Source organism: Rhamphochromis sp. 'chilingali', assembly GCF_963969265.1.
Source record: "Rhamphochromis sp. 'chilingali' genome assembly, chromosome: 14".
In the NCBI taxonomy this organism is placed as follows: Eukaryota; Metazoa; Chordata; class Actinopteri; order Cichliformes; family Cichlidae; genus Rhamphochromis; species Rhamphochromis sp. 'chilingali'.
In genome coordinates, this window is record NC_137941.1 from 33785792 (window position 1) to 33856530 (window position 70739).

The 70739-nt window shown below is 41.1% G+C and overlaps 6 protein-coding genes across 13 annotated transcripts; 4 read left to right on the forward strand and 2 right to left on the reverse strand.

Annotated features, from left to right (window-relative positions):
* Nucleotides 1-4724: 4724 nt before the first annotated feature.
* Nucleotides 4725-8728, forward strand: LOC308410479 (C-type lectin domain family 10 member A-like; the record flags this gene model as incomplete). Its single annotated transcript, XM_080903815.1, has 7 exons — nt 4725-4794; nt 4900-5001; nt 5182-5328; nt 6016-6158; nt 7014-7117; nt 7403-7565; nt 8605-8728. The coding sequence occupies 7 exons, from the start codon at nt 4725-4727 to the stop codon at nt 8635-8637; spliced, it is 762 nt and encodes a 253-aa protein (XP_080759941.1). The 3' UTR covers nt 8638-8728.
* A 101-nt stretch (nt 8729-8829) lies between these two features.
* LOC308409572 (uncharacterized protein) lies at nt 8830-26203 on the reverse strand. Of its 7 annotated transcripts, none has more exons than XM_080902415.1 (9): nt 26062-26202; nt 24757-25420; nt 24599-24669; nt 23944-24541; nt 23772-23849; nt 20800-23577; nt 20427-20680; nt 12892-13060; nt 8830-9801 (listed from the first exon to the last, which is right to left on the reverse strand). In XM_080902415.1, the coding sequence occupies exons 6-8, from the start codon at nt 20801-20803 to the stop codon at nt 12986-12988; spliced, it is 333 nt and encodes a 110-aa protein (XP_080758541.1). In that variant the 5' UTR covers nt 20804-23577; nt 23772-23849; nt 23944-24541; nt 24599-24669; nt 24757-25420; nt 26062-26202; the 3' UTR covers nt 8830-9801; nt 12892-12985. The 7 variants fall into 7 exon arrangements, 2 of the variants coding, with proteins under 2 accessions (XP_080758541.1, XP_080758540.1); XM_080902414.1 differs by having other exon boundaries at nt 20412-20680; XR_013974027.1 differs by lacking the exons at nt 8830-9801; nt 12892-13060 and having other exon boundaries at nt 18562-20680; nt 20800-23411; nt 23509-23577; nt 26062-26203.
* Nucleotides 26204-26234: 31 nt separating this feature from the next.
* Nucleotides 26235-27690, forward strand: LOC308409571 (uncharacterized protein). 2 transcript variants are annotated; one of them, XM_080902413.1, is made up of 3 exons: nt 26235-26671; nt 26778-26942; nt 27371-27690. In XM_080902413.1, exons 1-3 carry the CDS (start codon nt 26437-26439, stop codon nt 27472-27474), a joined length of 504 nt encoding a protein of 167 aa, XP_080758539.1. In that variant the 5' UTR covers nt 26235-26436; the 3' UTR covers nt 27475-27690. The 2 variants fall into 2 exon arrangements, 1 of the variants encoding a protein (XP_080758539.1); XR_013974026.1 differs by having other exon boundaries at nt 26245-26671; nt 27348-27690.
* Nucleotides 27691-38393: 10703 nt separating this feature from the next.
* Nucleotides 38394-52007, forward strand: LOC308409569 (C-type lectin domain family 4 member E-like; the record flags this gene model as incomplete). The annotated part of the gene is made up of 6 exons (XM_080902411.1): nt 38394-38454; nt 41369-41470; nt 45613-45873; nt 47354-47496; nt 51301-51404; nt 51823-52007. 6 exons carry the CDS (start codon nt 38394-38396, stop codon nt 51980-51982), a joined length of 831 nt encoding a protein of 276 aa, XP_080758537.1. The 3' UTR covers nt 51983-52007.
* A 1204-nt stretch (nt 52008-53211) lies between these two features.
* LOC308409762 (uncharacterized protein) lies at nt 53212-56621 on the forward strand. Its single transcript, XM_080902740.1, has 2 exons — nt 53212-55139; nt 56046-56621. The coding sequence occupies exons 1-2, from the start codon at nt 55027-55029 to the stop codon at nt 56314-56316; spliced, it is 384 nt and encodes a 127-aa protein (XP_080758866.1). The 5' UTR covers nt 53212-55026; the 3' UTR covers nt 56317-56621.
* A 3758-nt stretch (nt 56622-60379) lies between these two features.
* LOC308410198 (uncharacterized protein) lies at nt 60380-64891 on the reverse strand. The gene is made up of 5 exons (XM_080903369.1): nt 64766-64891; nt 62579-62696; nt 62329-62462; nt 61582-62222; nt 60380-61274 (listed from the first exon to the last, which is right to left on the reverse strand). Exons 4-5 carry the CDS (start codon nt 61890-61892, stop codon nt 60416-60418), a joined length of 1170 nt encoding a protein of 389 aa, XP_080759495.1. The 5' UTR covers nt 61893-62222; nt 62329-62462; nt 62579-62696; nt 64766-64891; the 3' UTR covers nt 60380-60415.
* Nucleotides 64892-70739: the final 5848 nt, after the last annotated feature.

Sequence of the window (70739 nt, forward strand, 5' to 3'; positions counted from 1 at the left end):
CCGAAGGGAAGGGGAAAACATACATGCTAAAAAGAAATTGTGTTGGGGTTTTTTAAGCATGTTTCAAACATATATTCAGCTGTTAGATGGAAAGCTGTTTCTAATACATTGCAAAACCCAGTCACACTTGGGCAGCACCAATAGTTAAAACCTATAACACATTTATTTAAATTTACATCAGTAATCAAAGGATTCTATCAACCAAATATTTACTTTTATCAGTCATGTTTCTGCTTGTGTAACATCAACATCTCAACAAGTTTACACCAAAACTTTTTGCAGAATTTCTGATTTGCTTCTGGAACATATTCTTGAAATTATGGCCCCATCAGATAAATAAACTACAGGTTCTAGTGTTCAAAATTGTTTTGAATTTCATCATGAATGTTTATAGGTAACTCTGGAACTTAAATAATTATTTTGCAGAAACAGTCACAATCTTTCTAAAATCTTTTTTCACCTTCAAAATAGTCAGTAGACACACTTCTATTAAAAACTCATAAAAGGAAGTTATTTGGTTCTAGATGGGGGAGGGCAGGTTTACTCAGGGTACTCAGGTTTCCTCACACAGTCCAAAGACATGCAGGGTTAAATGGTGATTCTATACTGACCGTGGATGTGAGGTCGATAAAGTGATTGATGTGCATGGAATAAACAACTATTGCTGAAATGAGACTTGCACTCTAAAGTTCTTTGAGTGGTCAGCAGGTTTAGTAAAGTTCTCCTAATGCAAGTACTTTATCTTAGACACTCTACTGAGCTTGTGCAAAATGTAAAATAATGAAAATAGGATGTTAATATTTAATACAGCTGCAGTTGTGTTAAACACTATTATGGACATAAGGCAAGCTTTCAAATTTCCCATTTGAGAAAAAAACCCAGTCAGACTGCTTCTCTTCATTTTTGCTCCAAAATGCTTCCTGTATAAGTTGTGAGGAAGGGGATCAGGACTAGGAATGGTCTATTCTAGAAATTATTGCAAAAACAAAACAAACAAACAAACAAACAAAAAACCTTCATCTCAAGTTTTAATTAAAGTTTTTGACATTCTGGTTTAGAAGCCTCTTCATGGACAGATCGTTTTCTGCCTTAAATGTCAACACTAATAATTCAGATGTGAATATGACACTTCTGCTTTTGCTATATTTCAACTGAGCAGCTGTAATTCCATTTGTAATACCAATAATAGTAATATAATTATAGTAATAAGATAATAGTAATAATTTTGCATTTCCTAAATGGATGATTAGGCATCGTTATTCACACCTAAGTCATCTGTGTTTGCTGCAGTGTATCTGAGCATCAGAAATCCTTTTAGGCTAAGTGTTTGTTGCTGAATATGTGGACTGAAGCAACAATTAAGCATCATCTTTAGGAATAAGACCGTCTCTGTCCATCATTTTCCATCTGAGAGCAATCTCCCGTCTCCCTTCCCTTGACTTATGGACTCTTGTCTCTTGCCGTCCTGTCAGTCTTGCCTATTTTCTTTCTTTCGAGCATACCATCTTGTACTGATGACTAAATTATGATTAGATTTAAGGATGTGCAGCGCTTTCATCTGTCTAGTGTGTTGTTTAATACTGCTCCCCCTAACCCCTCTCGAACCACCACCCTGACCCCCCAAACACACACAACACAATAGACGTCTACCTCGACTCACTCGCGCGCTATTGAAAAGAAGAGTGGCTGATTGGTCCCCATGGAAACACTGTGTGCGTATGTGTTTTGAGGTAATGTTTTTCCCTCGTTGAGAGGAAGCTGAACGTGCACTCTCAACAAACATAGGACAAATTTTCTATGCAAATAATCCATAAGCAGCACACTGCACTGGTCTCATTTTAGTGAGAGGTTTGTTGGTCAGATCACCTGAAAGACTTCAGGCGAGTTGAGCAATATGCTGCACACGTGCTGGTCTGTAAGAAAGAGCAACAAGTGTATGTTTCAGTGGTGAAAAAAAAGGAAGCTCAATCTCAAGAATATGTCTGTGAAGGTTCTCAGTCATCCAGGTCATCGTAGTCAACGGAGCTTGCAAAGAAAAGCGTCTGGACTTCTTTAAGTTGCTTGAAGACGTGTGGGTCCCAATCAGCCAGGGTTTCGGGTGAGCTCATTGTGAAACCTGGCCCCACCTTATCATGCGAATTTCAGGAATTCTGAATATGAATATAGGAATTCCTGAAATTCGCATGATCTCAAGAATAATTCAAGTAGCAAAGTAGAATGACATCAAAGCAGCAAATGTGCAAAGTGTCCTGTGTTTTCGAATAAAACTCACTCACTGTCTTTGCACTGGAAACAGCTTCAACAGCATCCTAATAAAAATGGCTGTGACACAGGACCCTCACACACACGGGTTATGCTTAGTGTCTTTTTATTTTGACAATAATCTGCGGGGGTTTTTTGGGACCCGCCTCAGACGCAGCCACTCTGTCTCTCTCCCAGCATCATCTGCTCCATCTCACTGTGGGAACACAAAAAGACATCTCCCTCATTAACGCAGTCCCGTACACCTGTAAAATATTTTAAAATCAGCTCTTCATTAAATGTGTATTTTTTTGCATGAGAAGCTGGACACTTTGACACTGATGCTTGTTGTCAAACTGAAGAATGTCTGCTTGTGTTTAATTTTTACTTGCCTATATTTTGAGCCAACCACTATTTTTTCAGAAACCAACTGAATAATTTTTTTTATATTAAACTAAGCAAATGGGAAGCTTACAAGTGTTTTTTAAAAAAAAACAAAAAACTTTTTTTCTTTTTTAAGGTAACAATAATTTGTTCTCTTAGTTGCTCAGGAGGTAGAGTGGGTTATCTGTTGGAAGGTTAGTGGTTACTCTGCCTGTGTGCTGAAGTATCCTTGGGCAAGATAGTGAACAACAGGTGTCCTTGATGTGCATCCATGTGTGTGTGTGTGTGTGTGTGTGTGTGTGTGTGTGTGTGTGTGTGTGTGTGTGTGTGTGTGTGTGTGTGTGTGTGTTGTGTGAATGTTTGTGAAAGTGTGTGTAATTGGGTTAATAAGTGCTCTGTTTAGAGCAGAAAAGTGCTATAGAAGTACCAGTCTATTTACCATTCACTTGTCAAAGCCAAACGACCACATTAACCATAATGCAACAGGGTATCAGGGTATGTAGTTATGCACAATACTAGTGCTTTGAGTTGTTAGGCTGAAGCAGAGATTAACTACAGAGGAACCTCTCAGATACATTTATTCTAATTTAGTTTACTAATTACATTTTCCCCATAAGAGGACAAAGACACCCATAAACAGAGCTGTCACAGTGGGTGAGCAACAGGTGAGTGTATATCTCTGTATATCGACTGGTTGTCCTGGTGAAGCTAAGCCTGAAAACTAACCAGGATGTTTTATGTGAATACCTTCTTTGCAGCACAGGAGGGATTTATCTGAGTTTGCTGCCACAAACACTGATTTTCTAGAGTGAGGCCTGTCCTACCTGGTGACCATGAAACATCCCTCTTCTCTGTGTACTGACAGTAATATTATGATGGAAGATGGCAGCAATGTAATATAGAAATGCTGTTCTGCTATTTGTTTTTTATATTTCACTGCTGTGGAGATCTTTTACAAAATGATCTTAAAACACATGAGGGCTGACGATTTCTGACTAATCTGGATTAGCGGGCACGTGTATCACACACATACAATACCAATGTGTGTCTGTGTGTACGCATATTTGCGTGGGGTTGTGTGTTCAGCCCTCGAACCACATGTCTCATTCACACCTAATGATCACAGCCTCTCACTGGTTGCCATCTCTCCTCCCAGACCAAATCCAATTACTGGGGACAATAGAAACCAGCTCTGGGCTCAGGACTCCATCAGCTCCTCTGTGCTGCTGCTCCCTGCTCCAAGACTCCTGCTGGACACCTAATCATGTCAAGGGTCCACAAGGGCCACGAAATACACCTGTCTGCACACACACAGCCTCACAAACACCACACACACAAAAGAAAGTAGAAAAACACAAATACAAATAAAACAGGGTACAAAAAAAGTCTGATCTGATCTGAACAGACAACAAGAACACAATTAAGCAGAGATATTTAAAACAACAAGAAAGCACAAAAAACCTAATGTGACACAAGCAAGATACAGGGTGACATAGGGCACTGCTGATTAAACAAACCTTTCCTATTCTTTGCAATGGACACACAGTTTACAGCATTACAAGTTCCAGTGGCTCCATCTAGTGGTGCTGACTTTTTCCTAGGAGCACTTTTAATGTTGAGGTGTCGTTTTTTTTTATTTTTTATTGTGTATATGTGTTCGTGCCTTGTCATTATATCTATAGAGAAAGAGAGGTTCGAGTTACTGTTGCAAAAACAACAGTTGAACAATTTCAGTATACAAAATGAATGTCTATAAATCATTTTGAGTCAGTAACCTCTAAAATATCCTGACAAATTCTATTAGCATGGATACTTTCGATAAGTGAAAGGTCTCTGACTGAGGTTCAGATCTTTTATGTGATTTCTTTGATTAAGGAAGTTTTTCAGAGAACTATGAACAGAAAGAAAGTTTAAATTCCTTTTGTTTTTCTTTTGAAGATCACAGCTAGTTTCAATGGTTTTGTAACGATATTAATAACATCTGAAACATTTCACTTCCTCTAATGATGAAAAACAAGTGATTGAAACCAGTATTACTTTCACAATTTACATGACCAGTGCGGCAGAGCTGACAGAAACAGTCTGCAGCCTTCGGAACGATGGAGGAGATTTACGCTAATGTGGATTGTGCCAAACTTTCCTACCCAACACATTCAACAAATTACACAGGTAAGAAAGAAGTGGCAGAAAACAAAACAGATGTATTTTATCATTTGTGATGGTCTTTAATCTTTTGTACAGTTCACTGCTTCACTGATCTTTTCTTTTTTTCAGGTCCAAGGAGCTCTAAGAGGGGTTTCAATTTAGTTATTATTCTTTCTCTGGGCCTGCTGAGTTTTTTCCTGCTGATTGGACTCATCATCCTTGGTGTCAACTGTGAGTCTGGTTCTTCATTTGAAGAGACTCAAAACTCTATCAGCCTATCCTGAAACAACTTTAAAAAAGTTTAAATATTTTGACTTTAATTCACATAATTACAGACACAGTAAGTATGAATGAATGATGGAAGGAAGCAATGTTTTGTGTTTCAGAAGCATCCATCTCAATCTTTTTCAGACTGCAACTCCTTACGTGATTCAGCAGCAGCGTTCTCTGCCATCAGTAACAACCTTTCCTTCGTGACTGAGGAGAGAGACCTGCTCCAGGCAAACCTCACTGAGAAAACCAAGGAACTTGAAAGGCTTCAGATGATGTCTAAACAGAGTAAGTCTTTGTATGTGCTGTTAATATTTAGTTATTGAGTCTCTTTCTCTTCTCCTCTTCCCCTCACCTCCACACGTGGTTGTGGTAGATGGCTTCCTCTCTCTTAGACTTCCAAAAAGAGATTTTTTTTCCCCATGAGGCCCTCACACACCCAAGTCTTTGCGTGACAATTTCCCAGGCCTCATGTGCAAACCTTTTGGTTTGGGGGTTGTCGCAACAAAAGAAAATGACCACATTCCTGTCGCAGGTTGGTGCTGCCTGCAAAGGAGTTTCTGAAAATGGTCCTTCGAGCACCCCATCAAGGGACTCCAAGACAGTTGAGGACTCTGATCTGCTGCTTGGTTCATAAGCTTCACCAGTAGCAAGGATCCATTCCCCAGCCTTAAGGTCAAAGTCTACTTTAAAGCTTGGGAAAATCTCAAGCTATAGGTTCTGACTGTCTCTGCCAGAGACTGATTATAACCCGTGCTGTGTATTTGCAGGAAGTATTTGTAAACCTCCTGCAAATGCTCAGACTCCTTCCCTACCAGAGAAGTGATGTTCCAGGTATCTAAAACTAGTGTAGCACAAGCAGTTTATAACGGTGACCAACATTTTGTTGTGTTGTTGTGTGACACAAATTTTGGTTACTTTCATTATTAGTATGAGTAAATTGGTGCTGTATTTTGTGCTCAATCTTTCTTTCAGAGAAAACGTGTCCTTCAAGATGGAGCATGTTCAGCTGCAGCTGTTATCTCCTCTCTGAAAGGTCTGGTTCCTGGGATGAAGGTAGAAAGGACTGCAGAAACAAAGGAGCAGATCTAGTGGTGATAGAGAGCCCTGAAGAACAGGTAAAATGTCTGTGTGCATGTGGGTGTTTTTTCTTTCATATTTATAAATGTGTGTCAGTCTATGCAGAAAGTAGACCCAAATTAAAATTAAATAAATAAATACATTTTTTACGCTGAATGTAAAGGTCCAAGATACAAAAATGTAAAATATGAAGCAAATTTAAAACCAAACCAAAACAAACAGACAGCACACAGGGGAGAAAGCGAGACAGGATCATATATTCTTCAGGGCAAACTAAGGAAGTTGAAATCAAAAGGGAATGAGACACAGCTGAACAACATCAAGACAATCACCAGACAAGAATTAAAAGTAATAAGAAGACACAAGGGACACCAACTAATGAGGTCAAAATACCAACAGAACTAAGCTGAAGGCAAACAAGAAAACTCACACGCATAACATAGAGGTGTACACCGAGTAATCTGAAATATTTAGAATCTTTGTTTGCTGGAATCCCATGATATGTCCATGTGGATATATCAGCAGATTATAACAATTATATGGACTACTATCTGTGTGATTATTTAGATTTCAAAATAACTACGTAGAAAACTGCTGCTTTGAAGATTACTTCCTGCTAAAATAAGTTTAATGTAATGTGGAGCAACAGAGTTAGAATTTGTGAACATTTCATGATGGCAACAGCCTGCCCTTGGGAGGGGAAAGCAAATAAAAATGCAGCCTAGCAATGATGTATAAGTTGTAATAACACCATTGTAAATGATATATTAAAAGCTTAAGTTGCGTCAAGTGAAATCTTTGATCATTTTCTATGTGCTCAGATAAAACTGAAAAACCCCACCCACATACTGAACTATATTGTCATTTAAATAGAATTTCTTATTGTTGAATAGAACTACCTCATTACACTCACTCAGAACCCAGCCTGGATTGGTTTAAATGACAAAGAAGAAGAAGGAAAGTGGAAATGGATAGACGGAACTCCTCTGACTCTAAAGTAAGTCTTCACTCATGCAGCATATTTTCTGCACATGTAGAAATGACCTCATTAACGGACTTAAGATATCACTGAATAATAATAGTAAAAATCATTTTAAAGATTGAGTTGTGGCATTTTTGTATGGCATATTATCACCTAAACATTTTACTCAACACCAGTAGAAACTAAACAAGTAACAAAAATAGACACTACTTTTGGCACTTCCCTGATCTAAAAGGTGTTTTTCTTCCGGGCTTTTGTGCTTGTATACATTTTTCTAATCTAATTCATTTCTTTTCTCAGCAATACTAAATGTGTTGTTTACGGACCTTCCAGATATTGGGAAAGTAATCAACCTGATAATGGTGCTGGAGACACACGGTGGGGTGAAGAGGACTGTGCTCATATCAGAACTCCTGCTAACACTTTGTGGAATGATCGTTCATGTGGAGCTTCTCTGCATTGGGTCTGTGAAAAAATGTCATAAGAAACACGAAGATATGTGTACATATTTTGCAAATTGAGCAACCATTGTTGTTTGTTTTTTTGTGTTTTTGTTTTGTTTTTACATTTTTAGAGTTATTCTACTGAGGATAGGTATCCAGCTTATAGAAATCCAATCAAATCTAAGCTAAATCCACTATGGCTAAAGTTGGTTTATTGTCTGTAGATCCTTTTTTTATGAATAACATTTATCAACTTGTAGTGCTGGTTCAATGGTTAGGCTTAACAAGAGCTTCATTTGCAGAGGGCTGTTGTGTTAAATTTCATTCAACGTTTTTTTATATTAATTTAGTTAATTATTTGTGTTTCAGCACGGTCAGTGGAAATTTAGAACTTTTTACACAAATACTTTTGGAGAGTTTTAATTATAGTTTAAAAACATGGCTGAAAGGTTCTCAGGTATGCAGTTATTAAGCACAATAATGAATGTGTCACCTCCAGTTGCAATTCTACTGCATTAATTAAATGTTTATTATATTCTGGTTGGAAGCTGGTTGGTTTGATTTTCAGTGGGTTTTTTTGTTTTGTTTTTTTGTATACAATAAATGTGTTTGACATTATCCCTGCTAAATGAATAACAGAAATAAATAATAAATAAATAGTTAAATGAATAAATTAAATTCCCTTCTGATGCAGAAAAGGACATGGTCCTGCCAGCCTTATTTTAACTGTTTTATTCATATAATAATCTCATTTATTTTATTTTATTAAAATAACCACATGCATTTTTGAAAAGCATTTTGACTGAAATACAGTTATGACTGCAGGAAACTGGTTCCATAACCCATGCTGTGCATTTCTAGTATCTTTTGATCTCCCCCAACAGCTGGGGGTCCTTCCCGATTAGAGGGACCCCAAGCTATTTAAAGAAAAACCCTAACCCTAACTAACAGTCACAACAATCTTTAGCAGACAATATATTCCCGCTAAGTAGAAAAAAAAAAATCACATCACCGAAAAAGTATGTGATTACTTTTTAAAGATGTTTCAAATTTAAACAGGAACACCACTTGTGTTACCACGATGAGAAGTAAAACTGGAGAAAGATGGTGTTACAGCTCCGAGGTAGCTTTGGGCCATCAGACGCACACACTGGAAAACCAGCACCTGGACTTCATGCAGGAGAGATGGCCTCAGTGATGGACTCTGCATCCTCTACTTTACCTCTAATCTCTTTCGTCTTTAACACACAATTAAAATCACTCCAAAAGAGTGTAAACTTACTGAGGAAGTCTCTAACTTGTACACATTTGTACTTTTACTTGTTTTATGAGTTATTTTTAAGAAGAGTAAAGTTATTCACATAAAGTTTTTATTCTTCTGTATTTATTCTTTTGTATCATGTACCACAGTCATACTGAACTATACAGACCTGGTGAATTGGAGAAAACAAAGATCACACACACACATGCACATATATATATCATTCAGCTTCAGCAGTATTTCTATTCATCTTATGAATTTCAGTCTGATGTCAATTCACTGAGTTCAGTTTTGGTCTTAAACTCCAGAGAATACCACCTGGTTCAACAATCTTTTTATCTGATTATTGGCAAAATGTTTTCTTCTGAAAGAAGAAAACATTTTGTGTCCTTGTCAGAAATCAGATCAATTTCAGCCTCAGGCAAAATTGAGCCCAAAGAAACAACAACAAAGTTTAGTTCCTCTGGATTTTCCATGGAAAATTGTTTTATCACTCATCCAGGTGACTTCTCCAGTGTCACGGATGAGTGATGAATGTATCTCCCACTGGTAACCATTGTGTCCAGTTAAAGTCAATCAACTTTTTTAAGGAGAGTTGTTAGATGCTGTGCTCATGAGGACAATGGGTTTTAACTTGCAGCACAACAAAAAAGCTGCCATACTGATCAACGATCAAAACACTTAATTGAGCAGAATTAAGGCAAAATGTAATATCCTCATATGACACATCACACATGACCAGCATTGTTCTAAGAATACAAACTTTCTTATTGGAAGTTTCCACAGCTGCCAGAAAGGGACAGATTTCTGGCTGGTCTTAATGAGTGGTCGTTGCTCTCTCGTTTTCTCTGGAATTGCTGCACGGAGGATGTAACACCCATGATAAGCGCTGAGGTTTGTGTCCTTGTCAGAAATCAGCAATGCTCAGCTTCCAGGTAAGAAAAAGTGGAACCAGAAGATATTCAAATCCATCTCTCCACAGCTGCTGATTAATTCTGCAAAAAACAAAGTTTGTTAAAAACATTTGCAGGTGAATCACCACTGATTTATCAGTGACATCCATTTACTCAAAAATTACTGACAGTGGATAACTAGGAGATATATATATATATATATATATATATATATATATATATATATATATATATATACGGCAACAGTGATCAGTGAGATGCTTGGCTACAAGTTGAACAGCGACAAGGGGCAGTACCCTCCATGGAGAAGGAGGCTAGAGGGCAAGATCAAAGTAGCACAGAGGGAGGTTAGCCAACTAACGGAGTTGCAGAAAGGTGCGACAAATAAGGTGCCTAAGAAATACAGCAAGCTGTCCATACCTGAGGCCTTGGAAACTGCCAAGCAAAGACTCACAGCCTTGGCCAGCCGCTTGAGGAGGTACACCAGAGAGATAGAAGGCAGGAGAATAAACCAGCTGTTCTCCACAGAACCAGCAAAGGTGTACTCTCAGTGGCAAGGGAACAATAAGAGAACAGCACCACCAAGGCTGGAGACGGAGCAATACTGGAAGAGCATATGGGAGAAGGATGCAACCCATAACGGCAATGCTCAGTGGCTAGAGGATCTGAGGGCAGACCACAGCGACCTCCCTGAACAGGGTCCAGTAACCATCACAGTGGCAGATATCCAAGAAAGGGTCTCCAGTATGAAGAGTTGGACAGCACCAGGGCCCGACATGGTTCACGCCTACTGGCTGAAGAAGCTGACTGCACTCCACGAGCGTCTGGCAGCACAAATGAACCAGCTGCTAGTTAACGAGAGACACCCGGAATGGCTAACTGAAGGCCGGACGGTCCTGATCCCCAAGGACCCCAAGAAGGGACCGGTCCCCTCCAACTACCGACCAATAACCTGCCTCAGTACTACATGGAAGCTCCTGTCAGGCATCATATCGGCTAAGATGAACAGGCACATGGGTCAATACATGAGCGGGACACAGAAAGGAATTGGCAAGAATACCAGAGGCGCAAAACACCAGCTACTGGTAGACAGAACAATCAGCCGAGACTGCAAGACCAGACTGACCAACCTGTGCACTGCCTGGATTGATTACAAGAAGGCCTATGACTCAATGCCCCACAGCTGGATACTGGAATGCCTAGAATTGTACAAGATCAATGGGACCCTAAGAGCCTTCATCAGGAACTCAATGGGGATGTGGCGTACAACACTAGAGGCCAACTCCAAGCCCATAGCACAAGTCACCATCAAGTGCGGGATCTACCAAGGAGATGCTCTGTCCCCACTGCTGTTCTGCATAGGCCTGAACCCCCTCAGTGAGATCATTAACAAGACTGGCTACGGATACCGACTACGGAACGGAGCAGTTGTCAGCCACCTCCTGTACATGGATGACATCAAGCTGTATGCCAAGAGTGAACGAGACATCGATTCACTGATCCACACTACCAGGCTATACAGCAATGACATTGGAATGTCGTTCGGACTGGAGAAGTGTAGTCGGATGGTAACAAAGAGAGGGAAGGTAGTCAGAACTGAGGGGATTGAACTACCAGAAGGCAACATTGCAGACATAGAGGACAGTTACAAGTACTTGGGGATCCCGCAGGCGAATGGGAACCATGAAGAGGCCGCTAGAAAAGCTGCAACCACCAAGTACCTGCAGAGGGTCAGGCAAGTCCTGAGGAGTCAGCTGAATGGTAAGAACAAGATCCGGGCCATCAACACGTACGCCCTGCCCGTGATCAGGTACCCTGCTGGGGTAATAGGCTGGCCAAAGGAGGAGATAGAAGCCACTGACATAAAGACAAGAAAGCTCCTTACCATGCATGGAGGGTTTCACCCCAAATCCAGCACCCTGAGGCTGTACGCTAAGCGGAAGGAAGGGGGCCGGGGACTGGTGAGTGTCAGCACCACAGTCCAGGATGAGACAACGAACATCCAAGAATACATTGGGAAGATGGCCCCAACTGACCGAGTGCTCAGTGAATACCTCAGGCAGCAGAAACCCAAGAAAGAGGAGGGAGACGAGGAACCATCATGGAAGGACAGGCCCCTGCACGGTATGTACCACCGGCAGATAGAGGAGGTGGCTGATATCCAGAAATCCTACCAGTGGCTGGACAAAGCTGGACTGAAAGACAGCACAGAAGCACTAATCATGGCAGCACAAGAACAAGCTCTGAGCACAAGATCCATAGAGGCTGGGGTCTATCACACCAGGCAAGACCCCAGGTGCAGGCTGTGTAAAGATGCCCCAGAGACAATCCAGCACATAACAGCAGGGTGCAAGATGCTAGCAGGCAAGGCATACATGGAACGCCATAACCAAGTGGCCGGCATAGTGTACAGGAACATCTGTGCCGAGTATAACCTGGAAGTCCCGAGGTCAAAATGGGAGATGCCCCCAAGGGTGGTGGAGAATGACCGAGCTAAGATCCTGTGGGACTTCCAGATACAGACGGACAAAATGGTGGTGGCTAACCAACCGGACATAGTGGTGGTAGACAAACAGAAGAAGATGGCCGTAGTGATCGATGTAGCGGTTCCGAATGACAGCAATATCAGGAAGAAGGAACACGAGAAGCTGGAGAAATACCAAGGGCTCAGAGAAGAGCTCGAGAGGATGTGGAGGGTGAAGGTAACGGTGGTCCCCGTGGTAATCGGAGCACTAGGTGCGGTGACTCCCAAGCTAGGCGAGTGGCTCCAGCAGATCCCGGGAACAACATCGGAGATCTCTGTCCAGAAGAGCGCAGTCCTGGGAACAGCTAAGATACTGCGCAGGACCCTCAAGCTCCCAGGCCTCTGGTAGAGGACCCGAGCTTGAAGGATAAACCGCCCGCAGGGGCGTGCTGGGTGTTTTTTTTTTTTATATATATATATATATATATATATATATTTATTTATTTCAAAAATGTACTGTACAAAATGGAACTATATATGACAAATGTGGTGTGGTGCTTGTGGAATTTTTAACAAGGACCCTACAAAACTTTACAGTACTCATGCTGCCAAACTTTTGACAGCTAGGTGTGCAGTTCCTGCTTTAAATGCATTCAAAATCTAAGTGATAAGAGGCCAGAAATGTTTGAACTCGCTTATGAACCTACATCACTGAGGCCATCTCTCCTGCATGAAGTCCAGGTGCTGGTTTTCCAGTGTGTGCGTCTGATGGCCCAAAGCTGACTCAGAGCTGTAACACCATCAATGGCTGCAGTATGGCACAGATGTGGGTGTGTACTCATCTCCCAGAGGAGTCCAAATCATCATCAAATAGCCCTATAGACTCAAAAACATGTGAAAATATAAACAATCAGACTATCAGCAGTGATTTAAGTACTTTAAAACCTCTGAAAATCATTTACAGCATATATCACAGAATTTAAGGCCTTTATAATCACAGAGCATACAGAGAAAAGTACTAAACTGAATCAATTTCAGCTTTCGTTTCTCATGATGTACATTGTATTAATAAGTAAATTTCATTATCTGTATCTTTACCACACATTTGCCACACAGGTGTAGATACTATAGGTTCAGAGAATGCTTACATTGCACTGATTAGAATATACTGGACATTCAAAGCTAAGATTCAGCGCACTGTGTTGGAGGCTGGGATTTGATGACTTCATCATATATACAACCTTTGATCATCGTTTATGTCCAGTTGAGAATGAATCTGTGCACTCACATATTAAATGAACTGAAATCAGTAGTGTGATCTCCAGTCTTGATATAAGGAATGAGAGAACCGACAGCTGTTATTTTAATCAGCCTGTCTCAGTTGTTTTAACTCTAAGTACCATAGAGTAATGTGGTAACATCTGAACTGACGAGTTTACTGTCAGCATTTTAATCACTAGTTTAAAGGCTGTAGGCTGCAGCAATTGCTCTAACACTGTATATATACATACAGATACAGATAGATATAGACCAGACATACTCTTCAGTTATGCAGACATCCAACTTTTAATACAAAGATTAAAGTTGAAACTATAATACAGATACATTCTGATGACATAGAAAATTAAGCTTAGGCCTATGCATAATTTCAATAAGGAAGATCTGTAATAAGTCATTTGTCTGCTTCCTGTTGGCTGCTAGTTTATATCTATTCATTTTCCAGCACAAACTCAGTACTGACATCACTACTTTATTCCAGTCATGCTCTTGCCTGCCTTCACCGAGCATGCCAGCCTCCACTCTGCATGCTTTAAATCTGTTGCTCTTCTGCTTCTGCCATTCTGCATTTCAGATCCTCAGCCATGCAGCCCGCTAGTGATGTGTCGGTCACGAACAAAACGGCTCTTAGAGCCAGATCTTTGACGTGAACGACGCGAGCTGGCTCCTTATCGCGAGCCTTGGGTTTTTATTTCTCTCACCCTCTCTCACACACTTGCCTTGTGCTTTACGCTGAGCAGAGGGGGAAGGGGCGGTAGTTACACTGGCAGTAGAACAGGAACAGAGCGGGAGGGAGAAAGAGAGAAAGAGAGCCAGGGACAACAACATCACATTAGAAAGGTATCCGATCATTCAGTCTGACGTCACTAGCCGTGTCTGGGCCTAAACTCTGCTGCAGGTCCATATATCAAACGATCACTGTGGCATTACTGAGAGTTAAAACACAGTCTTAAGTCTTTCATCTTTAATAAAATGATCAGCGTTCTGCTCTACCAGGTGTAACAATTGAGTTTAATATCCAGGCATCCATGAAAACGGAATTTATGACATTTAACGGAGTTAGAAGTTAGCTCGCTAGCTGCAATCTAAATACAATATAGCATGTCCTGACTGCTGGGTTTTGGAAACAAATTAAAACGTACAGCTCTGTTATCACTTCCAACATAAATGAAGACAGAAAACTAAACAGCAGTGACGTTTGTAGGGTTACTGAAGTTGGGCTAGCTGGTATATAATGATGTGCTACGTGACCGCTAGCGACACAGCTATGTTAGCATAATATAAACAAGCTAACTTTTTTCCACTCGATAAAAGTTAACATGAGTGTTCTCGGTGGTCAGGAACACATGTAATTGCATGGCAGGATGCTGTAAAAGGACCAAACTTCAGCCAGGAGAACAACTGAGATAATCCATCCACAATATGAGGTTAGTCATTCATATACTGCTGCATGGGCTGGGCTGTAGTTACATCCTAAGGTTTTAAAAACTGAGCTTAAATAACGGTAATAAAAGCCGAGGGAGGTCAACGGTGATTACTGACTTTTTTAGGAGCTTTTTGAGATTAAATAGAAGAAAATACAAAGCATTAAACATGTTAACAACACAAAAGCCATATTAAATGCAGACTACTTTAGGCCCGGAAGTAGGATTCGTCACGTCATCACTTAATAATCGGATAGTAATCATCTGATCAACTGAAAGTAGTTGTGGATGATAAAGGATTCAGAAAGTCTATTCATGCAGGCCCATATGACAGAGAATGTGCATCTTCTTTTTGTTTTCATATTTTAATTTATATTTAATTGTGTTGTTTTGTGTTCTTTCACTTTAAATTTGTTTAAAAGGAAAAAGCTGAAAATTTAAATAGTTAAAAGTTGAAATGTGAATAGTTGTTTTTTGTATAATAGGATTTATTTATTACATTTTATGTGGAATGAATAAATAAAAGTATATTTACGATGGTCTCTAGAGACAAAGCACGTACAAACTCCAAAACACGTACGAACTCTGAAGCACGTACAAACTCCAAAACACGTACGAACTCTGAAGCACGTACAAACTCCAAAACACGTACGAACTCTGAAGCACGTACAAACTCCAAAACACGTACGAACTCTGAAGCACGTACAAACCCCGAAGCACGTACAAACCCCGAAGCACGTACAAACTCCGAAGCACTTACAAACTCAGAAGCACGTACACACTCCGAAGCACGTACAAACCCCAAAGCACGTACAAACTCCGAAGCACTTACAAACTCCGAAGCACGTACAAACTCCAAAACATGTACAAAACACAACAGAAGTGCTCCAGGATGCTAAGGGTGTAGTGATGTGCGGATCGATCCTGAAATATCGATTCCTCCGGTACCAATCATTTATGTTCTAGAATCGATTCTCACATTAAAATATCGATATTTTAGTAATTTAGGGTAAATTTGTAGTTTATCATTAACAGGAACACAGTGGAAAGAAACTATAATATTCGGATTGTCTACTTTCAAAGGAACTACTTCTTCTTCCGCCTTTCATAGTCATGTGCGAAATACGGCTCTATAAATGTCTTGCAGCCCCCTGGCTGAGCGTAACTGGAGTCATGTGTAAACGTATTTTACCTCCACAAACAGCTGAGACGTGGTTTGCGATACATGTGGCAAAAAAGTGAGGTGTTGTGGTCATACTTGCTAACCTTGACACCTCAGAATTAGGGAGACATTCAAAAGGGCTGTTGGGGGGGGGTGATAAATACATTTTACAGGGTTTATTTATTGGGTAAAATACATTAAATGTCACCGTTATTATTGGCTGGCTCAGAAACAGCAGGGGTGTCCAAATTCAGAGGCTGCTTCCACCTGAGGACCCGGCCTTCGCGGTCTAAAGAGTAGTACGGGTAGTACGTCACGAGCTCCCTCAGTGGAGTGAAACTGCCGTCTGCTCCTTGCTATCTAAAATATAACCGGGCGCTGACGTAAACTCTTCTGTTTAATCATTTTCTGTTTGATGTTTATTCAGCTGTGTGAAAACCCCGGAGGAACCCTCCCGAGGGATTAATAAAGTTACATTTAATTTAATGTAAACTTTAATCTCAGCCAAACCGATTTACTCACGAACAAATAAACCACTGAACAAGTCAAACAATAACATTTTTAAGTTATCAAAATGACTTATATATCATGTTTAACCCGAGTAGTGAAAGAGCACACAACTTCAGTTTTTTTTATTTCTATATGATGAATCCTGCATTATTAAGTGATAAGAACAAGTAATCTGATGTCCTGTAATCATTATGACGCTAATGACGCTTCATATTATAGTGAATAATAAATTAATTAAAGCAACAAAACAACCTGAAAAGCCGGTTGGGAGCCGAAACCGCCTCTTTTTAGTGAGTCTAGCCGAAAGAGCCGGTTCTCTAAAAAGAGCCGGAAATCCCATCACTACAGCCCGCCCCCTCTCCTTTCTCCTCCTCACCGTGGTCACCCTGTCCCAGCCTCCATATTCATCACTACCAGCATGTTGACTTTGGGGTGTGGCTTGTGTAAAATCCTGTCCCTGCTGAGATTTCTTCTGCTATGATGGGTCATTGAAGTCTAACTGCCTAACAGTTACATTTATTTCTGTATCTCAATAAATCATGTTCGGTTTTTCCACATGATCTCTCCTTATTGAACTGCTTTTGTAGATAAGCTTCAAGCCAGAAATGAACTATACCTAAACCAAAAATATTAGTGAGAAAGTGTCTGGACAATCTCCAGCTGTGCTGCATGTATTAACGATAACTTCATACACTGTCTGGTTGTCATGTCTGAAACAGGCTGTACAGTCACACAGATAAAAGACAGCAGTCATGTTTCTAATGATATAAATCAACCAGAAAGATTTTAAAGATAAAAGCTGTGAGGCCTCACTAGAGAAAGGATGGCTTGTTATCATTACATGAAGTGATTTAGAAATAATATGTAAGCTTTCAGGGCAGCACTCACAGCTTCTTAAAACTGATTACCTGATGGTAAGCTTACACAGATATGTAAACATGCAGGTGAATTCTAAGAGGTTATAAAGAAGAGAGTTGTGCTGCTATTTTTATAGAAAACAATTTATTTACATTTTTATATTTACAATCAGTTTTTATTTATATAAACAAAATAAACATTACAAAACTAGAACAAAATCTAAATATCAACAGTTTCTCCCCCATTTCCTTTTTTCTTCCCCCCATCTTTGTCTCTCTGCCTTGTAGAAAGGAGACTCCTGAAACTCCAGGTCATCTCCTTGGCCATGCCCTTGTGCCTGTGCAGAGATTGCACTTTTGAAGGGCAGTAGATATATTTCCCTGCCACTCCAGGGAAGCCCGTGTGAACATGTGGGCTATTTGGGCCCTGTTTCAGGTCCATGTGGCAGAACCTGCAGAGACGGCCTGTTTGTTGGGTTTCTGGCCTTTTCCTCTTTTTCTCCATCCTTTCCTCTGACCTCTTCCTGGTAGCATCCAGTTCCCTTTGGAAAAAGTCTCTCTGGACAAATTCCTCAAAGGGCATTTTAGGGTTAGTGATTCCCTCAGCAGCATAAGTTTGATGCACCTTGTTGGAACAATAGAAATAGCGCACAGGCCCTCTCTGGTAAAAATAATGGACGGTGGACCCATCTGTCTCATATTGAGACTTGGGCTGTCCACAGGCAAGACAAGGCTTTGTCTGCCTTTTTTCCCCTCAGGCTGCTGCTGCTGTTGCATTTCTAAGATGCCCTCCACAATCTTCTCTATTGAGACTTGTGTCAGTGGTGTAGACAGGGCGAGGGAAAGTGTTCCGGTCCCCGAAGGGACGCGGAGGTGCACGGTCCTTCCCTTGGGCCCTCCCGCTACTCCACTGCCTGTTACGGCCACCAGGCACTAGGCGCCGTCCCCAGTACCGTACAGGGATCCAATCCTGGTCCTCATCCAGGTAGACCATTTTGTGTTGTGGCGTTGTGTTGTTTTGTTTTGTCTTGTCTGTGATGTAGCCTTTGTTATCTAATAATAAAGTTGTGTGTGGATGATGCAGCCTTTGGTATTATAGTTTAATAAAATTTGTTTGTTTGTTATTTATGAATGTAGGTATGAATGATAATGCATCTAATTGATAGTGCAAAAAAAAGAAAAATGGAAAAAAGTTCTTTTTTTAAATGAAAATAAAAAAACTAATTAATTTTTAATAAAGTCAAAATAGGCCAAATGGTAGTGTGCCCGGGACAACGTTTCGACCCCACAGGGTCTTCTTCAGGCCAGGGCACACGCGATACAAACAGAAAAAGTGGCTGCTGTTGATAATCTGGAGATGTTGTTCCTTTGGCTGTCAGGGCATGACAGGACAGGAGGAGGCGGGTTAAAAGACGGCAGGCCCTATGGTGACTACAGGGACACTAGTTGTTTCACTGCCTTCCGTTAAGGAGTGCCACAGCTGATGAGTCTCCAGCAGTTTTTCTGGGCTTATGTTCAAAGATGAATTGGTGTTGAGAATAGAGCAGGGCGATATGGCCAAAAATATTTATCACGATATATATTTGAAAATTTGCGGTAACGATATAACTGACGATATAATTGATGCGAGACAAAATACAACTCCACAAAATTACTAGCGCAAAAAGACAACCTTCTATTTATTTTCACTTAAGCAAGAAGCTGGTTTTTATGTACATTAAAGCTTTATAAAAATGTAACAGTGCAAATGCAAATTCCTTGCTGAGAGTTTAACCAAAAGGCATTTCCAGTAGAAATGGGCTGACATATCCTGAGCATAACTATGTATAATATCCACTGAAGTTAAAAAGAGGTGCTTTGCAACATTAAACAGCAGTGTGCAGTACGTATTTTTCGGACCATAAGGTGCACGGGATTATAAGGCACATTAAGCAAAACAAAGCAGTCAGATAAATCAAACTTTATTAAACTCATTCTTCTTGCTTCCTCCACTTCTGTACCATTGATTCATTAATGTTGAATTCTCTGGCAGCTGCTCTATTCCCATGTTGTTGCAGTATATTAATGACTAACCTCGTATTGTGGATGGATTATCTCAGTTGTTCTCCTAACTGAAGTTTGGTCCGTTTACAGCATCCTGCCATGCGATTGCATTTGTCTCTAACCATGAGGAACCTTCACGTTAACTTTTATAAGTGGAAAAGTGTTAGTGTTTGTCCTCCAGCTTCACTGTTTATGTTATGCTAACATAGCTGTGTCGCTAGTGATCACGTAGCACATCATTATATACCAGCTAGCCCAACTTCAGTAACCCTACAAACGTCACTGCTGTTTAGTTTCCTGTCTTCATTTATGTTGGAAGTGATAGCAGAGCTGTACGTTTGATTTTTTTCAGAAATCTCTCAGTCAGAACATGCAATATCATGCTTAGGTAACTAGCGAAACTAGCGAGCTAACTTCCGCTAGCTTCCTGCTAACTTCTAACTCCGTTAAATATAATAAATTTTGTTTTCATGGATGCCTGGAAGTTAAACTTCATAGTTACACCTGGTAAAGCAGCAATGCTGATCGTTTTATTAAAGATGAAAGAATTTAGACAGTTTTTAACTCTCAGTGATGCTGCAGTGTTGTTTGACCTGAAGAATACGGAGTTTAGGACCCAGATTACGCCCAGATTTAAGAGCATCTTAGTCCGACTAATACGACAATAACGACGGCCGCTTGCATGTTCTGCAAAAAAATGTGCTTTGTCGTGTATCTGACGGACAAACACCAAACCACATCACTGAAGTTGCACCATTTTTACAAACCAATTCTGGTTTATCTGTTTCACTCAACAATCGGCCATGTGCGTATGAAAACAAAGGCACGCGTTTTACTCATATTCTATCGCGATATTTCATTTTCCTATCGTTGCCTAACATTATACCGGTATTACCGTACGGTATAATATGGCCCAGCCCTAGTTGAGAAGTTTAGCCAAGTGCTTCACATACAGGGGATATGTGCACCTTGGATGTGGGATGCAGCAGGCTGTTGGGATCTGTAGCCGAGCGATGGACCATGTCTGCATAATCTTGATCCACAAGCTTCAGGTTGTCCTTCTTCCCATGGTACTTTTCCAACAGATCATCTATTGCCTCTTTCATGGGTCGTGTCCAGCGTGTGTGGTCCAGCACAAAAACCTGTCCACCTGTCTTTATAGGTCCAGTGCGAGCACTCCTTGGTGAGGCCCGCATCGGCAGAGGTAGAGCTTCAGAGATTTCTGGGAAACAATAGTAATAGTTACTCATATATCATGCAATGAACTAATAATAATAACGTATATATTAATAATAATAATACTAGTAATTACAGTTTGACAATATCATTATGTTAACTTACCCATGACTGTTGTAGGTTGCTGGGTGTCTTCTGATGCTAACTCCTGCTTTAAAAGTGCACCAGAGAAAGGGTGGGTGACAGGTGGTGCTGGTGCAGGGGATGCCACACCTAGCGGTGCCAGGCTGGAGGAGGGTCCCGCTGCTGGAACCTGAAGTTGGGCAGCCACAGGTTTTGGAACAGAGGATGGGGGCTAAAGGGCAGCCGGTTCATCTTTTCTCAGGGTTTTGTGTTTGTCCCAGTTCAGAGGGACTGGACGGCAGCCTGGCTCTCTGTGTTCAAGCCCAAATCGCTCTCCAGTGTCTCTGTCAGAGAGGTGAAGTGCAGGGCACTTCTCCTGACCAGTCACTCTTCTGGAGGCTGCATTCAACTCCACCACTAGAGCTGACTCAAAAACAGAAGGGAGACTGACACCTGGCTGCTCAAGGTCCACCAGTCTTTGGTAGTTCCATTGTGCCACCCCTGTCATGCCCTGGGCCTGGAATAGTTCAGTGGATACATGAGTCCTGGTAATCCACTGGGCCTGGTGGAAATGATAACCCTCCTGCTGTGAAGTGCCTCGGACAGGAATCCAGGGTCACTGAGGCAGCCACGCAGAATGTGCACTCTTTGAATGTGCCACACCTTCAGCATGGATGGCTTGAAGAGTGGGACGTTGTTGGGGTCTGTGGCCAGGTGACAATGGTTCAGGACCTTTTCCACTCTGTTCAGCAGCTCAGTGGGTTGTGGTATTTGGATCCTGCAGTGCTCCCGTATGTGTTGCTTTGTGGGATTAGCAGGATGGATGCCACAGAACTTATAAGCTTCCTGGAGCCTCTTCCGGTCCGCCTGATCAACCACTGAGAATGCAGCAGAGAGAAGCTGGCAGAAAGTGCTGAACAGAGGATGATGCTCAGAGGTGCACTCCCGCGAAAATCACCTCAGGCAGTGGAACAGGTCCAGTTTTACAATAACGTTCTTATTTTAGTGGGTTTGAGAGGCACAGCTGTTTGCCACTGGTCCAGATGTGGCCGCAGCAACAACAGCAGAAGTAGTTTTCCAGGCATCCCACAATAGATTTTCCACCCTATCATGTGATTTCCTGAGGTCAGATGGCCCAGGATGTGAGTGGGTGTTAAGGCGTCTGGGAAGGGATCTCAAAACTCGATTATAGATGGCATACAGTTGGTGCCGTAAACCACCGCCTCTATTCAAAGATGGTCACTCACAGTGGACGTAAATGGCTTCCTGGGCCATCTGACCTCAGGAAATCACATGATAGGGTGGGGCCAGGTTTCACAATGAGCTCACCCGAAACCCTGGCTGATTGTGACCCACACCCGCTTTCACACCTTGGCTCATGTGATTAGGTAGAGGATCATCAGGGGGTCCTTTGTCCCTCTTTGGAGGGAAACTCCCACTGGGTTTAAATCTGGGACTCTCCACCATTTGACCTTAGAACTGAAGAAGCTTCTCGGATGAGAGGTGAAACATCTTCAAGCAACTCAAAGAAGTCCAGACGCTTTTCTTTCCAAGCTCCTTAGATATGGCTGGATGTTGACATCGGAATTCATTGAGCAGGCAGTCAGTCAGGTAATGGCTGGACACAGAGACGCCACACCAGGCATGTGGGTCTTCATAAGACCTGAACTCCTGTGGCTTATTTTCCTTCCTCAGGAACTGCCCAATGGTCCTCTGTCCATGTGCTCCTGCCTCAGAATCTCAGACCGAATCTGTGGCATGGAGGTACGCCAGGTGAGCTTGCTCGTACTTGAGGTGCATGAGTTCATTTATTTGGTTTGCCATGTCTGCTGGAGATTTGCCAGTCCTCCTGAGCTCATTCATAACAGTCTTGCAGATGGCCTTTTTGTATGTAAGTAAAGCAGGGAGAATATTGGTAAACCTTTTGGGCAGTTTCTCCAGCCATCGTGGATTGTCAGCAAACCAGTTCCTCTGACAAGCCCTGCAGCAGAGTCGTGAGGACAGGATGTAATACTCACCACTGGTGCAAACAATTACTCGTGGCCTGCCCACACCAGCAGAGACCACTTGTGAATGAAAGCAACCATGGAGACATGGCAAGATATAATTGTTTCTTAACCTGACCATGATAGCACTCTCAGGTTTCCAAATAAAGAAGGGGTGGAGCTGGAAGAAATTTGGCAATGGTAGGTCAGCCACTGTATCTATGATCTCAGGCTGTGGAGGGAGACGCCAGAGTGAAATCGCGTTCCCTGTGTGACGCACTGGTCGAGACCCAGGCCACAGTCCAACGTCCTGAAGCTCAGTCTTCATCCACAGCTTCTGGTGCGGAGAACAATTCCAGCTCCTGAGGTCATACTCATAACCAGCCACTGGGCAGGGATAGCTCAGTAGGTAGAGTGATGTCCCCATGATCGGAAGGTCGGGGGTTCGACTCCACTGAACGGCTACCCTGAGGTACCCCTGAGCAAGGTACCGTCCCTACACACTGCTCCCCGGGCGCTGCACTGGTGGCTGCCCACTGCTTCACTGGGTGAATGGGTTAAATGCAGAGGAACTATTTCCCTATGGGGACTAACACGCACACTTTACACTTTACTTTACACTTTACTTTTACTTTACTGGAACTGGAACAGCTGGCTGAGCTGAAGGAGCTGGGATTGAAACATAAATATTTGACAAAACAGTGTTACTCTTATATTGTTACTGTTGGAATACACCGAAAAAAAAAGACATGCTGTATACGCTCACCATCTTCGCTGCTGTCTTCAAAAGTCAGCACTTTGCGCACAGATGTGGAAGCAGCATCTGTACTCGGTCCTGAAACAAATTAATGCAGTCATTCTGTAATTCATTTGTGCAAATTATGAGCAAGATGACAAAATGTAACGTGAGCGTGAATAATATGCTATCATTAATGATCTATGCTTTAAGCAGATGTTTAACTGAACATCAACTGTAAATGAAAATAGAGAGGGACCAGGATTTGACTCAGGCCTTTCTGTTTGACTGACCTGTGGTCTCCTTTAGTAGAAATGCCAGCTCCTGTGGGAGGGGCACAGGTGACTTCCTCTTCACACCTGAGGCTGCACCTACAGGTATAGTAATAGAAAAAACTTTTTTTTTACTCTAGACACAATAAAAAGAACATTTAATTATGTGAAAAACATTATAGTTGTTTTGTACCATCGGCTGATGAGGCCTAAAGTTCAGCAGTTGTACTGGACGGTGGTATGGACAGCGCCGCAGATGGAACTACAACAAGAAAACTTGTCAGCAACTTCATAATTTACACTGTATGTGAGTGTTGCTGTTAGTAGGAACTCACACATCCATACTCCTGTTTCTCATTGAAAAACAAATGTAATATATTTATATGCAACAGAAATGCCAAACCAAATCATTTTAACCTCTTCACATCAAAGCAGGAGGAGCGGTATAAGTCAGTGAACAACATGCATTCAGGTGTTAGTAACTACTGCTACTTAATTTGTTTTTAACACATTCATAGAGAACAAGAACACATACTCTTTGTGGTTGGTATCAATTCATAGTCCTTTGGACAGTTAGCATAATGCCAGCATACAACCATACTATTAGAGGAACATGGCCAGAACACACAAAACAAGAACAAGACAATATATAAAAGTTCAAGTTCAGGCTCAGTTTGCAGAGCAATTCATGGAAAACTATTGTACTCCAGTTCTGAAACCTTTCATTTGAAAACCTGTGTTTGCTCCTGAAGATCCTCTGGGTGTGGACCCTGCTGCTGCTGGCACAGTGACTAGTTATGCAGAGACAGAAACAGACTTCTGACATTTAGTAATAACGCAGTACTTACAGCTCTGCATTTGTAGTTTTACAGGTGAGATGCTCAGCATTGCGTCCTCCAGGTCTTTATCCTCATCCATCCTTATGATGCAGGCAACAATTAGATAAATATATACTGAACTTATGTCACATCAACAACATTATTAAAATATTCTTAAAACAACTTACCCAGGGGTTTAGTTGGAGCATTTGTGGAAGCAGATGCATAAGCTGCTTCTTCCGCAGGTACTGCTGCAGCTTATGCATCTGTGCCTTGACTGCAGCTCTTCCTCATGATAAAGTCTGCATAGCTGTCACCTCTGCCGTCCCAAATCTCCTTCCAGGTGCTCTTGGCTCGTGAGCCAACGCCAACCAGCTGATCATCCTCAGAGGCTTCTGCAGCAACACTCACTCTGCTGGCCTCGTAGTTCAGAAGAGTCTTTATCTCTGCAAAGCTGAGGGCATACTGTACAAATGAATGCAAGCTCTCCTTGCTATGCCCTTCTTCCACAGAGGTCCCTGCAGCCTCTTGCTTCTGGAGATCTTTGATCAGGCACATGGTGTATCCGACATCATTCCCCAGAAGCCACCAGAAAGATTTTCCTTTATACTTTCCAAACTGCAGGATGTACTGTCCCTGCACTTCCTTCATGTCAGACGCATCCCCTCCTCTCTGATAGACGACAGTCAGAGCATTCTGACGTACAACGTCCTCCCTCACAGGTGCAGACTTGTGCTGACGTTTGGGGTCATTTTTAATCCGTCGAGCTTCTTTTGACGGGTCCTGGAGAAGGTATCCAAGTGGCCCCTTGCGGAACACCACAGAGATTTTCCCTGGATATGGCGCAACTTTCTTGTGCAGTGAAAAAATAAACAATTATATTAAACAAAATTGATTCCAAACAGAAACAAAGACATTTTGATTGAATTGTGAATTGTGACAATTGCGATATAAGTGTTTTTTCTCCAGGCATTACAAACTGTTCTGTCTGTAAATAAAAACCTTTCATGGTTTAATGCAAAATTTGTGCCAACTGCTTAGTAGTCATGGCACATAAGAACTGCAGGCAGATTATTGACATACCTATTTAAGCTATCGTGTTTATTCGTACACTAGAGGGCATTGCTCATGTTAGTGAGATATCAAGACTGTCGTATAGATAACATTACTGACCATTACAACATGAATGCAATACCAATTAAAAAAAATGCAGGTTAAGTCATTTAGCATTAATTATACCACATTATTGTAATGTCAGTGTCACAGCAGTCAGAAACCTACCAAGTTTATTCAACAGTAAAACACGTGAATGGAACACGCGATTTATTTAAGGAGCAGGTTCATTCATGATTTACCGTGCCACTTTACAACACCGGATAAACTCCCACTGTCTTTAACCGAGCGATGGATGCTTCGTAAATGCAATCGCAACACGTCTATTACCTGTAAATGTATTCTGTTGGTTTACTCTTATTGCAAACGACGTTTCTTACCTTTGATCAATGAACGAGGATCGTTGAGATGTGTTGCAAGCGGTGCGTTACTTGTTTTGTCTCCCGGAATTTAAAAGTGGAGATTTTTAAAAATTGCAGCATCTCAAACTCGCAACAGCGCCGGAAGACCGTAGTGGCCAAAAATAGATTACATCCGTAGTTGTTTAGCACTACTATAGAGAATGAATGGGAAACGGTTTAGGGCCGTTTAGGTAAACAATCCCAAGCTCCCGCGCGGGTCATCTGCTAGTTCAGCCAGTGATAGTCAGCCTTATCTCAGAAACATGTGTCTCTTTTACCTTAAACTGCAAGGACAGCTGCTAACTGCTTATACAGACTACTTGGATTTGAAGGGGAAAAGGTCTTCGGGACTGCATGACCACAGTTGGTGTCAGCAAAAGCAAGACGTTCCTTCAGACTGATGCAAGGCTTAAGAGGATACGGGGACCGCAGAGTGGCTGCTCAGATGATGTGAAAGAGGTGGTCCTGCTTCTGTTCAGCTACTTTGAAGAGGAGGAGGAGTTCATGCTTTTCCATGTAGAAGATACATGTCTGGCAGATGAGGTGCAACTGGAGCAAGTGTCTCTGACACCCACTATTATTGTCTTTGGTAAGTCTGTTTTATAGCTCTCTCTCTCTCTTTTTATTGCACTGTTTATAGAATGTCATGTACTGCAGTGCTTATTAATATAACTTGTTAAATAATTTGTTCACAGGACAGTCCTGCTATTCCTTAAGAAGATACATGCTGAGTCTTGATCGGAACCTCATCAGCACAAACATATCCTCATTTATTTCTGCATTGTGCATCATGTTCGGGAGCTACTACAATTTTAACATCCATTATCTGAGTTGGCTTCCACTCTGGAAGTTCTTCAAAGGTGAGCAAATATGTCTTTCTTATTTCTCAGACCTGAGACTCTTGCGTTACAACAATTGTGGTTGAGAGTCTGGGATCTGAATCTGGGTACAAGCCTGGCTAAGACTCGGGGCCAGACCAAGACTCAGCTGACGTCTGACTACCTATAACCTTTGGGCTGGATTTTTAAAATGCTAAAGTGTGATTTATCACTGCAAAAGACACATGTTGTGAAGGGTGCCAATACTTTTGACCATGCAGTGTTCACTTCCCAAAGCATTTTGGTTATATTTTGTCTTGAATTTGGGGAAACCAACTGTTGTTGAAGTTTGGCCATGACTGTGTATGTGTACTTATATGGTTGTAACTATTTTTTAACTGACCAATTAAAATGCTTAATATGCTCCTATATGATTTTATTCTACAGTTGTTTCTTCTCCATAAACCCAGAAAAAGGAACCAAAAAAGAGAACAAAAACTTGAAGCATCTTTCCAACAAGAACCCTCGAGTCCTCACCCTGATTCAGGATCTCTCCGACCACGAGTGGCGTTAAGCCTGAATATTGACTCACTTCGTGGACTGGTAGCTTTTACATTGTTACAATCTGTACTTTGTACTGTCTACAATGTGTACTTTGAAACTTTTTCTGGTCAAGAGTCCGCCACCTGCTTTTTTCATGAAGATGTCCTTGCTTTGAAGGAATGTTCCACAGTTTTTTGTTTGTTTGTTTGTTTGTTTTTCTATAGTTCTGTTACTGCAGTGTTCATAGGTTTGTTTCCCCACAGGTGGTTTCCTGATGTTTTGGTACGGTAACTACACATGTGTTTTCTATGACCAGGGCCATGGTTGTGGTGACAGCAGAGTGCGCGTTGCGCGGGATGGTGATTACAGTAATTTTCGCACAATATGTCATTTTTGTTTTAACAGGTTGCTATGTAACTTTTTCTGGTAGAGGGTCTGCCACATGCTTGTTTAATGAAGATGGTTGTTGCTTTGCGGGAATGTTCCACAGTTTTATAGCATTTTGATTGAATTGTGTGACTGTTGTGCAAGTTGAAAAAAATGCATCCAATTGTTGTCAATTGTTTTATTGATGATGGCTGCAAAATAAATTTCCCAAAAGTGATATTTTCCTCACTTGTCTTTTCTGAAGATGTATTTTTGCATGTTTAGGTGTAGGCATAGCAGTAAGAAGTTTACAGGTTTATGATTTAAACTTTTACATTAAAACATAAAAATACAGCATAGTAATAGATTTTATGTATAATATACAGAGCAGCTCCACTTAAAATGCACAGTTTCACAGTTGTTTTATCAGTTCAAATTAGTTTTTTGTTTGATATTTCCCTGTTAATTTTACAATTTATGGATCCACAATAAGCAATTATTACATGTAAAAAAAATACAGGAAATATTCTATGAATATACAACAATTGTTGTGTGAAATTAACTTCTTTTTTGTAGATTTAACAGTTGTGAGTTTCATTCACTGTAAACCAGTTTACATATTTTGTATGTAAAGCTATCTACTATATTTTTTACAGGAAGTCCCTGGTAACCCCAGCTGCCAGCGTTTTCCTGTAAAAAAGAGTGGACTTTATGTTTAGACTATAATGACACTCCTGGAACATCAGCATCTGTTCGCTGGGAAGCAGGGAAAGCTGTGATGAGAGGTAAAATAATTTCTTTCTCATCAAATAAAAAGATAGAAGAAAACAAAAATATTCAGGAACTAGAAAAAAACATAAAATCCTTATGGACCAAGTCAAAATATGCAAAACAAAATTAGAATGAAATGAATTTATTAATAAAAAAAACCTCAATTCCTTGTACAAAGACTTCACTTGCAGAATTTTGAACACAGTAACAAATCCAGTCGATTTCTAGCTAAACAGTTAAAAATAAGTGAAGAAAAAACAACTATATGTGCTGTCTGGGAACACAATATATGACCCTGAAAGAATTAACATTTTTAAGGATTACTATGAAACTTTATATTCACCACAAATAAACCCGTCTAAAAATGAAATTGATCAGTTTCTTGACAACGTAACTCTTCCAAAATTACTAGACAGTCAGGCAATGTTACTGGATTCGCCACTGACGCCAGGTAAACTACAGGAAACCCTGATAAGTAGCCCAATAATAAGGCTCCAGGTCCAGGTGGCTTTCCTGCAGAATTCTACAAAGAAATCTGGACATTTTTGGCACCAGTATTCCACAGAATGTTTAAGGACATCAAGGAAAATGGCAGATTATGAATGCTGCCAACATTAGTCTCCTGCTAAAACCAGGAAGACCCTGTATTTCCCTCAAGCTATCGTCTAATATCCCTTATAAATGTAGACCGCAAAATAATTAATCTGCAAAGCTCTCTCAAAAAGATTAGAGAAGATACCCCCCCCCCCCCCCATCCTGACCAAACTGGTTTCATAAAAGGTAGGCACTCATCAACAAATACAAGTAGATTACCTAATTTAATAGACTACTCATACAGTAAAAACACTGAAACCACAATATTGTCTCTAGATGCAGAAAAAGTGTTTGACAGAGTTAATTGGAATTTTTTATTTGCAACTTTACACAAATTTGTTTTTGGATCCTCTTTCATAAACTGGCTAAAAATATTATATAATTCCCCAACAGCTTGTGTCAGAAAAAATAACCAGACATCCTCCAGCTTCTGTCTCCTGAGGGGCACCATAGCAGGGACGCCCCCTCTCTTCCCTTCACTGTTTGCAATTTCTTAACGAACCACTAGCAGCAGCAATTAGACAGGCTACAACAATGTAATTACACTGATAAACTCGTTTTCAAGAGGTTTCAGATTATTCAATTAACTGTTCAAAATTTACAGTTCTTCCAATTAATTGCTCCTTCCATAATTCTTCTTCTACCCCACTACAATCTGGAAATATTAAATATTTAGTTATTAATGTGTCTCCTAGGAGGGACGATCTGATATCCTCGTGTTGGCGTTGTTCCCACATCATCATAATTAATGTTGTTCCAGGTTCAACATTGCAAGTGACCAATCACCTTCTTGTGACGTCATACTTCTGCGACTTCGAAATACCCGCCTCAAAACAAATTTTCTTCACTTGCGAGAAACTGTCCGCCGAATTTGAAGTCCTTTTAGGATACTTTTCTTTAATAAACGGTAAGCATTATACATATGTTCCTTACTTGGCTTGCTGTTTGTTTGCTAGTGATAGGCTACTTGACGACAGCATTAGCTAACCAGTGTTCTCTAGACCAGCGTTCCCCAACTTTTTTGGTGTTTCGTGGCCCGGGGGTTGGGTCAGGCCAAATTGCAGTAGCTTCCCTGATCATTTTACAAACATAAGTGAAGAGAATTTGAACTAAAAGTCCTAGGCTAATGGTTGTGTGCTGGATGGGTCCACAAGAGCACAAAGTGCATACTTTTTGAAGGTATGACTTGGACTGTGGTAACTATGTTCTTATCACAAAGGGTTTATAAGTTGCCACTATAAACAAACAGCATTTTCCAAAATTGAAGCCTTGTCAGAAGAATCTGAAAAATACCTTTCTGAAACCTTTTCTGTGTAAAGATTTACTCAAAAGCAATGCACACAGATTAAAACATTTCTGTCTTGGCCATCTGATAAAGAACACCAAAAATTGAGTGGTGCGTTTTGAGTCTGTGGTCTTGATTTGTTTCGTGCACACTATAGACCTTAATTAATGTAAACAAAAAAATGACACTTTCTATATGTTTGTGTATCTGCGGAATTAATTACAAGTCTCACCTGACAAGCTTTCGCAATTTTGCAGTGTCATTCTTGACAGAAAAACATACTTGCCACATTCTTTTTATTTCCAGAAAAACATCTTTCAGATGTATGAGAAATTGATTGGAGCCTGTCTGGAAAACGGCAGCCACTGGACCTTGTTTGTAAGTTGCACAGATTTTGCACTCTCTCTAGTGCATGATACTTTTCAGTGTCCCTCATTAGGAAAGCTCAAGGCACAAGCCTACCATATCCATCTTTTTACAAAACAGTTTTGTGACATACCCAAGAGGACCATAGTCTATATGAATTCATTTGGAGAGTCGGAGGTCAGAAAAAGTGCGTTGTTGAAAAACTGGAGGCAATTAATCAACATATTTAACATATTTAATTTAATTGAAATCATTACCAAACGTGGTTATTGATTTCTCTATATGCTTTTTATTTGTAATAACTGCGATCTCTCAGCTCATTTGCTTCAGCGAGAGGCTGCACTAGAGAGTGGACTTTGTCACATGTGAGCCACCCACATCAACAGGATGGGAACTCATGTGGAGTGCATGTCATAATGGTACTGAAAACTATAGCTTTAACCTATATAAGTAATGTTTACATTTTTGCTGTGTGATACAATCCAACAGGAAAGCAGTTAAACCCTTGGACATTAGCCAAGTTAACGTTCACAAATATATACACACAGAGGAACTCTGAGCCCCAATGTCAGCATTAGCACAAACATGCCACTTCATACCAAATCTCAGTGTGAGGTCAGGTATTAGTCTCATTCCATTACTCTGGCTATATTTTCTTACTCATCATTACTATTAAACTTATACTTAGTCATACTCTAAATTACAATTAAGGATGATTACCTATTAACAAAATCACACCCTGATAACTCTGTTATTACACTTTGTATTTAATCATAAAAAGGCTGGATGTTGAAACCTTTTACTTCTATTTTGTATGAGCCAGGGGTCCTCAAAAGCTGATACTCTATGTCCAAAAAGTGACAGGTACCGTTTTATGGAGCAAAAAACTTAAGAGCGCATATTTTATAAATAATACCAACAATTACAAATGCAGACCTTTAATAGTAATAAATAATCCTTTATTTATAATACATAGCAATATAAAAATAGTAACGTATGAAAATATTACAATGGGCACAGATGAATTTGTATCAAAAATAGCAACCAAGCCAAAGTAATGAATAACACACATAAAAAACAACTGCTTGAGAGAGACCAAACAATTTCTTTTCATCTGTTCCTTGGCAGAAAGTTAAGACAGCTATTCAGCTTTAGGTTTCAATAAACAGAAGTAATGGATGCAGTCCCTTTGAAATGTCTACACAAAAGTCTACTTGTGCATATACTTAACTTTAACTCTTCTCTTTTTTGTTTTGTATCCCAAAAGGTTTTCATTTTCTCCAGAGGATGTCTCTCTTTCAGTGGTTATCGACTGTTCACATTCATTTTCACAGACTGTTGGAATATCGATGCTGGCCGAACGTTTCTTGCAAGAATGCAATGGCCTAATTTTGCGTGCATTATCTGTCGTCTTTATTTCATACTGACATATACCTTTGCCTACTTCTTGTTTTGTTTTTAAGACATTTGTATGCAGTTCATCTATCATTGCAGTAATGCCCTCTGGAATGAATGCCCACTGTTTAACTGTGTCTAAAACAGCATTTAGTTTTCCTACCGCATCTTCTGTGCATTTTTTGTCTGTGCTTTCAACTACAGGAGAGTCGTTCAAAGTTGATAAAGTACGTTTTCATTTGTTTAAAATGGCTACAAGTAGGGATGCACCGATACCGATACTGGTATCGGGGCCGATACTGTAAAATGTGTGTGTACTCATACTCGTAAAAGTTATGAACCGATACTAACTTATTTCATTAATCAGAGGGTGGCTTGTCATTTTTGTAGAAGTTTTTTAGATTGGCCACTAGGGGACATCCCGCGCTAAACAGGTACAGGGTTAGACGAGTCAGACTGGCAGCTCCAGATAAAAAAAAAAGAGAAACTGGAGGCTGCTGTAGCTAGGCTAAACAAAATGTCAGCAGTGGACCGGAACAGCCAACTTTAACTCAGGTTTTAGAAAAGCGATGAAAAATGTCAAGAGAAAATCCACGCGCAGTTAAAATAACAGAGGCTCTGACTCATTTTATCGCTCTGGATGACCAGCCAATGCCAGTCGTGGAAAACATAGAATTCTTCTCAGCATACTCGAGCTGCGATATGAAATTCCAACCCGTTCTCACTCCCAAAGCGTAACGTTTTACGCTAGGTGACAAATCATCACCATATTACGTTTTCGGCTACCCATCACGTTCCTAAATGACGACCTCGGAAAAAAGAGGAAATATGAGAACCGTCTGGACTGAATCTACACATGTTCGCTCTTCTTCTTCAAATCGCTTAGAAACACGCTATTTAACATCATTAAAGTCCTGGTTATGGTCAGGAATAAGGTTATGGTCAGGGCTAGGGATAAGGTTAGGTTTAGGGCTGGAATACAGGGCTGGAACGTCTATTACCGCGGGAGCGTCATTGCACTGGATCCCAGCCATAACCTGCCGCGTACCATAAGAACGCCGAAGGTCTCCTTTCGCGTTCCTCAGGAACGCCGCGGGACGTGACAAAACGTCGACATGTTACGCCTCGGGAGTGAGAACGCTCTGGAAATTCCCAGTCGCCCACACATCAGGGAGATAATGGTGCCAAAACTTTCTAAAGAGGTAAAGACAAGCAGTGTGTGCGTGATGTCAGTCCTTGGTTTAACGGCACAGTGGACTGATGATCCACGGGCAGATGGGGAGTTCGTTCGTCAATGCCAAATACTTTCGTTATTTTGTTTGTTTGTTTACAATATGGACACTCTGCAACTATTTAAAAGTTTATTTTATTCTCAAACCTAATTTGTGTTTATTTTATTCCAAACAGAAGTGTTTATTTATTATTCCGAAAGCTCGAGACCAGTGCCAATAGTTCAGTGATATTTTGTTAAATTACAATGTGGAGACTCTGGAATAATTTAACAGAAGTGCTTATTTTTCACTTGAAAATTTTTTGTGGTCATTTTTATTAAGATATTTATTATCGGCAGAGAATAAAATAAAACCTGTCTTCCAATTCATTGCATTTGTGTGTGTGTGGTAGAAGTATCGGTTTTTGAACTCTGTATCGGCAAGTACTCAGATCCAAGTATCGGTATTGTATCGGTTTGAAAAAATTGGTATCGTTGCATCCTTAGCTACAAGCCACCTTCAGGCAAGCACATGTGTTATAGTGAGAGAACGTACAACAAGTGCACTGAAGTGTTTCAGCCGATGCAAAAAAACACAGATTTCCAAACAAACTTGGCATTTTCAAGTCCTCACAGTGTACAAAGTAATGCCTTTCTTTCACTGCAATTCTTGCCAAGGTAGAAATGTCTGTTTCCATGTTTGGATAGATGTCATTGTCAACCTCTGCTAATTTTGCAAGTAACACTACATGCTTGCAAAGAAGTCCTCGTAAGCCATATGCACAGTTGTAGTAGGACTCAACAGGGCAGACATCATACACTTCTCTTGACTCAAATGGGACTTGATATGCATTAACTCCATGGCTGTTCTTGACTGTAATTTTAAGAGCCCAACCACTTTCCATCAGTCTTGAAGCAGAGTCTGAAATTTGAGACAAGGTGTCAGCAAACCGGTTTTTCATGCGGCCCACATCTTGCAGGGTTTTTATGACTGAGAAGCAGTCGTCGGCCTTCCCTAGGAGCACTTCAATTAGATCATCCAGACACATATTCTTGTAGCCAGATTAAAAAAATAAATAAAAAAAAAAAAGTATTTCAGGCGGTGGAAAAATCTGAAAAAAAGTTATTTGAAATGATTAGTAACTGTAATTGAAGGAATTTAAAGTTTAAATCAAGACTGTATTATTTAAAAAAAAATTGGAATTGCACACGTCTTTTATAAAGGAATGCTCTGTGCCGGTTTAGCTGGTTTAGGCAAATCCACCTACTCTGTTTTTTGAGTACTGCAAAAAACAAAGTACTTTGAGTACTTTAAATGAAACAAAGGCCTTACAGCCCACTGCCCTGTAGCTGTTTCGACTTTTTTTTCCAGCTCTGATGCAGTTGAATTTGTAATAGTCTCTTTTCCTGTCTTTACCTGAGGCCACATTTAAACATTTATAATGTCCATGAAGGGTTAATGAGTTCAATTTTTCTAACACGACACTGGATGGGTCCTCCTGGCATTGTGACACATGCACACAAAGTTGTGTATCTTTTCCAGTTCTTTTTTTTTCGTCATTCAGAACACTTCTAATTATATCGTGCATTTCTGGTGGTAAAATAACAAAGGTTTAATTAGTCAATATTCATTAATTCATTTTAACTTGTTTTGGGTTGTTTTCCAATACAATGTAAATATTAAATATAATATTAAAACAATATATATATATATATATAATATTAAACAAACAGGGGCTAAAAGAGGCTAAACTTTCATATGGTATGTGTCTGGCAACTTTAACACGATGTCCCAGGGACAACATTTACAAGATGGCCCAGGACAAATTTGTAAATTTCTGGATTACTGTTAATCTCCATAGAATCAAGAACTCATGTCCAGTTTCACAGCTATGGACCAGTTAATTATGTTTCCAGGTGATAGTTTGATTCATAGATTCAGCACACAACCATTAGTCTAGGCCTTTTAGTTCAAATTCTCTTCACTTATGTTTGTAAAGTGATCAGGGAAGCTACTGCAATTTTGCCTGACATTGTTATCACAGCTATATTCACCTGTACATTTATTATATATCATAATATATTGACGGGAGAGCTATATTCACCTGTACTTTCATAATTAATCATAATACATTGACACGCAATTCTCTGTCTGGAGAACACTGGTTCGCAAGTAGCCTATCACTAGCAAACAAACAGCTATCCATTTCAAGGAAAACATATGTATTATGCTTACCGTTTATTAAAGAAAAGTATCTTGAGAGGAATTGAAATTGCTGAATCGGCGGACAAAAGGTGGTTTCTCGAAGAACATTTGTTTTTTTAAGGTGGGTATTTTTCGAAGTCGCAAAAGTATGACGTCACAAGAAGGTGATTGGTTACTTGTAATGTGGACCCTGGAACAACATTAATTATGATGATGTGGGAACAACGCCAACACGAGAATATCAGATCGTCCGTCTCTCCTAAGCTTGCAGATTTAACTAAATTAAACCACACCCCACTTCTAAAGAAAGTACAAGGCGATCTGACTAGATAGAAATCTCTACCCAAATCACTCATGGGAAGGGTCACAGGGGGCCTCTGGTGCATCAGCCTAACTGGGGGTCTCTTCAGCTGGCAGGGAGGTTGTTTCATCCATGCAGGAGTTCACTCTGTAGGTGGGGGAGAGATATAGGAGAGGTGGAGAATGGACTTAACCTGGATATCTATTGTCTTGTGTAGCCTGGGAGATAACTGAATTGATGATTGATTGATTGTGGGTACAGTTTCCTCTGCGGTGGGGTCAGTTGGGCTGCCCTGGGTCCTGTGGGGCTTGGCGGTGCTGCTGCCATGGGCCCCAGTCTGGATGGGCCTGGGCCCCGTTTCCTTGGTGGGGTCCAGAGGGCAGGGGTTCCTACTGGGGTCAGCGGGGGAGACCCCAGAAAGGGCTACTTGCCCTTCCCTTCCCATCCCCAACTCCCTCGCCCTTCCTGCTCCACCACACCCACCCACACATGCAGGGCCTTGGAGTGCAGGTGTGTCACCAGGGTGCAGGGGAGGCATTCCTCCTCTGTTCCCTTCTGGCTACCTGTACCTCAATTTTACTCCACAACTTAGACATCCACATTACTCACACTCTCATACATATAGGGCCTTGGGGATGGGCACATTACACGGCGTCCAGAGGACGGTCTGTGTGTTCCACCTCACCTCTGCCCACCTCTCAATTTTAAATGCATGTAGACACTGAGTGTTCTCGGGAGGGGCCGTACTGACACCTGCTGCTCTCTGGCAGGAAGCACCATGCCCTCCCGTGTTTTAAATGTACTTTAGTACAACACGCAGGACCTAATAGGAGGTAGGTATGGGGTCTTCACACACCCCAGTTCTCTGTTAGTCATTGGGGCGGAGGGGCTGGGTGACGGTGTTGGCCGTCCGATTGGGATCTGGGATGAGGGGCCTCCCTGCTGCTGCAGGGCCGGCAGCTTGTCTCCACCCCAGGGGGAAAGGGTAACATCTCCTGGGTCTAGGTGGGATTCCTTCCTTTGGGGGTGAGGGTACCTGGACCTGGAGGCCTATCTCCCCTCACCATACTCCCTGCGTGTGACTGATGCCCTCAGAAGTTGGTGCGTTGGTGGTTCTTGGTGTCCGGGGCCGGGCACTCAGGTATGTACCGGCTCACTCCTGTTGGCTCTATGGCGGGGGCTGTCGCCTGTGGCTCCGTTGGGCCTCTTCCGGGGTGTGGGGGGCCCTCAGTCCTCCGGCCTCTGGGCCTGCGGTTCAGTTCACTCTGGCACAGCTGGCTGCTGGCAGAGTCCGTGTGCACGCCACTGCACCCCCCTCTGGCTTCTGCTCCATGGCTGGTGGGTGACCCCTCATCTGGGGCTCTCCTCAGCTTTTCCCAGGAGGGTAGCACGGATGCCCCGATGGTCCTCCTTGGGCTCTCGCACTCTGGGCCCTCTGAATGTCTGAGGCCTGGATCTCCTCCATGCCTGCTTCATGCCCTGTAGGATGGGTCTATGGCTCCCTACACCCTCTAGCAGATCGTTACATGGAGAAACCTTTTTAATACAAGCGCGCTGATCCACACAGGTGTGCATGCAGGTGTTCACAGACACAAACTACACCTTTCTTGGTTGCTACCTCAAAGCACATTGTGCACTGTTGGTCCTGCGTGCTGCACAATATCAGTCAATATTTAGTATTTACTGTTCTTTTTGTTACTTAGATTAATGCGATGGTGCTGTGTTTATTATGTTGTTCTCTTTTTTTGCTTGTTTTCTCTTTTTTCCTTCTTTTTTTTCTCTCAACAGGTGTTCCAGGAGATTTTTCTCTTTTTAAGTGCCCTTTCTCACTGTCACTCTTCACCTCTGTTTTTCTTTCCCTTCATCTTTCCTTCTCCCTTTGCTATCCCCGGCCATGTCTGTCCCATCTGTAACAACTGAAAATGAAATAAAATAAAATAAATAATAACAACAAAGGTTGATCAAATGGACCAATACAGCAAGGCCGTGATGATCCATTTGGCAAAGTAAATCCATTGGGTATCTTTGTTGGCTTTCAGACATCAATTCTGACGGCTAAAAAACCAAACAGGACAGGCAAAAAAAAAAAAAAGAGAAGTAAAATGAGCAGTGTTGTGTGTGTGTGTGGTGTGCGTGTGTGCAGCATTTTAGGTTTTTGTCTGTCTGTCTAACCTATACTACTGTACATTATTTCTTTTTAAAAACATTAAAAGTTCTTAACAAAACTATGGAAAAAAAGTTTCACTTCTGTTGTTTGACTTTTGACTTCTACCGTTTATACACAGTTTAAGAAAAGATCCAGTTTCAGTGGTGGCATAGCTACATAAACCACATATGAAATGTGTGACTTCCTCAGAGCTAAACAATGATTAGACTAAAATTGATGATACTTTCGCATTTCATGAGACCTGGCTGCAGAGCTCACTTCTCAGAAATAATCTACATTCTTCCATGCAATGGACGAAATATATGTGAATCTTGAATGTTTCAAACCAGCACCTTCAACAAATCACACAGGTAGGAAATAAGTGACCTGACACCCATAATGTGTCAGGTCAGAAAAATATTATTATACACTGTTTTAAACCTTTTTTTTTTTTAAATTTTGTTAAATATATGCATATTTTGCTTTGTAACAGATTTTAACCTGAATTTCATAGTATTCCAGGGCAAGAGATTGGCTTTCACTATCTGCTTATTGTTTTGCTTTTGTAATCCAACTTGCTGTATTTGCTCAATCCAACATGAGAGTAGAATGAATTCTTAATTTCTGTGAAAGACAATTTCTTGTTGAAAAATATTATATATGCTTAATTTGTTACATTATTGTGAAATATAACTAAAGGCCATTCAGAAATTGTCACTCTTTTGCAATGTGAAGTATTTTATTACTGTGTGCTCAAATATGGGATTAAATATTAATTTTTAATATTTTAACTAGCCAGCAGTTAGACATTTTTTTAAATGTCTCTGTTCCAAATTAGAGGTCCTTATTTATTTTGATGGCCTGGGTTCGAGTATGACCTGCTGCCCTTTTTTAAAAATAAGATGGTCACAGGCAGAGACGCCACTGCTGTCATGACACAAAAACTCTTCGCAATTCAAGTCTCTACCTGAAGTCAAGTTTTAGCACTCTCAGGCCTAAAACTGTACGAGATCAACAGGACCCTAAGAGCCTTCATCAGGAACTCATTGTGTTTGTGTGTGTTTGTTTGTGTGTGTATAAGGTCTTTGTCTGTAACCTATACTTGACTATTTTCCTTCTCTTGAAATGTTATTTTAAAAGTTATTAATAAAACTATTAAAAGAAGTTTGACTTCTGTAGCCTTTCACACAACTAAAGTTTATACAAAGCTTGAGAACAGGTCCAGTTTCAGTGGTGGCTGAGCTGCATAAACCACATATGAACTACATATGAAATGGGTGACTCCCTCAGAACTAAAAAGAATAGACTGAAACCAGTAATACTTTAACACTTCAGACAACCTGTGCTGCAGAGCTGAGCTCTTAGTGTTATGTGAAGGCCGTGTGCACGCAGGGGTAGGGATGGGTATCGAAAACCGGTTCTTGTTGAGAACCGGTTCCCACTGTTTCAATTCCTTGGAATCGTTTGCCACTTTTAAAAACGATTTCCTTATCGATTCCAGTCGCCCCGAATGACGTCATCACGTTGAGTAGCGTCTTTTACCCAGTAGGAAACACGGCGCCTGAGCGGCACAAACGCTCAAAAGTTTGGTTACACTTTATGAGAAAGGATGACAACAGGGCAACGTGCAATACTTGCAAAGTAGAGATTTCATCAAAGGGAGGAAACACTACGAATATGCAAAAGCATTTGCTCAAAAAACACGCGATTGCGTTCAACGAATGTCGTGTTTTTGATCCGCTCCGGACTAGTGAAGCTCAACCCAGCAGCAGCGGTAGCGTTTCCACGTCCTCTCCCGTTAATACTGCAGGTAACTAATCAATTAGCATTGCATATTATGTTAGCGCGATTTACCTTATTACAAAACCTGCTATTACTGTGCGTTGCATTTAGATAACCATGATGAGAGAGACAGAGTCTGGCTCAGATGCTGGCAGTTCTCGCTGCAGTCTACCGGTAGCGTCTCCTTTCAGGCCAGGATAGACGAATGTCACCGAGCAGTGTCTAAGTTTGTGGTCAAAGGCTTGCACCCATTTGCCACAGCAGATGCCCCGATTTCACTTTGGTAAGTGAATGTGTTTAATTGTAGGCAGGACATTACTGGATATTCGTGTGTAATTGCTACAGAATAATTTATGTTAAACTTTGTTATTGCTACAGGAGAATATTTATTTTATTATTTTACATATACATTTTTTTTCCTGGGGACCCTGTGACACCCCATTGAAGAGCTGTAGGCTGTGGCTCTCTTAAGATCTCACTGTTGGGTTTGTAAGGCCACGTTACTCCTAAATTTCTATCTTGTTCAAAGAGAAGATATAAAACACAGTTCTAAGCTAATCGACTTTAGTGTTCTCCTTTAAAAAAAAAAAAAAAGAATCGATAAGAGAATCGATAAGGAATCGAATCGTTAAACAGAATCGAAAATGGAATCGGAATCGTTAAAATCTTATCAATACCCATCCCTACGCAGGGGTGGTGATATGAAGGACCCAAAATGCAGACTCACGGAAATCAAAGGTGAATTTAAATACAGCTTTAATGCTGAACTCCAAAAAAGTAACAAAACTGAGACTCCAAGGTAAACTTTACACAGACAGAACACACAGCAAAATAAATGGTAGATCGCGACACTGACAAACTGAAACACAGGGCTTAAATACACAGAGGGAGCAATCAGGGAATGGGCAACAGGAGGGAGACACAGCTGGGGCAAATCAGGCCTAACGAGACAAAGGAGAAGCAAAACCAAACACATTAACATGAGACATGGACTTTCAAAGTAAAACAGGAAACCCAAAACACAGACTGAACAAAAGACACAGACTCACATGCAAGCACTACTACAGAGGGAACAGAGACGTGGGACCAGGACAGACACAGACACTGACTGGATGTGGGGATACAGCAGACAGGGGAGACAGCAACTAAGGAACACAGACAGAAAACCAGAACACTAAAACTCTAACCAACCCCACCCAGAGAACCTAAACTAAGAATGATCCTAAAACCCATAAAGCAAAGCTAGAATATAATGAAATAACAAAATCAAAGAACCAAAAACACAAAACACTGGGTCAACGACCCAGGGACCCTAACAGTTAGAAATAATCCATCCATCCTTGCATGCAATGTACTAAATATACATCAAGGTCAAATGTTTTAAGCAACAAATCAACACAGGAAAGGAAGAAGTAACACACATAGGAAAATAGGTATTTTAACGTCTGTTATTACTGTGTACATTTTATTGGATTCCCTGTTTTCCTTTCTTTGTTTTTTCAGGTCCAAGGAGCTCTAAGAGAAGTTTTTATCTGGGCGTTATTCTCTCTCTGAGCTTGCTGAGTGTTTTCCTTCTGGCTGGACTGATCACTCTCGGTTTCTTCTGTGAGTTGCATGTTTTTCATCAATACTTGCTCTACTGACCAGCAGCCACCATCAGCCACAGTAAAAAGGCAAATATTCAATTCAGTTCAATACAATTCAATTCAGTTGTCACTTCTACTAAAAGTTGACAAACAAGAGTAACTACACCAAGATGATGAGAGCATAGCAACAGTGGCTCCTTATTCTCATACACTAGCATAAAACTGATGTACATATTTAACATGTTGTTAGAGTTGATTCTTTTGAGATTGTCATTTGTGCAAAGTCACATGACCATTGCTTCTATGTGTCCTAATATGGTTGTCATTGTGCAGAAGGAGCTAGATGATTAGAAGATTTATTTTCAGCTTTGGTAATTTTTTATGGCAAGCATAGCCAGCTACAAGTTCCTGTTTTAGCAGGACTTCTGCTTTTTACAGTTTTTTGTACATGTTGGCACACACACAAACACACACACACACACGCACGCACGCACGCACGCAGACACACACACGCGCGCGACCGTGGTTCAGGGGGATTGGGAAGCTCATCTGTAATCGGAAGGTTGCCGGTTCGATCCCCAGCTCTCTCTGTCCTGGTTGTTGTGTCCTTGGGCAAGACACTTTACCCTACCGCCTACTGGTGTTGGCCAGAGGGGCGATATGGCAGCCTCGCTTCTGTCAGTCTGCCCCAGGGCAGCTGTGGCTACAACTGTAGCTGCCTCCACCAGTGTGTGAATGTGAGAGTGAATGAATAGTGGAATTGTAAAACGCTTTGATGAGATGAGATAGCCTTTATTTGTCAGTTGCAGTTGGCCACAATCGAGATGACAGACCTTGCTGACCGTACATACAATACACAAACATCACATTGGGGAGACAGGTCAGGTTAGGTAGCAAGGGAAAAAAACATTGAAATGTGTAACACAGAAGGATAATCCAGGAATGCACAGATATCAATACACCATAACACAATAAAACACAGACAAGCAACATGGGAGAGTATTCCAGTGTGTACAGCTGATCTGGGTCCGCTGCAATCTTCGATTGTACCTCCAGCTGATCCGGTGTCCACATCGGATGTGAGGTAAGCATGGGAGGAGGCGTTGGATTCGGCGGAGGGAGGATGATAGTGAGGGCGTATTAGTATCAGTGTACATGTTTCGTGCATGTGCATGTTTGTGTGTGTATCCCGTGTTCAGCTGAGAGAAAGTGTCACCACGCCTGGTTAAGCGAAGGTCAACAGTCTCCAATGGACCCAGGTGGCCTTGAAGGAGGTACAAAGAGTTCTGACAACAATCCTGTTATCATGGGAAGAATTTGTTGTTGCAGTCAACTTCGACCTTGGCAGGCCTTCAGCTGGCGCCAGTGGGATAGCCGCACGAGTGAAGATGGTGAATTTTTATGTTTAGTGTGAACAACTGCATCCAACTTTTACAGTTTGTCTAATGTCCATCACTGGTCACCAGTGTTGGTCAAGTTACTTGAAAAAAGTAATCTTCCCCAAAAAAGTAATCCCGTTACTTTACTGATTACTTATTTTCAAAAGTAATTAATTACTTAATTACTTAGTTACTTTTTAAAAACACGATTTACAACCTGAATAGGTGATAAAGTGATAGAGCTTTCAGCCCAATTCTACTTTTTCTGCATAAATCATCATACAAAATGTAATCAAATGGAAAAATCTCTTTTTTTTTACTTGTTTTATCAGTTTTAATCTTTTAACTTTATGCATCAAGCAAAAATGTAATTATATGCAACATTCTCTGACTTGAATAAATTAGTATAACATTTAAACCTATTTTCTGCCCATTCCAGCACATAAAATAAAATATTTTTTTTGTTTACACTCACTCTTTCAAATAGATGCAAGTAAAACACAGCAGAAAATAAATAAAGTCAAAGACTCAGCGGTCCTGTTGCTCTATTTTCACCTGTAAAGCAGGACTACGGTAGGCGGAGGTTTACCCTGGTGCAGGTGTGCTGCGGTCAGTTAAAGAATCCGCGAGTTTCTCTGTGAGTTTCCCATTACGTCGTTGCGCACTCGGTACTTGCTTGGAAGTTTAGGGGGTTTTTTTCGCTGTAAAAAGAAGTTTTCTTCCCACGCACAACGGACGCTAATGTTTTTGTCACTTTTTATGGAATCAAACTCAAAGTAAGGTCAGTACTTCCACGCTTTAAACGCTGCACGCTCATACTCTCTCCCACAATCGATATGTGATCCATTGTTGATCTGCACACAGCTGTTGTCACTAACGGCGCACTCGCTTACATCACTGTCATGAGACATTCTCGCAAAAAAATCACGGTTTTAGTAACGCAATTCAAAGTATTATTTACAAAAATGCAACAGAAATATCTACACGTGGAAAGCTGATACTCCCACAGCGTTCCTACGGGAAAGTAACGGTAATCTAATTACCGATTTTGCAATAGCAATCCCTTACTTTACTCGTTACTTGAAAAAAGTAATCAGATTACAGTAACGCGTTACTTGTAACGCGTTACTGCCCATCTCTGCTGGTCACCAATTATCTCAATTCCCGTTGTTCTTCTACAATATGTTATCCATATTGCAGAGCCATGAGCTTCTCCAAGATCCTATCCATATTGCGTTCAAAACACAGTCTGAGTACTCACAGCCCTGCCAATCGTCTATCATGTCGGCCAGCCTTATGGGATTTTGTTCTTGTTCTTCGATAAGCCAGGTCCAAGCCAGCTCCAATCAGCCTGAACTCTGTTATTGTGGTTCCAAATTGGTACATGTCGTTCAATGTCCTCCGTCGAGAGTGTTACCAGACACACAACGCAACCGACCATCGAGTATCCAGCAGCAAACGTCTCTGCAGGACAATCGGGTTCTCCCAAGCCTACAGTAGCGTTTTTTGATACAGGCGACACGGGCGGTTGCCCGGGGCGGCATCACGGGCATCGGCAAAAAAAATAAAAAATTGCTCGTACTCATGCTGCCCCAACATCAGCCAGCGCATATTGGGAATGGCATAGGCACCGATCGGTTTTCTATCGCCCATTTGCTGGGAGTAAGGGCGCCCTCCGTTTGCGAGGTGCGCCTGCTGCTTGCTGGACAGGGAGGAGAGGGCGGGGCGGCGGGGGATTCTCTGACCAGCTGGAGCAGCATCTAATAACCAACTCGCAAAATAAAACAAAATAAAAAACAAAACAACAAACACAAAAACACTAGACATCATGATACAGACTTATAATTTGCACCGGTGTTTTTTAGAAATTCTATACGCGAAAAGTGAGCGCGAGAGCCCTCGGTGAGCCTGCTCGCTGCTGAAGTCAAAGTAAACTTTATTGTCATCTCCGCTACAGTCCAGTATATAGAGAGACGAGACGACGAGGCTCCAGTTACAGCAGTGCAAGTAAACAAACAATATATATAAGAAGAGTAAGAAAATAAATATACAGATTAGAACTCGGGGTAAAGCGATCAATAACAATTTAAAATTTATAATTTACACTTTGATGATTTAAAGTCTCACACATACAGGGGAGGGGCCGGCTGCTTCCAAATAGAGCACATTTCATTCATAATGTTGTAAATCCAAGCCCATTATGTATTCATGATTTGAATCCTGGGTTGTGTGAAATCCCAGAAATGCACCTTAGACAAAGTGAGTCTGTGAACTAAGGTGTAGGTCTGTTAGGTTATGTTGTGGTGATCCTCGAGTTGGGGGATTTGTGTTCATACTGGAATGCAAAATTAAAACCAGGCGCCAAACAGGCTAGGACCGCCACTGGCGCTATATAAATGCAATCCATTATTGTTGTCAATAAAAAGAGGCAAAGAGGGAAGTCAGGTTTGTGCTCTACTGGACACTGCCCTTGCTGGCAAGTAAAACCGATTGAGCTCTGAGTTATCATATTATATTACATAAAGCGCCTTGAGGCAACTTTTGTTGTGATTTGGTGGTTTATAAATAAAGTTGAATTGAATTGAACTGAATTGAGTGTCTTGCTTGGTTCACAGTAACAGTTCTCTAAGACAGCGAGGTCTGTGAGTTTAGACCTTACACATGTTTCATTACCAACTGGCAAATTTTAAATATATTTTTAAAATAAAATGAATCTAAATCTCAAAATGAAACTTAAATTTTTGTGTGTCAAAAAAATGAATGTTATTTCTCTTCATTTCAGACCAAAACTGCGTATATGATTCCGCTAAACAGCTGTCGGAAATGAATAACCAACTTTCCTCCATGGGTGAGGAGAGAGACTTTCTGAATGCAAATCTCTCTACTGTGAGTAACAATCTTTCTTCGATCACTGTGGAGAGACACCTTCTGAATACGAAACTCTCAGCTATGAGTAGTCAACTTTCTTCGATGATCAAGGAGAGAGACCTGCTGACTGAAAAGACCAAAGAGCTGAAAAGGCTGCTCTGTTTGTCCAATCAGAGTGAGTCCTTGTGTGAGCTGTTGCGTGTTTTACTCAGAAATTCAATAATTCAGTTTTAAAAAAAACGTTATCATAGGAATAATGATTTATGTTTTCAGTATTCTTTAATCTTTGCTATTCAATATAAAGCTGCATTGTAGAAGTGCTCATCACAAATTCACATTTACAAGAAAAATCCGATTGATACAATAAGGATAAAATATATTCCTTCCACAAACACATGAAGATGTTAGATCCAGTTATCCTATAGTTTCTGATTCTAGCTAGCTCTAGCAGGCCTACATTAGGATAACAATCCCGCTGTCCTCTGCACTGAAAAAAAGGGATTGGCCAACTCTTGGATTTACGTAAGCATCTTGCGTGTATTTAACATAAGTGCCTCATGCTTTAAAGTTAAGTGTAACTATATAGTGTAGAACAGGGGTGCCCAATCCCGGTCCTCGAGAGCTACCGTCCTGCAGCTTTTAGATGCATCCCTACTCCAACACAGCTGAATCAAATGAATGGCTTGTTATCAGGCCTTTGCCAAACACGATGGCATGCTGAAGAGGTAATCAAACCATTTGATTCAGCTGTGTTGGAGTAGGGATGCATCTAAAAGCTGCAGGACGGTAGCTCTCGAGGACCGGGATTGGGCACCCCTGGTGTAGAAACTACATGATATGCAGAGAGGCTAGATTAAATTGTTCATATCATGTTCGAGTGAAGTAAGTCAATAACTTTCAGTCCCGTATGCTTTGGATCGTGGTTTCAGGAAGGCATCCATCTCAGTCAAATCGAGTTGCCTCCACTACTTTTTTTGGTATACTGAAAAAAGTAAATTGGGTGTTTGTTACCTTAAAAAAGTCTAACTTGTAATTTAAACACAATCATTTCATGCTTCTATGAACGTAATTAAATCATGAAGGATCTGTACGAAATTCAACAACTTAATTTGTCCTTGTTGAGATGACATGATACAATCTAGTAAGAGTGGTTAGTTGCTAAACTCATGAAATTCACAAGATTGCACGAGATATCAAACTGTAGGAAAATCACAAAACGTACAAAAAAATTCTGCATCAAGCCTTGAAATCATAGCTTTCCTACTTTTGTTAAGGCTGGATTGGTGGCATGGTGGTTGGTGCTGTTGCTTCACAGTAAGAAGATCTGGGGTTCAAATCCACAATCTGGCTAGTTTGCACTGGGTTCTCTCTGGGTATTCTGGTTTCTTCCCACAGTTAAAAGTCGTGCAGTTGTGTGCAACCAATGTCCACTATTGAATCAAGTAAATCCAACATGGCCTTTTTTCAGTGTGATGATGCAACTAACTAACAACCCTGATAATTAAGTACAGTTAAAAGCTACACTCATTAACGGCAGCTCTCCTCTGTCAGGTCCTTTGTCTTGATAAAATGGCTATTTTATTACTTAGGTGGCCAGGAAAATGGGCCCCAGGAATTTGTTAATGTAAAATTTTTGTTTTTGTAATTTCTTCCAGATAAAACATGCCCTGCAGGATGGAGCAGATTCAGTTGTAGCTGCTATCTCCTCTCTGAAAGGTCTGCTTCCTGGGATGCAGCCAGAAAGGACTGCAGAGACAGAGGAGCAGATCTGGTGGTTATTGACAGCCCAGAGGATCAGGTACAGTGTTTATGTATGTGTGTGTTATTGTGTTTGTAAATGAATATGGAAATTTAAACTCATAATTTTGTATGTAAATGACTCTTCCCATGCTGAACAAAAATATGAAAAAAATGAAGCTAAGAATTGGATTAAAACCTCAAAGGACTGTTAGAATCGTAAAGTTTCCAGATGACATGACATCAGACTCATCAAGGATGGTGATGAGCCTGCATGCAGATATGTGGTTAAATACATGCAAGCGTGTTCAACCACATGCCTGTATGCATAGGTTGTTCTTACTGTGCTGCAGTCAGAAAAAATATGCACAAAACTGTAAAGAAGACAGTGGACTTCAAGAGGAGCCCTTCCCCATTATTTCCCTCACCTTACTCAACAGCACTAGCTGTGTCCAAATTCAGAGGCTGCATCCTCCTGAGGCTGCATTTGTAGGCAGCGACGAAGGCTGTCTAAATTCGTAGACTCCTCCAAATGCGTCCTTCATATCCCCAGATTTGAAGGATTGGTCGGGTGCATCCTTCGTGGCCCAACCTATCCCACAATTCATAGTGCAGCCCAGCCAATTCCACTTTCCAACAATGACGGCAGCTACTTAGTTTTAATATTACTCTCATTGTTAGGTCTGCACTCGCAGGCCCCCGCTGGTTCAGAGACATATCCACGGTGAACAAAGCAAGACAGAGCTCGATCCATTTTAACTTGCAAGGGGAGCCCGGTCGGAATCTCAGAGCAGCAAGCTCTGCAACCGCACTCAGTTGACTCCAAAAAAACAGTGTCCCCTTGCCACCTTTTATTCAGTGACAAACAGTTACCCAAACACCCATTGTACAACCTTGTGGTGTGTCATGAAAGTTAAATGCACTGTGTGTGTGTGTGTTCCTTCTTTTTTTTTTTGGACCCTACACCACCGGGCAGAACGTGTTCCCTCTAAGCCTGAAGGAAAAAAGAAGGAACACACACATGTAAAGGAAGCACTCAAAATGTGCGGCTATCCTAAATGGGCGTTCTTAAAGTCAGCAAAGAGGCACAGAAAAGAAGACCAGACACCAGCGAGGGAGGATAAGAAGGACAGACGCAACAACATTGTCATCCCCTATGTAGCTGGTGTATCAGAAAAACTCAGGAGAGTTTTCTCCAAGCATGACATCCCGGTGCATTTCAGACCCAGCAACACGCTCAGACAAAAACTGGTTCACCCGAAAGACAAAACTCCAAAACACAAACTTAACAATGTGATGTATGCTGTACAGTGCAGCGAGGAATGCCCAGACCTCTACATTGAAGAGACCAAACAGCCACTTCACAAGTGCATGGCACAACACAGAAGAGCCACCTCCACAGGACAAGACTCAGCAGTCCATCTGCATCTTAAGGATAAAGCACACTCTTTCGAGGATGCCAATGTTCACATTTTGGACAGAGAGATGGTTTGAAAGAGGAGTAAAAGAAGCCATCTATGTCCACTGTGAGCGACCATCTTTGAACAGAGGCGGGGGTTTACGACACCAACTGTCTGCCATCTATAATCCAGTTTTGAGATCTCTTCCCAGACGCCTTAACGCCCACTCACATCCTGGGCCATCTGACCTCAGGAATTCGCATGATAAGGTGGGGCCAGGTTTCACAATGAACACACCCGAAACTCTGGCTGATTGGGACCCACACACAGTTTCACACCTTGGCTCAGGCGATTAGAGGATCATCAGGGGGTCCTTTTGTCCCTCTGTGGGGGGATACTCCCACTAGGTTTAAATCTGGGACTCCCCACCATTTGACCTTAGAACTGAAGAAGCTTCTCGGATGAGAGTTGAAACGTCTTCAAGTAACTTAAAGAAGTCCAGATGCTTTTCTTTGCAAGCTCCTTTGACTAAAGGGCAGGAAGTAAACATTCCTTACCAAATAAGGAAACCCAGGACCTTACACGCAGTGTGCCTGCAGTTAAACACTATAGCAAATAGCATCCCTCACCATCCTAGATGTGTAGGGGAACATGCAGTTCAAGACAATGTTTACAAATTTAAGTACAACAATGACAACTTTTTATAAAACTCCTCCTAACACTCATTACTTTTTCTAGGTCATAAAATAAACTTTTAAGACTCCCGGCACATCGTTTTTAAACTCCCCGTGGTCTTTTGCTACTCAGGTTGAACAAGATATATAAGTCACTTAGATAACTTGAAAATGTTATTGTTTGGCTTCTTCAGTGTTTTATTTGTTCAATAGTTGACCTTAATTTTACAGAGAATGTGATGATTTCATGGATATTTAAAGTAAGCACTGAGAGAAATTTAGTAATGCCAACATATTAAAAGAACAATATTTGTCTCTTACATAATACATTTATATATACAGTGTCAAAAGAACCTGTCTTTGAGGGAAGATTTAAGGTGACAGGAAATATAAATAAATGCAGCTTGAATCTTTACTGAAGCTCAGTATTTGAAACAGAGTTCATTCACTGCTGTGATAACTAATAATGATTGAAATAATAACTTTAATATTGGCCATATTATATTTACATTACCAAAGTAAGATGACTTTAGTCTCATGAACAACATTAGGTGATTGTTATTTACTAGAGCACATTTCATTTATAATGATGTAAATCCAAGCCCATTATGTATTCATGATCTGAATCCTGGGTTGTGTGAAATCCCAGAAATACACCTTAGACAAAGTGAATCTCTGAACTAAGGTGTCGGTCTATTAGGTTATGTTGTGGTGATCCTCGAGTTGGGGGATTTGTGTTCATACTGGAGTGCAAAATTAAAACCAGTGGAAGATGGACAAGAAAAATTCAAAGCCATCAGGTCCTCAGTTTAGAAAAAAGAGAAAAGAAGAGGAAGAGAAATGAGCAAAAGATACAGGTAAGCAGATGTGTCACTGGATAATGGCAGGTCATCCTGAAACAATCAGAATCAGAATACTTTATTAATCCCTAAGGAAATAATGTGGATTACAGTTGCTCCAAAAAGAAATGGTAAAAAATAGTAACAGTAACAGACTAAACTCCAAACAATACATTATGTTACAGATTTTAATATTAATTAGTCATTGTCAATTGTTGATTTGTCCTGTTCTATGACGAATTATGATGGCTGTTTGGTAGCGGTTTGCATACTATGTATACTCTCTCTCTCTCTTCATGTGTGTGTGTGTGTGTGTGTGTGTGTGTGTGTGTGTGTGTGTGTGTGTGTGTGTGTGTGTGTGTGTGTGTGTGTGTGTGTGTGTGTGTGTTTCTCTGGTGAAATTCAGTATGGTTCCGACAACAGTTTTATGTTAATGTACAATCCTTAATATGTTTTATGTGTGTGTGTGTGTGTGTGTGTTCCTCAGAACAGAGGAACTGAAACACTGGAACATGACAAATACACAGCAAGTAGAAAGTACGACATGACAGACAGCAAAGAAAAACACAGGGCGTATACACAGGGGAGTAATCAGGGAATGGGAAACAGGAGGGAGACACAGCTGGGAGAGATTAGGGCTAACGAGACATGAGGAGGTAAAACTGAATACACTGACATAGGACTGGGACTGTCAAAATAAAATCGGAAACAAGAAACAAATCACAAAGACGCAAACTTGTCATTGAACTAAACCTACAATATTAATAAAAACAGCACAACTAAAGAATCGGAACATAAATCATAATATAGAAAAATACCAAAACACAAGAAACTGAAAATGCTGGGTCAAAAAGACCCAGAACTGTGACATTTATAAAAGTGGGATAAACTGCATAGACTAAAATTGTCATTTTAAACTATAATAAAATAGGTTTTTTTGTGTGTTAAACAGACTGCCGTCTCAAATATTGCCACAGCAGCAGCTTGGATTGGTTTGAATGATAAAGAACAGGAGGGAACATGGAAATGGGTAGATGGAACTCCACTGACTCTGATGTAAGTTTTCAGCTTGGTTCATTTTTTACTTAACTTTCCAAAAGATATTTGTTAAATCTATAGATCATGCAGCTGTATCCACAGTGGTTAGCTTACATGCCAGTGGGTTAAGCCAAACTGCAAGGCCAAAAGCTTAAAGATGTGTGATGTAAGATGACTTGTTTTGGCCACATTGGGGGAAAACAAGATACTCAAGACATGATATCCATGCAGGTTTGACTGTGTTTGACTAACTGTATACGTTGTGTAGGCTTCTTTAACAACCACCATGCCATGACTATCTAAAATATTCCAATCATAATTTACAGTGTGCTTATAAAAGCTGCTGATGGAAAAGTTAGCTTACTTAGGAGCTTTGACACACCCACAACAAATGTCAAAACGTTTTCTTACTAATAATAGTATAATGTCATCACAGACCTGCTGGGAACTGGGCAGAAGATCAACCTGATAATGGTGGCGGAAGTTCATATTGGGGTGAAGAGGACTGTGTTCATGTCAGAACTGATACGAAGAAGACTTGGAATGATCGCTCGTGTTCAACTTCTTATAAGTGGATCTGTGAAAAAAACCCGTAAAACCTCTGTGCAGTTTCTTAAAGATGATCTAATTATAATTGCTTTGCAGTTTTAGCTTTAAATTGTAACATGGTAGTTTGTTCTATCAGGATGAGGTAATTTTTTTATGTCCATGAAGACTGAGGAAAAGTATTATCAAATGCCTGGAAAGCAAAAAATATGAGTGCTTAAAGTGGTTATTATTATTTTAATGTTTAAGTCATAACTTAGGAAAAGAGAAGTGTGGTGGTCAGAGAATCTGATTACACTTACAGTGTGATGTCTGCCATATTGAAGCAACAGTTTCCAGAAGATAAACTCCTACTGCAGGTCATGTAAATGAGAACCATCAATGATTAACGTAACTTCAATACTATAGTTGAAGGGTTGTTTAGAATTTATGTAAGCAAAGCAAAATTCCATAAAATTCCAAAAATCCATAACTTATAGATGACCCAAAGTAAAAGTTAACTTGTGATAACTCTAAAAGATGGTAATACAACAACAGACTTAATAAAACAAACTGAGCTACTGTAAACCTTGAAGACACTTTGATCTATTAATATAGCTTATAAGCTTAGCTAAGAGAGCGTTCAAGATTTTCTTGTTCTCAAGAAAATGTAACCTATGACAGGTGTCACGGCGAGTGAGAAGAGCCGTGCGGAAAAGGTAAAGGAGGATCCAAACGCAGGCAGTCGTGAAGGTGTGAAGGTGATTTATTGAACACGAAATATAGATAGGCAAACGGCAAAACGGAGAACTAAACTATACTGGGACAACTAAACTACTGAGCATGAACAAGAACACAAACCTGGACATAAAGGAAGGAAGATGATGGTACATGATGATGACGGCAGGGGACACACGAATGAAACATGGTGGATACACAGACGGACCAGCAACTACAATGACAGAAGACACAACTTAAATACACACAGAGAAACACAGGGGGATTACACACAGGTGGTGGACACAGCTGGGAGTAATTAACGAGACGAGACAACAAACAAAAAAAAAAAGAAGCACAAGAGTCCAGAACACAGGAAAAGAGATTAACAAAAAAACCAAACTAGAGCTCAACAAGAGTCCATGAAAAGTTCAGGGGGTCAACCCGGAGGTCGACAGCACAGGGCAAAAAACAGTTCAGGGGGCCGGCTGTGCGGACAGCAACGGCGGCGACGGGCAAACAGTTCTGGGGGCCGACCGTGCACACAGCAACGGCGCAGACAAAACCTATCAGGAGGCCGGCCACTTGGAAGGCAGTGGTGGCCACTGAGCAGGTGCGGAGGCCGGCAGCGAAGCCAGCGGTGGCGACGAACTCTCTCCGGAGGCCGGCCTTGATGGCCATAATGCCCAACTAGAGGCCTGGAAAGCGGCTGGCAGAGGCGAAGTGGAACAGGACGACCTGGGTCCAATGACGGTGTGGCAACCGCAGGAGCAGATGAGGCAGGACCAGACAAGGCAGGGCCAGACGAGGCTGAAGCAGACGAGGCTGAAGCAGACGAGGCTGAAGCAGATGAGGTTGAAGCAGACGAGGCAGGACCAGACGAGGCTGAAGCAACCGAGGCAGGACCAGGCGTGGATAAAGACACAGAGGCTGGGCCAGGCGTGGATGAAGCTGACAAGGCAGGACCAGGTGTGGATGAGGCTGACGCTGCAGGCATAGATGAAGACACTGCTGCGAAACCTGACGGCAGCGTGGCGGCTGCGGAACCTGACAGTGGCCATGCTGCAGGCGATGATGCTGCAGGCGACGATGTGGATGCTGCAGGCAATGATGCTGCAGGCAACGATGTGGATGCAGCAGGCGGTGATGTGAATGCTGCAGGTGACGGTGTAGAAGTCGCGGGGGATGATTCAGCAGGTGACGGCTGAACAGACTTCCCCGGACCGTCAGTTGACATGAGGATGTGCTGGCTGGGTCCTCCAGGACCCCCAGCAGATGAGGCGTGGTGCTGGGTGGGCTCCTCGGACCCACCAGCTAACTTGGCTTGAAGCTGGACGGGCGACTCTTAAGTGTGATTTCTCGCCACACATTCTTTCTCTCTCTCCTTCTCTTTATTTATGAACAAGTGATGTATTTTCTCCACCTGTCTAAGCGACGCACACAGCATACACCCCTAGTTATACACAGACATCTATGGGTGCACTAAGGTTCGTTACATGGAATATAAATGGAGCTGGCTCCAGAGAAAAGAGGTTAAAAATATTTAACCAACTCAAAAAACTACAGGCAGATGTTGTCCTTTTACAAGAGACCCACAGACCTCTTACGGTGTGTTCACACCGAACGCGATAGACGCGAGCGAAAACGCCCCAAACGCCTCTAATTTGACGCGTGCATATTCGCACCTCGACGCGTGTCCAAGAAAAATCCATCGCGCCTCAAAATTGCATATTTTGACGCGCGTGAACCGGAAATGTGGAGGGATGTGGGAGGAAGTTGTGCCAGACCGGTATCTTTGCTAGATGGCAGCTGTCGAGCTAGCGTTTGAAGAGAGAGTGTCCCTGCTCTATTTACTGTGGAGAGCAGAGCAGCGGCGTTAAGGACGTCCTCGCCATACCTGGATCCATCAGGTCCTCCTGAAGTGTGAGCAGTTTGGTGAGTTTCACCATGTCAAAGTATTTTTTTTTTATATAATTTGATCAGCTTCATGAAATGTGCTTTTTCTGTTTACTAAGTAATCTACATATCTATGTGACTTTTCACCTAATAACTTTTGTGATGAACTTATTCAGCTACTAAACCACTTCCTGTTTTCAGAGAACAGTTAGCTGTAGAGAAGAAAAACCGCAGCTCTTTCCGAGAACATGCAGATGTAGAAAAGGGGAAGAACCTGTTGCTCTGAGTGACGTTGTTATTTTTGTACACACACACACAGACATACAGACATGTATAAATAAAGTACACAGGCAGACGCAGACGCAGAGTGTGCGTCACTGCCCACGCGTGTAAAGACGACTGCAGTGTTTGTGTTTTCTAACTCGGGTGTCTTAGCTGAAGAATTACAGGGTGATTTTAAGAAATCCCTTGTCACACCACTTGCTCCAGGAGCTGCGCCTGGATGACGTTCATTTCAGCGATATCGCTGTCCCGCGTTGATCCAAGCATCGCCCGGCTAGACACCAACTACAGGCGCTCAATCCCACCTGCAGAGCGCCTGTCCATCTGCCTGAGGTTAGTAAAAGTGTTTAATACGGTAGTCCTTTATTGATACCTGTGCTAATATATGCTAAACTATCGTTTATAGACTGCTAACATGGATGTGGTATGCTATCAATGAATGCCGTTGGTGTTTACTGATAGCAAACTGTGGTATGGAGACGACTGTTTATAATATTTCTAGTGATACTCGAAAGGTCTCATCAAGTCCCAATTTAATTCAATTTATGCTGTTATCAGTGTTTGCAATGATAGCATGGCTGTGGTGTCATATCAATATATGCTCTCAGTGTTTGCTGATATCAAACTGGTACGAGGACCACTGTGGGTTAATCTTTGTAGTGATACTCACTCCTTTTTATTTAGACCTGATTTAATTCTGGTATAGTTGAATATTTGTATATAATCCCTGCAGCTGTCAGACTCTATAACAGGGGTCACCAGCCTTTCTTTAAACTGAGAGTTTGATAAAACTGTGAACAGTTTGGTTCATCTTTAGTTATATGGTTCTATCTAGCATATTCTATCTTGATATGCTGTCTTATCACAGGTTAATTTTTCAAAAATATTAACAATGATATAAGCAAGGAAAGGGCTACATGTCAACATACAACTCTTTATTTCTATTAATGTCTTACTTCATCCCTACCTGATTGACATGTTTAGGAATTATGAGTGATTGGCTCACTGTAGGGGTGAAAGTCAAATCACATTATGATATGTTAAAGTTAAAACAAAACACAACTGACTGTTTTATATCTAATATATATTATGTAATTATCCTTATAATTGCAAAATGTTTTTTTTATAAATTTGATGATTTGTAATTTAAATCTGACATCACAAAAGTATTTTGGAATTTGAATAATGTATTTTGTAACTGCAGTACACATAATACTAATTTTAAACAATTTTGTCCAGGTTCCTTGCCACCAGGGACTCCTTCAGGACCATCGCGTTCAGTTTCAGAGTCGGTGTGTCCACGGTGAGCCAGATCACCCCACAGGTAGCGGCGGCCATCTGGGACTGTCTAGTGGACGACTTCATGGCTGTGCCTTCACCTGGAGACTGGCGGTCCATCACAGAGGGATTCCAGGAGCGCTGGAACTTTCCTCTGTGCTGTGCAGCTCTGGATGGGAAGCACGTCCAGACAAAGGCACCCCATATATCATATAGGAGACACACACATTGATATACACTAAATGTTTATTTCAATTCTTTTTTTGTGGTGCCCAAATTTATACACCTGCTTGATTTTGTTTAAAAAATTATTGCACACTTTTTGTAAATCCAGTAAACTTCTTTTCACTTCTCAAATATCACTGTGTGTGTCTCCTGTATGATATTTAACTGACATTTTTTATTGTAACAACCAACAATAATAGCCATTATAAAGGAAAATAATGGCTATTAACAAGGTTGCCCAAACTTTTGCATCCCACTGTATTAGTGTATTTTGTCATTAGTATAATAAGAAATAAATTGTACATGTGTCAAGTCGTGTGCCAACATTTGCTGTGTAGTAGAACTGAGACATTAGTCATTATAAAAATTTATTTGAAATAATATTAAAATTCTCAAACAGAAAAACATTAAACATAAATATATAAAATATAAGTATTTACAGAGAGACAGGAATAAAAAGGACCCAGCTGCTCTCCAGAGCAGGAACAAGGCTGAGGAGGAAATGCCCCATTGGAGACTGGTGTGGCCTCTTCACCAGGATGGCCAGCTCCACCGCCGATGGACCGTCCTGGGACCCGTCCCTCATCTGTCTCAGAGCCGTCCTCCTCTATGGGCCTGTAAAACACAGCACAAAACACAAAGAAATGAGAAGGCTGCTACTAGATTTTAATTTCAACATCAAAAAACAAAAAAAAAAAACAGGATATAATCAGTTTTGTTGTAGATATTTAGTAAAGGTGATCACAAGGGAATCCCACCGAGTACAAAGCTATCAGTGCGTGCTGTACATCTGATGCTACAATTGACTACCTGTGGGTGCAGCAGCAGGAGCTCAGAGACTGGGGAGCCATGAGAAACAACAGGGGATGCTCTGCTGCAGAATCAGTTGGTTCTATCAATACAGTATTAAATGTTAACAGGTTGAATATAATTAGAGAAAGTATATACAGTGGTCCCTCATTTACTGCATCAGGGGTTCTCAGAATAACTAGCCCCTCGCCACACACTTCACTTTATACACTTTTTTCCACACACACACGAACATTAGTCACAGTTCTCACAACTGATTCTCAAAGTGCAAACCTTTGTAGATTGCAAAACGTAAAAGTATTATTATGCCGCGTTTTGTCTTCATCTGCCTGCCACTTTCGTGCGCCGGTGCAGGTGTCTATTTCCGAATGAGGGTCATAGTTATGGGTGTTTTTGTGCTGTTTTTTCTATTGGACATGATGGTTATTAAAACCAAACATGATAAATTGGGCAAGCGCAGGAGACACGACACAGAGGAGATTTGTCAATTAGGCTGCAGAATGCAATGCTGTACGGTGCAATAAAAAATCAGCAAAACAGCGAAGCAGTGGCGGATGAGCGGGACTACTGTGCGCTGTTTATTAATGAACAAAATATATTCCTATATGACAACATGCATAAAAGCAGAACGGTATTTGTACGTCAGTGGGAAAATAGTGGTGGCTTGCTAGCTTTTGTGCGGCTTCCCCGGGTCAGTCAAAAATGTAAAAAAGACAAATGAATGAACTTACCAGGTTGCCCGATCTCTTCACATATCTTCCTCCAAGCTCGGTCCTTTATATTCCTGTCTCGGTACAGAAAGCAGCTGGTGTCGTACAGCTCCGGGTTGTTTGCTACAGCTTTGATTAGCCTTCCCTCCATTGAAGAATGAAGGGCTTTGGCTGGATCTGCCTCTTTGACCTAGGTCACAACCACGTCACCAGGCTGCTGATTGGTTGTCGCGGCGCGATTTGACGCTGGAGTTCAGATTTTTCCAACTCGAGTGGTACTTGCGAAACGCGCGTATGCACAAAATGCAACACAAAAACTAATGCGCGTGGTTTTTTTCGCGAGTCAAACGTGCCAGACGCGCTAGACTGACGCGCGTTTCACGCGTTTTGATGATGCAAACTATGGCAAGCCATTAGTGCCAAAAATCGCCACTTTTCTAACCCGTTTGGTTAAGAAATGGCGTAAAAAAACGCCGTTCAATCATTCAAAACGCCGAAAAAACCGGCGTTCAGTTCCAACAAACGCCGCTTTTTCCGCAACTCGGATGGTGCGTTCAGGGTGCCATCCGAGTGGCGGAAAGGTGACTGGAAAGGAAAAACTCAATGCATCATGGGAATCCCCCGGCAGCCTACGTCTATTGCAGCATAACTAAGGGAGGATTCAGGGTCACCTGGTCCAGCCCTAACTATATGCTTTAGCAAAAAGGAAAGTTTTAAGCCTAATCTTAAAAGTAGAGATAGTGTCTGTCTCCTGAATCCAAACTGGAAGCTGGTTCCACAGAAGAGAGGCCTGAAAACTGAAGGCTCTCCCTCCCATTCTACTTTTAAATACTCTAGGAACAACAAGTAGGCCTGCAGAGCGAGAGCGAAGTGCTCTAATAGGGTGATATGGTACTACAAGGTCATTAAGATAAGATGGGGCCTGATTATTTAAGACCTTGTATGTGAGGAGCAGGATTTTGAATTCAATTCTGGATTTAACAGGAAGCCAATGAAGGGAAGCCAAAACAGGAGAAATATGCTCTCTTTCTAGTCCCTGTCAGTACTCTTGCTGCAGCATTTTGGATTAGCTGAAGGCTTTTCAGTGAGTTTTTTGGACATCCTGATAATAATGAATTACAGTCGTCCAGCCTGGAAGTAATAAATTCATGAACTAGTTTTTCAGCGTCACTCTGAGACAGGATATTTCTAATTTTAGAGATGTTGCGCAAATGGAAGAACGCAGTCTTACATATTTGTTTAATATGTGCATTGAAGGACATGTCCTGGTCAAAAATGACTCCAAGGTTCCTCACAGCGTTACTGGAGGCCAAGGTAATGCCATCCAGAGTAAGAATCTGGTTAGATACCATATTTCTAGGCTTTTCAGGGCCGAGTACAATAACCTCAGTTTTAGCTGAATTAAGAAGCAGAAAGTTAGCGGCCATCCAGGTCTTTATGTCTTTAAGACATTCCTGCAGTTTAACTCATTGGTGTGTGTTATCTGGCTTCATGGACAGATAGAGCTGGGTGTCATCTGCATAGCAGTGAAAATGTATGCTATGTCTTCTAATGATGCTGCCTAAGGGAAGCATGTATAATGTAAACAGAATTGGTCCTAGCACTGAACCCTGTGGAACTCCATAATTAACCTCAGTGTGTGAAGAGGACTCTCCATTTACATGAACAAATTGGAGTCTATTAGATAGATATGATACAAACCACTGCAGTGCACTACCTGTAATACCTACAGCATGTTCTAATCGCTCTAATAGGATATTATGGTCGACAGTATCGAATGCTGCACTAAGGTCTAGCAGGACAAGCACAGAGATGAGTCCACTGTCAGAGGCCACAAGAAGATCATTTGTAACCTTCACTAAAGCTGTTTCTGTGCTGTGATGAGCTCTGAAACCTGACTGAAACTCTTCAAATAAGCCATTCCTCTGCAGATGATCTGTTAGCTGTTTGACAACTACTCTTTCAAGGATTTTTGATATGAAAGGAAGGTTGGAGATTTGGCCTATAATTAGCTAAGACTGCTGGGTCTAGAGATGGCTTTTTGAGTAAAGGTTTAACTACAGCTAGCTTGAAGGCCTGTGGTACATAGCCGATCATTAGAGATAGGTTGATCATATTTAAGATCGAAGAATTAATTAATGCCAGGACTTCTTTGAGCAGTTTTGTAGGAATGGGGTCTAAAAGACACGTTGATGGTTTGGAGGAAGTAATTATTGAAGTTAACTCAGAAAGATCAATTAGAGAAAAAGAGTCTAACTTAACATCAATGGTACTAAGAGTAGCTGTAGATAATATTACATCTGTGGGATGATTACTGGTAATTTTTTCTCTAATGATAAAAATTTTATTTGTGAAGAAGTTCATGTAGTCATTACTAGTTAATGTTAAAGGGATTGTTGGCTCAAAAGAGCTCTGACTTTTTGTCAGCCTGGCTACAGTGCTGAAGAGAAACCTGGGGTTGTTCTTATTTTCTTCAATCAGTGATGAATAGTAAGATGTTCTGGCTTTGCGGAGGGCTTTCTTATAAAGCAGCAAACTATTTCTCCAGGCTAAATGATGATCCTCTAAATTTGTGACACGCCTGTCTCAGTGATATGTGGAGTCCAGAAAGTATATTAAGCCAGATATGAGTTCAATACCATGACTCCCTCTGGTGCCACTTAGTGGATTAAATAGTTCTACCACTTGCTCCATCACCGTTCTGTCCAGAGTAAATTCAATGTCTGGCGCAGTAATCCTCTCAGGCCAGTCAACCAGCAATCCCAGCTCATCTGTACCATGAGCACCACCACCACCACCACCAGAATCTGCACCTGAGCCCTGAGCAGCAGTCGTCTCACTCTCAGTGGCTGTCACACTACCATCAGCTGTCCCACCAATAGTCCCATCAGCAGCAGCTGCTCTGGTCTGAAAGATGTCCTGCATGGCAGTTGAGGCTCGGCCCTGTTGCTGGAGGCTGCCTCGGACAAAAATCTGTAATGGGCTCAAGTGTCTCTCTGTCCGCAAGCCATGATTGTTCCACTGTTGAGTGAAGTCTTTCAAATCTCTGTTGATCCTTGGGAGATAGATGTAATGGAGAGCCCAAAGGTGCATTTCATTGTCAATGTCAATGATGCCTTCCTCCTCCAGGTGGTGAAATAAATCACAGTACACATTGGTCATTCCTCGCCACAGATCACCCCAGAGCCTCTCAATTCTCTGATTATGGGTACTCCTTCCTCTTAGGGCACTTCCACGATCAAAGCCTCTGAAAATGTTCATCATCAGGCAGACAGCATTGTTTTCCCCTCCTCTGTCTGTCCGGACCCTCGAGGGTACACCATAGGATACCACGGCTCTGATGAAACTTGATAAAACAGTGCTGCTACGGTTGTTGTTTGAGGCATGAAGGAAGACCACAAGACGACTGTATCCATCAATAGCCCCATGAATGACTATCCTCCACCTAAAACCGTGGTCCATAAGAAGAAAAATATTATTTCTGCTTTGTTATTGAAACAATGGAAAACACAGTCTTAATTGATTTACATGGCACTATTGCATGTCAAGTTTGAATTTTTCTCTGTACGTTGCTTGCGCTCTCTGTGTTCTCTGATCTTCCCCTTTAAACATAACCAGTTGTGTTAGAGGACTGCCCATCCCAGGGCCTGGCTCTATTGGACGTGTCTTACTGTTCAACAATTATATTTGATGTAATGCTGAATTTCACTTTGGTCAAAATAGGTGTTCAACAAATCAGTGTGGTTGGTTACCTTATCAGCTTGTGATTTTCATCAATGTGCCACAATAAGTTTGGACCTGCAACCTGATATGTTCTTCGTTCTGGTCTCCGCAAAACTGCTCTTATGGCAGCTGCTCCAGGATTTATCCGTAGCATGCTTGCTCGAACCCTCCTTCGCTGTAGTCCACGTACTCGCAGGGAGGCTCTGACAGCCTCAGGACCAATTTGTTCATTGCCAGCGACAATGTCCTGCACATGTTCATCCAGCGCACTGTCAGTCAGTTCCGCATACATTGATGCACGGGTGAAATGATACTGTCTGAAATCAGACAAAAAAAACATGAGTATTTTATCACTGCCATAACAACATACATCATAACTTGACTAGTTAGTGCACATTCAAATATACTAATTTTTACAATTTCACAATACCATTTAATTTGAATAAACAGTGGGTGTGTGTCACAAAAGAACTGAAAGTCACACTGGTTTCAAAAGTCACTGACCGCAGACGTCTTCGAATTGTACGAAGTGAAACATTCGAAATATCAGCCATCTGAGGTGCAGTGAATCCACATGACTTCAGGAATGAAAGCTGTTCCCGAGTGATAAGGTAAAGGGATCTGCCTCTACCTCTGTTGAAAACCACTGGTGCCTGGTATCCAAAAGAGCCTGAAAATATATAAGCGTTTGGTGTATTTGGAAAATAGGTTAAGACAGAGTCATAATTTATTTCACACTTTTGATGAGTCAAGGAATCGACACAATATGTGCTTACCTTGTTGGCCATGCTGAGTAGACAGTTCGACCTCCTGAATCAATTCAGCCAAGTCACGCAGAAGTTGATCTGCTGCAGTTACACTGATCAGTCTTCCTCTTGCCCACCGAAGGCTTCTCTGCATTGTCTCCAACCTCAAAGATATCAAAAAATTACTTCTTAATTCATGTTATATTTTCAGGCCATATTCCCCTTAAACATTTTATGCAAGTTAAAATGTTAAATGTTTTCCATCATGCTTTGATCATACCTCCTTAACGCTAACTGTAGCACATCTGGCCCAACATCGTCCATCAGCAGCCGCCGTGTACAGTCATTAAGAATGTTCTTGCACCTTGAGATGAAAATCCTCCAGGCCATACTTTGTACTGTGATCCCACAAAGACAAAAAATTAAATTATTACCTTCAACAGGTTTATATATTTAAATAAATCAAAAAATTTCATGTTAGTCTTCTGAAAATTGTGACTGAGCACTTTTGGAAACACTCTGTCATCACTAAGTATTGGGACTGTGAACAGTTACAGAATGCATCTGAAATAAATGTCAGATTCTAACAGGTTATAGTTCTGTTAATAGAGCTTTTGAATCTACGTTTCATACATATTCCTATCTTTAATAACAGTATGTCAATGATGTCAACCAATATTTTCATATTTCAAACACACACCCAAGTTAAAAATTTGAATCTCCGCATCTTCTACTCTGCATATCTGAAAAATCATTTTTGATAATGTTCCAATTCCATTGTCAAATGTTCCCATCTATGTTATTTATCTTTGTTTATTTTAAATGCTGTCATTAGTTTTTTTTTCCAACTTATTAACAAAATGAACATGGTCTACATTGTTTTGTTCACTTAAATAAAACGACATTTTTGTATTGTACCCTGGGTTCATGAAGACCATGCTGTCTTTTAACTTTATTATTTATTTTCTGCATATACTGTTCTTTATTCATTTCTTTACTCGTTGTGGATTTAAGAGTGTAATAACGGACTGAAACAGAAGATGGCAGCACTGCATGTACAAGGATGCCAGCTGCCGTTAAACCCCGAAGAAGTAGTAGCTCTGTCCCAGAATTCATAGCGCAGCCCTGCTCAGTTTCCAACAATGGCGGCAGCTAGTTAGTTTTAATATTACTCTGATTATTCTTTCTGGGTCACAAAATAAACATTTAACATATTTTCAGGATGAAATGTAGCTGTATAAACCTCAAATATCACTGCAACAGATACACATGTGGTAAATGCAGACTACAGATACCATGGCAGTGCCAGGATTGTGAGTGATTGCTGAAAATGTTGAAATGTACTCACTCACTTTTTATTATTATTTGTAAATATGTGTAAAAATGGTTGGTGTTTTGTACTGTTTTTATCAATAAATCTCAGCAACAAAGGACATACACCCATGTGTGTTGATTTCTCCCTAAGATGGCAAACTGAAACACTCCAAGTTGGTGACTTTTGGAGATTTATTTCCCTGGATGATTGAGAATGCATCAAGATGAAACACAAAAGGAAGTGCACAGCTTTTAGCAGCTCCCCCACCCCCTCAATCACACACCCCCACTCCCCTCCCTCCAGAATTCCCAGGTAACAACCTAATATACATATGAATGACAAGCCAATTAAGCTTCCACTTGGCTGAAGCTAAAGTTTAGCTAAAAGCCTACCAGCCATTTGGCTGCTCTCCGGGTTTTATAGGTAGAAAGGTAGAAGCCTGGGGATGCGAGTGCTAGAGCCGTGAGAACACCGGACTCCCGGCAAATTGTTTTCAAACCCACCGCCGTCTTTCGCTACTCAGGTTAAATATATATAAGTCACTTAGATAACTTAAAAATGTTATTGTTTGGCTTTTTAAACTATTGTATTTGTTCCTGAGTAAATGGGTTTGGCTGAGATTAAAGTTATAGTTTTTACCTCACATAATTGCGCATTGATTTTTCCGGTGAGCTTGCGAAGTAAAGTCACGTGGGCATGCCGCGTGAGCAATCGAACTGAGTCTAAAGTTTTCGTGTGCGAACTGAAGCGGGTGCTTTCCAATCATCAAAAGTAACAAAGTCATTGAACACATTTATACAGTTACCTTTACGTTTACCTACCATTTATCACAGATTTACATTTTTTTAGTACTATGCAAAAAAAGCAACCACAGAGCTACAGTCTGGGTCAATGGTGGCCGAGGCGACGACAAGGCTAACAAAGGAACCCTCGAAGCCTTAGCTTAGTGGAAAAGTATGAAACGAAAATGTTTTCTTTGTTGATGGACTGCGTTCGCAGTGCAATTTATTTGTTGCCGGACTATAAGATGAAAGTAGACACAATTTCGGGCTTACACATTTTGTCCGAAACTGTATATTAACGAGTTTTTTTTTTTACTGTACTGTAAACAACCTATAAATAAAGAATAGAATATAATTCATTCATTCTTACCTTATACTAATCGTGGTGCAGGCCAGTGAAGTGCATGAACTAATATGCTTTCTCCTCTCTTCTTCTTCAGTCAAGTTTAACGGTAGCTTGCATCCACTTTCTCCTCTCAATTCCGCTGAGAGTAATTCCTGCTCTACTGTACAAGACTTGTGAATGGTTACCTGGAGGGATGTACCACTGTAAGAGGGGTGATACGGAACAGTCCAAGTGATCGCTGCTTTAATTTCCCGGTCAGATATACATAAATTGCACGTCGACATAGCTGGTGAACTGTAACTAGACCATAAATCAGTGATAACAAAAGAACATTCAATCTACTTTCTCCGGTACTTTATAGAATCAACATCAATTCAATGTCGTCTTGCTATCTGGGATGGCAGTGCAGTACCGTTTAGCCTAATCCGGCTAATGTAACAAGTGTTATAAAACCGTCCATCCATCCATTCGCTTCCGCTTATCCTTTTCAGGGTCGCGGGGGGCGCTGGAGCCTATCCCAGCTGTCATAGGGCGAAAGGCGGGGTACACCCTGGACAGGTCGCCAGTCTGTCGCAGGGCCAACACACAGGGACAGACAACCATTCACACTCACATTCACTCACACATTCACACCTAGTGACAATTTGGATTAATCAATTAACCTATCCCCACAAGCTGCATGTCTTTGGACGGTGGGAGGAAGCCGGAGTACCCGGAGAGAACCCACGCAAACACGGGGAGAACATGCAAACTCCACACAGAAAGACCCCGGCCTGATGGTGGAATTGAACTCAGGACCTTCTTGTTGTGCGGCAACAGTGCTAACCACTGTGCCACCGTGCTGCCCCGTTATAAAACCGTATTTTAAATAATATAAAGTGGCTAAACGGAGTACCATATTAAAGACCTTATTAACATGCCTCACCTAAAATGGCATGTTGGCAACATTCCTAACGGACCAAGGTTAGCATGACTTTTTTTTTTTCGCTTACTACAAAGCTAACATGTAACATGCGCTTAAAAGGACAAAGCAATGTTTCTGAATCATCGCTTAGCTTTTAGTTAGCAAAGTCGAACAGTAATTGAGATTAACTAGGGTACTTACGGTGTTTTTTGTTGGTGCAGAGATTTCGTATCCATTCACCTGTATGTAGGTTGTTGCACATAGCTTGATTGAGACAACATAAAAATGAGGTTGACTGTGATTGGTTACCACAAATTCTGATCACAGGTTGTGGTAAGGGGTGGATTAAAAAAAACCCACAACTTTCAGTCTTGCTGATCCAATCACAAACAATGTACCTTCTCCCGCCGTACTTTGAATTTTCGGGATGCTATATATATGCCCAGCCTTTTGGCGGACTTTTTGTGGACAGTCATGTCTGAACGGAGCGCTGCATTTCGACGGAGACTCACTGATATCAGAGACAGAATGAATGCCCAATTTAACCGGCTACTGAATCAAGATGACAGTGAAGAGGGGACATCTCTTCTACAAAGGTGAAATGCTTTGGTGGTGGTTACTCTATTGGCAAGCTTTTAGCTTTGCGCCTTCTTTGTTCTTGCAAAACGAAATAACTTTAACATTTTTAAATAATAAATGGCTCGTTTACTAATTATCTGTTACAATTCAATCGACAGCATTTAACAACAAATTCTGTAATCATAAATATCTATCCTAGATCGACGACTTCAAATGACAGTCATTTTAATCCCTGTTATGTGCATTTATGCATAAAGATTTTAGTTTATAAATGTAGCATATCCCATAGTTTCAGGGAGCATTTAATTTGCGAGACAATCGAAAAATGCATGCAATAAACACCGATGTGTTGAACACTCATTCCTTACTCTAAGTGTGTTGGGTGGTTTTTTTTTTCTTTTCGTTTTTTTTCTTGGGGGGGGTCTCTGTGTCATTAGTTTGACTTAAATTATCTCATGGTCTAATGATAGCTTTGGAGTTTTCCGCCAACAGCACGGAGGTGGACCAGTGCGCAGACCAAGAGGCGGGAGAACCAGACATCGCCAGTTAACGTTTAAGGTGTCAGAACTAAGGAATCCGACACTGACACACTACCGATCCCATAGGGGTAATCAATATTTATATTAATATTAATTATTTGGAGTGATGGGTTTGAAAAAAGAGAATTACATCATGGTGTCAGTTGTTTACAAATTGTAGAATTTGGCATTAGATTTTTAGCACCTTTGTAATCTTTATTTCCTTGCATAAGTTGATGTTGAGACACTACAATGTGACAATTTACCCTTTTCCGTTTTTAGGGAAAGCTAATTTGGTTTAAATTTGATTACAGATGCCACTCCTGCTACTCGAGTGGTCGTTCCTGTAAACCTAAATGCAACTGAATTCAGGCAGGCACTACGGGACAATATTGCAGACATACCTTTGCAGTTCGATCTATGCAAAGTGAATGGACAGCGGCTCATTCTTCCTCTTGAAGAGGAGACGCCCCAAGAAATTAGAGCAAGAAACCTACTGGGTCGCTCCAATCTTTATGTCCGTCCAAAGGTATTCAAATGTTCCACTCGGGTGGCTGATATGGCATAATTGTCACTATTACTGTAACTCAGTGGCGCTCCAGTCAACCTAGTATTGTATAAGACATCTTTAACATGTTACTGCTCAGAATAATAAATGCTGTGATTTTCCCAAAAGGATTTGAGACATTCATCTGATCACTATGCCAGATGGCTATGCTTAAATAATTCCCCCTCAGTTGATTCACTGTTAATAACAGAAATGCAGTAGAGCAAGCTTGAACTGTGGTCTAACAGTATTTTAGGGTTAGGGTCATTTTGTTCTTGTAATCCCAGTTTCCTGGGTTTTGGCTTTTTCATTGTCTTTTGTTAATGTCCTTAACCTTTGCTTTATTTATTTATTTATTTTCCCCCCTCAGTTATCCTAAGTTATACCTACCCAAAGACTGATCTTCTGTGGTTATGCTTTCATTCATTTTAGGTGTGGCTGTTTTGGTTCTTGTCTTTGACTTGTCCTCTGTTCTTGTTTGTCATTTGTTGTTCCATTTCTTTTATATTTTAATACTCTGGTGTTTTAGATTACAGAAGCCAATGAGGACTCAACTGGTGGAGAAGTTGTGCAGTCTGAAATGACAATGTAAGTGTTTGACAACTGCCTTTGGACTGTAGCACTGTAAATGCATTACACCCTCTCATCATCAATATTTACCATATTGCAGTGTGCTGCATGACACCGAGACACCTGACCATGGCAGGCACAATGTACAGGAGCCAGAGGTTATCAGGTAAATGGCACTCTGTTTGTTTATGAGTTGGAATTTTAATCTTAAACTATTGCACAATTTTATTTTATTTTTTGGTAAAACAACTGTTGTACAAACGAATTCTATCATTATTATAACTTGGATCATTTTGTGTAGTCTAGATCAATAAATATCTGCATTGGGGTCCTCTTCCTGCTATGAAATATTTCTGCTATTCCTTTGCAGTGGTCTGCATGAAAACCATACAGCTCATTCTAGTAGGCATGGTCTCCAGGAACCAGAGGTTAACAGGCAAGTGGTAGTTGTTGAATAACATGCCAAAACTTAAGTGTAAACTGGAACTTATAAAGCACACACCATAGGTAAATAGACACTCAATTAGTACAATATACGGGGTGAGACCAGCGAATATTAAAATTTTAAAGGTTGCATGTATTGAACTGATAACATTTATGTGCCCTGAATATAGACCAATGGTTTAATTGCCTCATTCGGTTTCTGTTTTGCTTTTTCATGTTTTTCTGATTTGTTGATGTCATGATATTGGTATTTTTAATTGCTGAAAATGCATCGATAACACTTTAGTCAGCCTGACCATTCAGACACTTGGAACTACAAATCACCCAAACTATTCCCAGTAAATGGGCCCTGTAGTGGCAGTTCCTTATGTTTCACAAAAAAAGGAAAAGAAGACACTGCTGCCCTGTGATAATCTTTTGTGCGCAGGGAAAACTGCACTGTCAAAACTTGAAAGTTGCATTGTATAGTTTATTGATCCATTTTGGCAACCAATAACAAGATCCATTTTTGTTGCTTCATGCTGCTTGTCTCTCGAATTAAAAACAAAACAAAACAAAAGGCCCATCTCAGTGCATGCTGGTCTTATACCAGTCTCTTAAGTTATCAAAAATAGCCCTGAAATTCTTCCTGGCTGACTTGATAAGATAAACAACAAAACAATGGAATGAGCATTAACCTACAAATAAAAAATGATTAGCCCAAAAATAGAAGTAAACTAACAACAAACTTTATATTTTAATATTTTGAAATTTGTTAAAAGACAAAGGGCTCCAACAGATGCAATCAAGGACCACATGGCCATTTTAAGTGCCTGTATCTATACAGTAAAAGAATGTGAAATCAGATTCTTTTATCATATGAGTCATTCCATGTCAGTATGTACACATGATATTAAAAAAATCAAATGCATTTGTTCTGTTTAGGGAAGAGTTTTACATCGACTCTGCAGAGTCAGAAGTATCAGACCTGGATGAGGCTGTCCTGGCTTCCCCTGAACGAAATGATTCACATGTATGTCTCATGAACAACACTGCCAGAACTGCTGTGTATGTGTTTCATGTAGTCATGACCTTTCTCTCCCCCCCCCCCCCCCCCCCCCCTTTTTCTTCAGGACGAGATGGACCTTGCGACTGTGTTGAAAGATTTCCAGGAAACACATCTTGACACCAGCAATTATTGTACAATAATAGCCAGACGAAGGAAAATCCTACATAGTGCCTGCATGGCACTTTCTAAGTCATATTTTGCCTGGCATAAATTGCCAAATATTGAATTTGTTGGTGAAATGGCCGATGATTATGGAGGCCCAAGGCAGGAATTTTTTCGGTAACCCATTCCCATCTCTCCCACACAATAATAGAATGTGTGAATGTGTTTTTTGTTGTTGCAAAGATGAAATCACAATTTGACTCAATTTTTTTTATTTTTTACTATCTTTTCCTGCAGCTTACTTATGGTCGAAACTCAGAATTCCCTAGGGATTTTTGAGGGGAAGCCTGGCAGTCTGTTGTTCAGCTATAGCCAGCAGTTGCTGTCAAGCAACAAGTTTTATACGGCTGGTAAACTGATTGCTTGGTCGATAGCACACAATGGGCCAGGGCCACGGTGTATCAACAGACACCTGTTCTGTATGATGTGTGGCCAGAAGACATCTCTTGATGACTTCGATGTAGAGGTCTTCATGGACGAAGACATCAAACAGAACATAGAAAAGGTAAAGCTGTGTGCATGCTGAGGTGTAATTAAATTCAATGAAACGATGCATAGCTTAACTCATAAGTGGAACGTCTCAAAATGTAAGTGCACTTAGTGAATGCTTTAAACGTATGTATTTATGGAGGTGCCTGATTTTCAAGGTTTCCAACTTCAGCACCCTAGAAGACCTGGCAGACTTGAAAAGTCACCTTGGGGACTGGATTGCAGGCTGTGGTATCCCTGACATCTACACTGCCACACTACTTGATGTTAAGAGGATAAGGGGCAAGATTGTATCTCATTTTGCATTTCACAGGTGAGAATTTGCTAGAAAATTCCAAAGTAGTTTCCTGGTCAGGGCTCGTCTTCCCATTGTGTTCCCCCCTAATAGTTAACACTTAAACAAATCATCAATCTGCTGAGTTGATATCTGTATTGCAGTTAAGGTGGTGTTTAAATTGACAAAACAAAACTTTTTGTTTTGACAAAACTTTTTGTTTTGTTTCACAATTTTGCTATGTTGTATGAATTGAGAGTACAATCTGTGGTCAACAGGGTTGCCAGCATGATTCAGCAGTTTGTTGCCGGTATGGACTCGTGTGGTCGGTTCTGGCAAATGGTGAAGAGATGCTGGAAGCAGTTCCTTCCTGTATTTACAATTGCAGGAAATAAACTTACAAGAAACAGCTTCCAGGATCTCTTCACCATTGGATGGAGTCCAGCTGGAAGTGACAGACGTG

What these genes read in the sequence shown, in the direction of transcription:
- LOC308409572 (XM_080902414.1), bottom strand. An exon ending in CCAAGGTGCACATATCCCCT is followed by an intron (nt 13,061 to 20,411) that starts GTATGTGAAGCA and finishes TTGAGTCTATAG; the next exon opens with GGCTATTTGATGATGATTTG.
- LOC308409571 (XM_080902413.1), top strand. Translation starts at nt 26,437, where the DNA reads ATGACCACAGTTGGTGTCAGCAAAAGCAAGACGTTCCTTCAGACTGAT. An exon ending in ACCCACTATTATTGTCTTTG is followed by an intron (nt 26,672 to 26,777) that starts GTAAGTCTGTTT and finishes ATTTGTTCACAG; the next exon opens with GACAGTCCTGCTATTCCTTA. An exon ending in ACTCTGGAAGTTCTTCAAAG is followed by an intron (nt 26,943 to 27,370) that starts GTGAGCAAATAT and finishes CCATAAACCCAG; the next exon opens with AAAAAGGAACCAAAAAAGAG.
- LOC308409762 (XM_080902740.1), top strand. Translation starts at nt 55,027, where the DNA reads ATGACGTTCATTTCAGCGATATCGCTGTCCCGCGTTGATCCAAGCATC. An exon ending in CGCCTGTCCATCTGCCTGAG is followed by an intron (nt 55,140 to 56,045) that starts GTTAGTAAAAGT and finishes AATTTTGTCCAG; the next exon opens with GTTCCTTGCCACCAGGGACT.
- LOC308410198 (XM_080903369.1), bottom strand. Translation starts at nt 61,892, where the DNA reads ATGTTTTTTTTGTCTGATTTCAGACAGTATCATTTCACCCGTGCATCA. An exon ending in GAAAATCACAAGCTGATAAG is followed by an intron (nt 61,275 to 61,581) that starts GTAACCAACCAC and finishes CCACGGTTTTAG; the next exon opens with GTGGAGGATAGTCATTCATG.